Source organism: Prunus persica, chromosome G4, assembly GCF_000346465.2.
Source record: "Prunus persica cultivar Lovell chromosome G4, Prunus_persica_NCBIv2, whole genome shotgun sequence".
NCBI classification, from domain to species: domain Eukaryota; kingdom Viridiplantae; phylum Streptophyta; class Magnoliopsida; order Rosales; family Rosaceae; genus Prunus; species Prunus persica.
In genome coordinates this window covers 16,475,081-16,547,169 of record NC_034012.1, presented here as the reverse complement: position 1 = coordinate 16,547,169, position 72,089 = coordinate 16,475,081, and the positions used below count along the sequence as shown (strand labels likewise).

The following is a 72,089-nucleotide window of genomic DNA, read 5'->3' as shown; positions in this document are numbered from 1 at the left end:
AACAGTCCCTTATTAGTCATCTCGAACTCCAATGACTTACAGTTGGAGAATTAATTCTCTATCAAAACAGCATAGCGGTACTTTCACCAACTTCTGTTAGAGTTTGTATCGGAAAATTCACTATCACTTAGTCCCACATTGGAAAGGAGTGGTTTTCTTTCATGTTTTACAAGCACCAAGACTTTTAAAACACTAAGTAGGATATGGATCTAGTAGAGGCAAAGTTGAGCCTCATCTTGGTTTGGGCTTCCATTGAGAGATCCCTTAAATATGCTTATTTGAGGGACACCATTGTCGGGCCCAGATCATATTGTATTTCACTAATCCAAACAATCTATTTTTTAGATAATCATTCAAAGATCATCTCTACAAAAAATCACTTGAATCCGATATCATTTGACCACTCAATTAAGTTATTGAAATTTTAGTGTTTTCTTGAAGCACCGTGTTCATTGATTTTGTAGACCACAATTAGATGTCGAAACGGTTTCTGATTTGTCTAATTTTTTGCAAGAATGATCTATGAATATAGACTTAACAAATGGATGGTTTGGATCATTGAATAAAAATTCTTAGACCCTAAAGAGTGTCCCTCAATAGAAGGGGACTGTATATATATATTTGACTAATAAATATATAAATTGAATTTTCAAAAGGTGGGCTCCTTTGATTAAAATTTTTAAAAAAATTGTTAATTAGAAATTCATTTTTTAGATAATATCATTATCTAAAATTCGAATTCTATTTAAAATAGTTATTACAACTGTTGGATGAAGAGGTTTCAAAAATCTATATAATGACAATTTTCACTCCTATTGAATTACAAGCACAAGGGGTACAGGAGAAATACTGCCTAAAATACAATGCATGTAATAACCTGATCCTAAATTAATATTTAATTATTAAATTATTCAAATAAAAGACAATTTTACTCCGGAAATATTTTAATGGGTTTAAAGTTGACTTTTTGTTCAGGAAAGAATTTGAGGATTTTAGTAGTACCATTGTGTAGAGCACGTCGAGATGAGTCTGTAGACACGTAGTGGGCTCAAATCAGAATTGTAACGAAGAAGTTACGATCAAAAGAAGCTTAGTGGCAAAAATGTAAATATTTCGAAGTTCAGTTTTAAAAACCCAGATTTTTCATCTCTTCCCCTGGCAGCACGAGCAGCCAACTTCAGACGGAGATATCTCCTCCGTCCTGCCACCAAAAACTGGTGCCACAACTTGCAAACTCTTCATCTCTCTCTTCTCTTTCCATACATACTCATATCTAGCCTTGATTCCAAGGGATTAAACCAGAAACTCGAGCCAAAGTGAAGCCTAAAACGGGTTGTTTCAAAACCAAAAATTTCGAGGGTTTTTCCAGCAAACTCTGGCCACCACCGGCCGTGCTATCACACCCAAACCACTCACCTGCCTCCCCTATGTAATTTCCCTCGAAGACCTAACGTGATTCCATCCTAGAATAGTTGAATCCAAACTTAGAAATTTCTAGGTTTTTCCAAGAGAAAACCGTTCGTTCGAGGGCTTTAACGGCCAAATTTGTCTTCGACTCAGGTATGAAACTTACTCCTCTTGATGTGTTTGATCTTTTGGCATAGGTCTTGACCGGCGATTTGGAGATTTTTAGATCGCTGGAATTTACTATGTACACCCATGCGCTATTGGCACGTGTGGCGGCGGGCCACTTTGTGGTAGGCCATTGGGTCCTAAAATGACCCACACATCGTCCCGAGCACGACGGTATGCTCGGACTTGAATTTGGTTATCGTTTGACTGTCGATTGATATTGCATATTAGGCGTTATCCAGGTTTGTTATGTTTGGACCTTTGGATCGACTTCATTTCAATATATGTGAATGAAGGCATCTCTAGGATCGTGTAGGAATTTGCGGATCGTGATTCGGAGTCCTCGATACTCCAATTCTATGATTTAAAGTTTGTGTTAAACGATAGCCGTTTGATCTTGTGATCGGACTGTTCGATTCGGACTAAACTTGCAGGACATGTTTAGTAAACCTTGTTGAACCCGTAGAAACTCTCGGATTGAGAATCGGAGGTTGGGGGCCCTGCAAGCCCAGTTGACCAGATTTGGGAAGTTTGACCACTTGGCTGACTGAGAGTCTTCTGAGGTAGTTTCATAGTTTGAGAAGTACTAGAATGATATTATAAACGAGGCTTGGGTTATGAGGTAATGTTATAGTATTTTATGGTATTATTTGGATATTTGAAGGTGATGCATTTTTGGAAGTTATGGGATCTCTAGTGATTATTATTTAACATTATCTATTATTATTATTATTATTATTATTATTATTATTATTAAAATTAAAGTATATGACTGAGTAATATCTAGTTATCTATGAAAGTCTTTTATGTAAACAAGTGTTGATTATTATTTGAATTACTTTGGGGTTTTGACGGGTTTACAAGATTATGGATGAGATTATCGGACTTTAATTTGGTATTGAGGTATGTGAATATTTTTGTCTCTATATGAGCTTTATGCTCGAGAAGGGATTTTGGCTACCCATGCAAGAACTGATTTTGGGAGCTGAGAAAAGATTTGGAAAATGAGTTTGTGAAAGCGGATTTGTGGAATAAGAGAAATTTTATGATAAAGAGTAACCCACACCCCCCACCCCCCCCCCCCCCCCCCCCAATGTTCTTAGTTGCATTTGAAACAGTCTTGTCATTTATGACAATGCCCTACGAGTTTCGGGGACGCCTGAACCATGTAGTGCGAGGATATGAGTTCACGGGCTGACTACATATCCCCCGAGTTCAACGAGGATGTGCAGCTCAGGTTGACTAGGTGTCCCCTGAGTCTTGCGAGGCATGCGGCTCATGCTGACTAAATGTCCCCTAAGTCTTGCCAGGAATGTGGCTCAGGTTGACCTTATGTTTCCAAGGCCTGCAATGATGTGTCGCTTATGTGACACTTGGAATTGACGGAATATTATGGGAATTAACGGAATACTATTGGAATTGACGGATCATGAATGGAGGTACGCCTAGGTGGAGAGTATTTGAGTTTTGAAATGTTTTAAACTAAAAATTATGACTTTATTTTGGTACTTATTGGTGAAGGCTATAAATATATGTTTTCCAACTTATGAGACAAGGATTGAGAGTTTTCTAAGTTTTAATGATTTTATATAATTCACAATTATTTTCTTAAGTGATGAATTTGTTTTTACATGTGAAAGAAGGAAACATATTTTATTTAAATTGTTGATAATGACATTTAGGTTTCACGTGGTCAATGCTATCTAATAATTTTCTCGTTTTCCTACTTATAAGTAATAAGTTAATTATATATATATATATATATATTTATTTATTTATGCACATGTGGGATGAGTAGAAGATTGTTCTAACCTCAATAGCTCTTGATTGAGTTTCTCGATTTTATTTGATTAAGTTACCTTTGTTTACTTATAGTTTTTGTAGAAAGAACTACGTATGGCTTGATCCCTTAGTAAGGGTACGTAGGCAACCTAGAGTTACTAGGTGCAGCCATAAGATCAAGTGTTGAAAATTTGTTCAGTTAAGTTATTTTGGAATTTGATAACGTATTCATGTTGTTCTACGAGTTGAGACTAGTTTCAGACAGCAGAATGATTTATTTGGTATAAAGAGGCTTGAGGCTATTCAAAGTTATTTGTCTGATGCATGCTAAACGGTTGGGATTTGGTTTTCAATATTAATTGTATGTTTACAGGAGGAAAGTTTTTGGAAAATGTCCATTTTACAGGGGAGATTCTGCCTATTTTTTTACAGAAGTCAAACCTTAAAAGAATTGTTGAGTCTTAGTTAGAAGGGCAATTTGGTCAAGTGTGCCCGACATCTGCCAGGTGTCGGTCGGGCATAGGGTTCCACGCAGATTCCAAAGTGGAATTTGGGTCAGGTCCTGTCAGTCCAACTCTACAAGACTCTATCACCTATCCAAGTCAGTATTTTCTATTGATTTTATTGTTATATTGAACATTGTTGTATTGATTTGATTTAATAATATTTGTAGAATTTATTTTCGTGTCATATTCTGTTATTTGATTTTATTCTGATTGTTCTCCAACAACTTCTTATGTATGTAGTCCTAATCTCTTATATATACTTGATAGACATACCAAAGCTATCAATGTTGTACATTGGTCACCAACTGATGGTAAGCTCTGCTTGTTCACGAACTCTTGTTTGACACTTACCCTTTTGGTATAATGGTCTTGTGATACGAAATTTTGCGATCAAAATTGGTTCTTGTATGCCCTTATAATACTTCTGACGATTGAATTGGTTTATTAATTGGGCTTGTCCAATATAGGTCCTTACAATTTCTATTTCCTAGACATATACCTATCATTCTATAAATCTAAGTGTAAAATTCAATTTCGAACTTACATGACCAATAGGATATAAGAGGTCATAGTATTCCTATGTTTTTACATCGTTGCCATGAGACTTCATATTTTATTTATAATTTATTCCAAGCATTTCATTAACTGCCATAATTGTAATTAAAACTCCCCATTAATAGCATATCAATCACCCCATTTCTTTTGGTTGCCATTCCCTCTAACATATCGCCCCCTAAAATTGCAAGCCAAAAAATAAATATGTAAATTACATATCCAATAATGTACATATGAAAAATATAAATATAAATATATACGTATAAAATATAGGTATACTATTTACCAAATTTTTTATTATTAAAAAAACAAAAAAACTAGGTTAGTTACTTTGTAATTGAAATTTCCGTACATTTTTCATAAATTAAAAATAGGTACACAATAATTTATAGAAAATAGGTACGTTGCATAATTGAAATTTATGCACATTTTTTATAAATATAAAATACATTATTTAGAAGAAAATAAATAAATTCATTATACTAGGTATACATTATTAGAAAAAAAAAATAGGTACATTATTTAGAGAACAAAATAGATACAAAATTTAGTGAAAAAATAGATTCATTATACTAGGTAAATTGTTTTACTAGGTACATTATTAGAGAAAAAAAATAGGTACATTATTTGGAGAGAAAATATAGGTTCATTTAAAAGAATTTGTTTCCATAAAACAAACAATAAAAAGATGATCAAATTATTTTTCATAAAACAAGTAATAGATGCTTTATTTATTAGAGAAAAATAGGTATATTATTTAGAGAAAAATAAGTTCATTTAAAAAAAATACTTTTCAACAAACAAACAATAAATAGATTATCAAATTATTTTTCAACATAATTAGAATGTACACTATTATTCATAAAAGTATAGAAAATAGATTACTAGTCGTATAATTCATAAAATGAAAACAACATAATTTTTTTATTAAATAAACCAAAACGTTAATCACCTATAGATTATTAATACGTTAATGTTGAATTTAATATTTAATATTAAATAAGTTTCTAAATTAATTCCTACATCTATTACAACAATTTGGAGATCTTTCCAAATTCATCGTGTGTCATTAGTTACACCTCCCCATAACACATTAACTTATAAAGAGGGGTAGTTTTGAAATCCGAAAAATACAATAAATCATATTTTAAGTTATATTAGGTAACTTGCTTAGTTTGATCCTAGTCATCGGGTATTATTTGAAAAAATTGGGTATTTTAAATAAAAAAATAAAGGGAAGGTGGTAGGTGATTAATTTGAGTAGAAGCTTGTTTTGTCCATTGTTTAGATTGAATCCTTAAGCAATATTCTATTTTCTATATGCCAGTTGCATTTAAAGCTCACTTAAAAACTCTCTTACTACTCCGACCATCTTCCAATTTTTATTCAGGTAGATCAACAGGTTTCGATATTTGAAGGTCTATGGATTTTAGCCTTTCCTTTCATTGGTTTTCGAGTCCACTCACTGTTCGTGCCTATTTTGATGCAAATTGGGCCGGATGTCCTGATACGCAACGCTCCACTACGGGTTTCTGTGTGTTTTTCGGTTCCAATATCATATCTTGGAGTGTTAAGAAACTACTAAAATATGAAAACTATGAGAGAATATTTGTTTGTGGGAATTTTCTGTGTATTCTTCTCCTTGTAAGATGTCATATTTATAATACAACAAAACCTGAATGGGCAAGTAAATAATAAATTTCTAAATCTATTTACAGTAAGAAATCAAGAATTAAAGTAAATCAATTACAATTATAATAGAAATTTTTGGTGTGTAAGGAAAGTAAGTCAATATCCACAAGTCACGCCAACACTCCCCCTCACGTTGGTGCATAGATGTCGCTAATACCCAACTGATCCAGTGAATTGTGGAATGCTTTACTGGAAATCGCCTTTGTCAAAATATCCGCCAATTGATCCTCGAATTTCACAAAAGGAAACTGAAACACTTTAGCCTCAAGCTTCTGTTTGATGAAGTGTCGATCCACCTCAACATGTTTAGTATGATCATGCTGAACCAGATTCTGTGCAATGGCTATAGCAGCCTTATTGTCACAAAAGAGATTCATTGTGGATGTAGGTTTATACCCAAGTTCAGTAAGCAACTTTCTTAACCAAAGAAGTTCACAAATCTCTTTAGTCATACCTCTGAACTCGGCTTCTGCACTGGATAAAGCTACTACATTCTGTTTCTTGCTCCTCCATGTCACCAAATTACCTCCCACGAATGTGAAGTAACCTGATGTTGATTTTCTATCTGTTACATTACCTGCCCAATCTGCATCTGAATAACCATCAATATTTAGATGACCATGCTTTGAGAACATAAGTCCTTTTCCAGGTGCAGACTTCAAATATCTAAGTATCCGAAGAACTGCATTCATGTGGTCTTCACTTGGAGAGTGCATAAATTGACTGACAACGCTCACCGCATAAGCAATGTCTGGTCGAGTATGTGACAAATAGATCAATCTTCCCACTAACCTTTGGTATCTTTCTTTGTTAGTTGGAACTAGATCCGGATATTCTCCAAGATGATTATTATGAACAATTGGAGTGTCCGCAGGTTTACAATCTAGCATTCTTGTGTCTGTCAACAAGTCCAAGACATATTTCCTTTGAGAGAGAAATATGCCTTGCTGAGATCGAGCCACCTCAATTCCCAAGAAATACTTGAGTCCACCTAGATCCTTCATCTCAAACTCCTTAGCCAGATAGTCTTGTAGCTGTGATATTTCCTGTTTATCATCCCCAGTAATAATCATATCATCAACATAGATTATTAATGCTGTTACCTTCCCTTTTCGATGTTTCAAGAACAGAGTATGATCTGAGTTGCACTGTTTGAAACCATTGTTCTTCATTGCCATGGTGAACCGTCCAAACCATTCACGTGGTGACTGTTTCAATCCATACAATGCTTTTCATAACCTGTAAACTGTTCCAGTCTGAGTAGTATTATATCCAGGAGGAGTGTCCATGTACACCTCCTCCGTGAGTTCCTCATGTAGAAAAGCATTCTTTACATCAAACTGGTGTAGTGGCCAATCCAAATTAGCTGTAAGGGACAATAAGACTCTGACGGTGTTTAACTTTGCAACTCGAGCAAAAGTTTCTTCATAGTCCATACCATAGGTCTGTGTGTACCCTTTTGCCACAAGTCTTGCCTTATATCGCTCGATAGATCCATCTGCATTGTGTTTTATAGTAAACACTCATCTACATCCAATAGTCTTTTTTCCTCGTGGTATAGTCTCCAATGTCCAAGTCTGATTTTTCTCAAGAGCTTTCATCTCCTCTTTTATAGCTTGGACCCACTTAGGATCTTTCAATGCTTCAGAGACCTTGGTTGGAATATGGATAGCAGACAACTGATGCACAAAAGCCTTGAATGGTTCAGATAGCTTCTCAGTGGATACATGATTTGCAATTGGATACTTGGATGTCTTGCCAATATCAGGTGAATAATAGTTTGGTGGCTTCCCACGATTTTGCCTAAAAGGTAATTGATATCCAATAGTTTTATCATCTAAATGCACAAGTCTAGTAGGAGTAGTTACCTCAAGGATATTATCAGGAGATTGGTCTGTTGGTTCTGTTGAGTTAGAAGGGGGGTCTTCATCTTGTTGTTCTATATTGCCTGTAGGTATGAGACTCGAATCAGAAATATCTTCGCATTGATCAAGTGGGTCAGGAAATTGATCACTATGAATGGGCGATTGGTCGCTTTTCGACAGAGAGTAATCTCGTGCTCCAGACTCGGGATGATCAATCATTTCTGTACAGAGGAGAATTTCTTTGTTTTCCAAGTTGCTCCAATTATGCTCTTCACTTTGTATCTCCCTCTGAAGTATAGAATTGGATGATGGGTCATGGAAGAACAGCTTAGATTCCAGAAAGGTCACATCTAAAGTGACATAGGTTCGTTGGGTAGGAGGGTGATGACAGCGGTAACCTTTCTGATGAGTGGCATAACCCACAAAAAACACAACGAAGTGCACAGGGATCAAGTTTGCTACGTTGATTTTTGTGGAGATGAACGAAAGCCACACATCCAAAGATTCGGGGTGTGAGTACCAAAACAGAGGGCAGATGTCTGTGTTACGCAAGCACCTATAAGGGAGTTTTAAAGGTCAATACACCAGAAGGCATACGGTTGATTAGGTGAACTGCGGTGACAATAGCATCATCCCAGTGATGGCGAGGAACATGAGCACCAATCAGAAGTGCTCAGGCAGTTTCAAGAAGATGTCGATTCTTTCATTCAGCAACACCATTTTGTTGCGGTGTCTGAAGACAAGTCGTCTCATGGATAATTCCATGTTGTTGGAAGTAAGTCTGAAAGTCATGATTGACAAATTCTCCACCATTGTCTAAGCGAAGAATCTGGATTTGAGCATTAAACTGAGTTTTCATCTGTTTGTGGAAGGACTGAAAACGGGAAAACACTTCGTTTTTATTCTTCAGCAAATAAAGCCATGTCATCCGTGTACAATCATCGATGAATATGACAAACCATCGAACACCAGAAGGAGCAGTGATAGGCAAAGGTCCCCAGACATCAGAGTGAATTAAAGTAAATAGAGTAGTACACTTGTTCGTACTCAACGGGTAGGGCACACGGTGACTCTTAGTCAAAATACAAGTATCACATGTGAAGTCGGAGTCCTTGAAACCTGAGAATAAATCTGGTATAAGATGCTTCATATAACTAAAAGACGGATGTCCCAATCGACGGTGCGACAACCAGATTTGGTTTTGTTTGCTACCAAAGGGATGTGTCACACTGTTAGCCACGCCGGGACTGAAGTGATCAACATAATATAGCCCCCATCTCTTAGTACCATGACCAAGAATCTCCTTAGTGTGAATATCCTGAAGCAAATAAAAACTCGGGTAAATGAGTACACAATAATTCAATTGTTCAGTAAGTTGACTAACTAACAACAATTTAGTGGATAAAGATGGAACAAGTAAAGTATTAGACAGTGTGAGAGAGGATGAGAGTGCAACAGTGCCAGCCCTGTCACAGGATAAGTAACACCATTGGCATTTGCAATACAGGTTCGTCGAGGTTGTGTAGTATTCAGAAAATCATCAGGATCAAACATGATATGATCAGTTGCACCGGAATCAATTATCCAGCTCCTGGAATCAATCTTATCGGAAGTATGGAATCCATAACCAGTTCCATTACTGGCCATATTGCATTGTCCTCGATCTGTAAGAGTAGCCCACCAATTGGGGTAGCTAGGCAATGTAAAACAAGTCTTACAAGTGTGTCTCGGATCACCACAATATGCTCAATCTGGTCCATGTGTCGGGGTCGTTAGTCGAGAAGTCATAATCTGTGCAGCGGAAGATGCATAAGATACAGGTTGATTAGGAATTTGGATCAGAATCCGAGCCTGAGTTGGGGCCGGAGTCGGAGTCGAATTCAGGATCGGGGTCTGAATCAGAGACAAATTCGGGGTCAAGGTCATCATCGGAGTCGGGGTCAAGGTCGTCTTTGGAGTCGGGGTCGGAGTCGTCGTCGTCATAGTCGGGGTCGGGGTCGGGGTCGTCAAAAGAGGATCCTGATTCTAGATCGGGTTCGGGGTCAAAGTCTGCATCTGTAGGACCTGAGCCATCTGGGCACTCAACTCAACGATGGTTAGTTGAGAATAAGAGAAGAAGTCGGTGGTGCTACCTCCATGAGGGTTGAAAAAATCATCAACCCCTATAGTGGTGGCAGGGATTTGAAACTAGAGTCAGCAATTCCAAGATCGCCGCTCTGATACTATGCTAAAATATGAAAACTATGAGAGAATATTTGTTTGTGGGAATTTTCTGTGTATTCTTCTCCTTGTAGGAGGTCATATTTATAATACAACGAAACCTGAATGGGCAAGTAAATAATAAATTCCTAAATCTATTTACAGTAAGAAATCAGGAATTAAAGTAAATCAATTACAATTATAATAGGAATTCTTGGTGTGTAAGGAAAGTAAGTCAATATCCACAAGTCACGCCAACAGAAACAACAAGCAATTTCTCACTCCTCTGCTGAGGCTTAGTATCGCTCTCTTGCTCATGCTTGTGCTGACACTATATGGATCTCTTACCTTTTGAATGAACTACAATTTCCACCCTCTCGCCCTATCACCTTCTTGTGTGACAATCTTAGCACTACCTACATGGCGTCTAATCCGGTTTTTCATGCTTGCACTAAACAAATTGAGCTTTGATTATCACTATATACGACAGTACCTACTTGCTAATGCTTTCACTAAGGGCCTTTCTACACATTGGTTCCAAGTTCTCCAATCAAATCTCGTCTCTCTGGGATCATCAGATTTGCAGGGAATGTTAAATCACATATTTTATCTCTTCAGACATCTACTTAATTTCCTCTTGTAAAGGTCAACTATAGCTGTCAATTAGTTGTGTGATTACTCAATTTTAGGACTTTGTCAACTTTTTGTATTATATATCTCTTCTCAATGAGAATAATATCAAGAAATTCCAAACCTTTCAAGTAGGTTGGAGCACGTCAAAAAGATTGAGAAATCGAATCATCTGATTGAAGGTGCAAGAGATGCATATTTGCATCTCTCATATTTTCATGTAGTGATATTTATTATAAATAAAAAAATTAATGTTGAAAGAGATTTCGAATCATCTGAATTTTGTTCTTTTTTGAGAAAATATGGTATTTCATTAAACCGAAAGGAACATTACATGGTAAGAAATAGCATGTTCGGCAGCCTCGTTAAAACCTTCCAAGAGAAAACAAAATCCCAGGGTAGGAAAAAGTACCACCCATGCTATTGACTAAACAGAATAGTCAAACAACTTATACGAAACAAACAAACCTAATACCCAACCACAAAACCCTTAAAACCAAAGGCGGAACTACGAAGGGGCTCAGCTGGGCTCTAGCCCAGGGCTGATTTTCCAACTTAGTCTTAAATGTATAAATAAAAAAAATTACCCTACAATTAAATAGTATCCCACGAAAAGGACAAGGCCAGACAACAACGAGTCTTCGAGGGAGAGTGGGAAGAAGGAGAAGAAGGAAGAGAGGAGAGAGGGATGGAAAAAAAGAAAAAAGAAAAAAAGAGAGATATAGGAGACAATGCAAAAGAGGGAGAAGAGGAAAAAATTGCAAAGTGACGAAGGAAGAAGTAGGAAAAAAAGAGAGAGAGAGAGAGAAGAAGGAAAAAAGAAATAAAAAGAGAGAGGGGGAGATGGAAAGTGACGGAAGGAAGAAGAAGATGGAAATAAAAAATAAAAAAAATGAAGGCGTTGGGAGTGAAGAGATATAGGGAGAATAAAAATTACAAAAGAAAGAAAAAGAAGCGTTGATTTGGGCACATCTTCGGATGCACATGCATGCTCTCACATTTTTTTATCATATTTATTATCCAGAGTAACTATTACTAATTATATATCATATTTATGGCAAGTTTACATAAGAAGATTGTTGGCTCTAGTGGAAAGTGAAAATGATTCTTGCATGGAGAGTTGAGGGTTCATGCTCCTTTGTTGCAAAATATTTTTGGAATATTTGGTTTGTCAACAGTTTGGATTTCTATAATTTTTGGAAAAAGAATTGAAATTATTAATTAAATGAGGATAATATAGTAAATTTACATTTTTTTCATATTGAAAAAAAATATTTAGCCTACCCCAAGAAAAATTCTTGGTTCCGCCATTGCTTAAAACAACATCCCATCACTACGAAGCAGATTATCAGTCTCTACTTCTACGAATCATCTGACTTAAAAAAACAAAATGTTATAGGGGCTGTTAAAATAAGTTATTTTCTTGATTTCAAAACCGTTCATTGGAGCCAGATTTGATCACTATCTATCACTACTTGCTCAGAAGAAGAAACAGAACCACAGATGTGCCAAGCACTTGGAAGTAGATTATCAGTCTCTACATCCAAACTTAATAGTCAAATTAACAGCCTTCAAGTTGATCAAAACTCTACTAATTATCGAGTACTTTCGGTTCAGTTTTCTGGAACTGCTTTCATGATTCTGAGAGGAAAGTTCAACCTAGTTTCACTAAGAAATTTAATAAGTATTTAATGTGTTTTTTAGCCTAACACACACAATGACCAAATTGTGTTTTACCCCCAAATTAATACATTCCAAAGTGAGTTTAAATTTTTGATGCTTCAATTGGTCTCCTTCCTTGCTGGTAGTATTCGAAATATATGCTATCATAATTTTTCACCTTGTTGTACAATCTTGGCGTTGACTCATTGACCAGGCTTTCAAAGGGTTCAATCTCTTTATCTGATTCAGGCATGCAGAAGGCAGCCAAAGAGATCCTCTCCGTGTCTGGATTTATGACTACCCTGTGTACAGGGCTCTTCAATATTCCATTGCTCAATATCTGTGTATCACAAGGAAACCAACAATCAAGCTTCTGTAAGCCAAACCAACTGTATTAGATTGTTAAAATTCGCTCAAGGGGTCTCATTCAAAAAATTAAAAGGCATATTTGACGAATTGTTTTAGACATAACAACAATGACATACGAAAGGGTACATTTTTATGCCAGCGATATTGGGAAGAGGGGTTTTCTCACACACACTACAAAGTTGTTATGGGGTTTGAACTTGAGATCATTGGTCTGCAAGTCAAAACCCTTTTCCACTGGGTTAGACCCCGTCAGCCAAAAAGGTACATTTCTAAGCTTTCAATTACTCATCAAATTTCAATTAGGCATTGCTTTAAAAGTTAATTAAAACCAATAATTGAACAGGTTGAGAGATAACATTTTATTTACCTCTGCCTGATCGCCGACATTAATGAGAAGCGCCTCAGGAATAATGGGAGCTCTAAACCACTGATCGTCTTTAAGAAACTGAAGACCTTCGACTTGTTTGTCTTGCAAGACATGGGTGATTAAAGTTGCGTCTGCATGTGGTTTGACACCTAGGACAACATCAGGCCTTGAACAAGGAGGATAAAAGTTAAACCTCACATCCATTTTCCCATGTTCTCCATACAGGTCCCGAAAGCAATTAACATCCAAATTCAATGACCTTGCCATGGCCTCGAGGACAGTTTTTGTTACCACTTGTAACTTCATCGTATATTGGTCTAAAGTTTCACTGCAGTAATAATATATGTTGAACTCTGAGAGATCAGATATGGTTATTGTTTCAGTGTGAAGGAAGAAGATGTATGGCAAACACAAGTTACCTAAAAGATTTGGGATTTTGAGGCCAAAATTTGAGCTTTCGGTGCTCTTCTGGATATACAGAAAGGTATAGCCGGTCAGACCAATCAAGTGTTTGTTGTTCAGAAAAAACCGTGTCGTTCCCATATCCTTGAATATCGTTGACTTGTCTCAAGTATTTCTGCTTCTCTTCCACTGGAAGTGCAAAAAATTGTTTTGTCATTTCGCGGACCTTGTCTAGAAATTCAGGTGTCATGCCATGATTTATTACCTGGAACACATATTTAAGGCAGCAGCATCAAACATGTTTTACATATATAGGTGGATGGGAAAATTCTTCAATAAGTATTTTATGTTAAGGATTGGTTACATATTTCTAATTTCGACTGTTGGATTGTATGTATGTTACTTATTATCTACCAACACATCTAATGAATGTAATCCAACGACTGAGATTAGAAATATGAGACCAATCCTTAACTTAAATACTTATGGAAGAATCTCCCTAGGTGGATGATGTCAAACAAAGTAGGGTATATATTCAATTATGCTCATATATTTTCATATTTGTTCATCTCCAATATGAAGGTATTTATAAGGAAGTGCAACCCTAAATAAAATAGGAAATAAATCTAAATTACAATAGAAAATAAATTCCATTTAGAATAGGATTAAATAAACGGTAAGTAACCAAAATCCTAAATAAATAAGGAACTAAAATCCTAACCAAATAAGGACTCGCTAACACTGCCCCTCAAGTTGGGCCAAAGATATTTCGCATGCCCAACTTGACAAGCAAGTCATAGAACACCATACCCTACATTGACCAATCGAACAAGAACATGGCAGAATATAGAAACCCTGAGAACACGGCAGAGTACAAAAACCTTGTAAACATGGCAAAGGCAAGGCAAAGAAACAAAAACTCTGTGAACATAGCAAAAGTAAGGCAAAGAACACAGAAACCCTGTGAACCCAGCAAATGTAGGGCAAAGAACACAGAAACCTTGTGAACACGGCAAAAAACAGAGAAACCCTATGAACACGGCAGAACACAGAAGCCTTGTGATCACGACACAAGGTGAGGCAAAACCAAACCCTAAAAATAGGGTAAGGCATGACAAAGGCAAAGGCAAAGTAAAGGCAAGGCAAGGCAAAGGGCACGGCCACAACAATATTACTGACCACAGCAACGAAAAGTGAAGCAAGCAAAGACAACATCAACAGCGGCATCAGCGACAACGACAACAACAATGACAACAATTCTTCCATATCAACTTTAGCTAATTCACGAAGACACAAGTTCTCTTCACTTTCTCTCTCCCCTTGAAGAGAAGAGGTTGTCGGAGTCAAGAAATAGACAATATCTTCATGGGAAGATAAACATATCATTTTCAATCCCCGGAGAGCACTTAAATTGCAAGAGAACGCAAGCACAAGTCACAAGAGAACCTAAGCTATGATATCATGTCAAACAAAGTAGAGCATATATTCAGTTATGCTCATATATTTTCATATTTGTTCATCTCCAATATGGAGGTATTTATAAGGAAGTACAACCCTAAATAAAATAGGAAATAAATTCCATTTATAATAGGACTAAGGAGGGTGTATTCAATTTAGATTTTAAATGATATTAAAAAAGTTATAAAGTTGATGGAGTTTAATTGAATTTAATTGAGTTTGACTGAATTCTACAAACTCCACATAGATTTTGACTGAATTCATGTATAGATTTAAATTGATTTTGTTAGAGTTTTATTATTGATTTTAATGGAGTTTATAGTAATCAAAAAACAAAGGATTTAGGGGTGATGACGGTGATAGCGATGGCAATGATGGTTTGTGGGTGATGGTGGAGAAGGTAGTGGTGGAGGAGGTGGGGGTGGTAGTGGTGGTGGCGATGGTGAAAGCGACGGTGGTGGTGACGCTGATGATGCTAGCAATGGCTTTGGTGGTGGGGGTGATAGTAGGGCTAATAGTGAGGGTGGTAGTGGAGGTGGGGCTAAGGGTGGTGGTGGTGACGGTGGTGACGGTGGTGGTGGTGGCAGTGATGATGATGGTGATGGTGTTGGCGGTGATGGTGGTAACGGTGGGGGTGGTAGTGAGGGCAACAGTGGGTGGCGGAGGCGGTGGTAATGGCCATGATAAGATGGTGGTAGTAGAAGTGGTGAAATCATATCTTCAGAATAAAAATAATATATCAATCAAAATCTCTTTTGGGGGAGGGGGAGGGGGAAGCAAAGATTTTTCATGGCCTAAAATTAGTCTAAACCAAACGAAATCCACCACCTTTTGTATTTCCTTTAAAATCAATGAGTTTTTAATACACCCAAAGTTTTAGGAAGTCTTTTAAAGTCGTGATTGAATACATCCAATTTGAATGGAGTTTAAAAAGTCTTAATTGAATACATCAAGAATTGTATAGATTTCTATAAAATCGTGATTGAATACACCTGAACTTTTAAACTTCTTTAAACTCTTTTAAAATCTAAATTGAATACACCATAAATAAACAGTAAGTCACCAAAATCCTAAATAAATAAGGAACAAAAATCCTAACTAAATAAGGACTCGCCAACAAATGATTCAAAAGTTTTCTAATTCATTACAACTTGTACCAAGTTTTCTCAAGCAAACACAATTAAATTGGGTATTTGAATTCTGACCTGAAAGCAACCCCATGTGGTAAGAGCTGATCGAAAATTGTCAAGTTGTTGTTCAGTGATTAAGGAAGGTGTGAGGAGGAGGCCAAGATCAATTACTGGAATATCCTTCAACTGGACAGAAGAAGCATCTGGGGCTCCAACTTTATGGATATATTTCTCAGGCACTTGTTGTTCCCCTTTGGCGAGCAGGAGCAGCTCTTGGACAGTTTTGGATCCTAACTCTATCTTGGGCTTAGCAATAGTGGAAGAAGATTCAGCCATGTCTGTCTATGTGGTTGGTTGGTTTGGTTGGTTGGTTTCTTTCTAGCCTCACCCCCAAAAAAAAGAGCTTCTGTAATTTCAGCTGCAAATGAAAATGATCTCTCTTCTGTTGGGTGCTCAACCGCAAGGAAAGATATTAAGAAAATATCACCCTTGGACGTTTCTGCAATTTGAAGGTGAGATATTAAGAAAAATAAATAGTTTCTATCTATCTTTCTTTTTTTTTTTTAAATCAAGAGAAAATTTCATTAACCTGAACAATAAAGGCACAAATAGCCAATACAAGCCTGACCTCATTAAAATTTTGTCATAAAAAACCTCAAAAAGGAGGAAAACCCTCTATCTATTCTATTGAAATATAGGAAGCTTGCTTATGGTATATATTTTTTCCTTACCTAATATTCAATGTAAGGACCTCCGCTATAATTATGCAGGTATAGAAAAGTAGCTCAAGTTTCATTATTATTTACTGGGGTCTAAGTATTGAAAAAAACAAAAGACAAAATAACAAATGAAGAGAAAAGAACATAAGATTGGATTCTTGTAAGGCTATCTCCAATGCCAAAGGGGCTAAACTCAAATTTCCACCCTTCAAAATACAACTATTTATGTATTGCACAGACTCAAACAGTTTTTTCCCTCAACCCTCCAGACTCAAATTTTAAGTTTGTAGCCTTATTCAATTATTTTAAAGTAGTTTATCTTCTTTTTTTTGTGGTTAATTTTCTTGAGCTAATTTTTGCTTATAACTTCATGACTTAATTTTCTAAACATTTTAACCTAATTAAAAAATTAAATTAAATTCGACAAACTTAATTTTATTTCAATTAAAATTTGCATTATCCTACATTACTTTATTTTCTGACTTGGTGCTCGTCTTCTTTCAATTATTTTTAACTTTGTGCCCATCTTCTCTATCTCCTCAACTCTTCCTTTCTTGAATTCTCTACATTTCATCTATCTCCTCATCTCTCCCTTGAATTATTATCTGACATGGTTCACATCCCCTTGTGTCTTGTTGCCATTATTTTCTGAATGGTTGTCTTTTTGCCATTATTTTCTAAATGAAATCTTCCTTTACCCTACACCATATCAAAGTGAGAAATGAAAAAAATGATTTGGGTGGGTTATTTAATAAATGGATGGGTTTTTATAGAATTTGAGATAAGTTTTGGGGTTACATCTTATTTATAATATTTAATTAATTTTGTTTACCGTTAGATTTGATATTTGAACATTGGATCTACTTTATTTCGATTGAAATGATTAAGAATTAATCATGGCCTTTTATCATATAGCCGTTGAGAACAATTTGAAAAAAGAAAAAAAAAGTAAGTTTGAATTGTGGTCATTTGATTTCAACGACAATATTGCCATCCATGAGCCCCTAGGTGTGGGTGTGGCTGACACAATGTGTCCACAAAACTGACTTTGCACATGGGGGAAAGTGAGTTGTGTGAGTGGGCTTCACTATTCCACCCAAGATATTGACTGGATTGATATTTTGCTCGGCCATATACATGCGCTGGGGTCTCCATCCATGCTATATTGCCAAAATTTGACATTTGGCCCTCTCCATTGGAGATGGCCTAAAGAGGTAAAAAAGAACAAGCTAAAGTGCCTTATGGTGATTTACTTGTACTAAAACATAGCTAACAGGATGAGAAGAAGGTTAAACCCAACACATTGGAGAACTTTTGATTCAGAACAAATGAGGGAAGTATTCATAGAGAATGACAAAAGTTTTAGCATTTTGACAATAATGCCCTTATTTAGATTGCCTAAGAGTCCATTTTTGCTTTTCAGATAATGCCAAGGGAGTTCTGCTTCTTGCTTGCCATATATGGAGCCAAAAACTGGATAACTTGTTCTTGCTTTTTATATATATGGATTTTTGCTAGGATAATCTTTTCAAGTGGACTTAATGCTACATGTATTTGCTGTTATGACTTCATTATACTTCCATCAGGTTTCCTATTTTATGTAGCTTCTCTTATGTCAGACTATTGCAATATGCAGTATCGCTATCTTCTGCTTCAATCTGATTGTAGCGTTCATAAAAAACTTGTGCTCCTATCTTGCTTATTTTGAATCCGTATGTCTCATCTGTCTCCTGGATGTAGTCTCAGACTAAATCTTGATAAAATTGGAGTGATAAAGGAGGTTTAGATGATCATCATTAAACAATTGCTCCTCAGCTAATGTTGCTCCTTTGTATTTTTTTTTTAATATCTTGCTTGGTAGGAATATTTGCATTTACAACCTCTAACAGACTAAGCAGTTCATCACGAGAAATAATTATATTATGTCGTGCTTTTTCTGGATAAATATTTTCTTTAAACCACTCAGGAGGTATACTCGTGAAATCTAATTTTACATGCTTCCATAGGGATATAAAAACTTATTACTTCTTTTAGTTTTTTCCCCCTTTTGCCGCAGCGCTCGATGTATGCTCTTGTCTACACCTCTACCAAAACCCTAGGCAGTGTGCATTTGGGCTCCAAACATTTCTCTCCTCCTGATCCACAAAGTAAAGCAAACCTCAATCTTGGTTAACTCAAAGAGTGAACAACCAAAACAACTTGGTTGGACAGCTCCTCAACTAGATTGACTTGGTCCAAGACCTTGGCCTTGGATAGCAAGGTGAAGAGAAAATGATGGACAAACGCACCCGCATGCAGTTTGAGAGGTACCATGCAAGTCGAGCAAGAGCAAGCAGGAAAAGAGAAGGACAAGGAGTACACTTTCATCCGGGTCGATCTGTAAGCATGTAGTTCGAGAGGTACCATGCAGGTCGATAGCATGACGTAAAATTTGTTCCATACCCTGTCATCTAGGTCGATCAGCAGCTTCAAGGAGTTGGGTTTCGTCTTCACCAAGGAGAACACTTTCTACCGACCGATCAAGAAACAAGCCGACCATCTATTCAACTTGTGCGAGAAGCGTGACGAGTCCCTCCAAGATTACATCAACAAGTTCAAGGAAGAGAAAGCCAACATTGTGGGATGCGATGACCGAATCGCATCCTTTGCCTTTAAGAAGGGTCTACCAGCTGAGCATAGACCTATATCGCGAATTGACTATATCTCCTAGCCCGATTCTGGTAGAGGCCTTGCGACCGCTGAACGCTACACGCTCTAGGACAACAATCGAATCGCAGCAAAGAACTCTGCTAAGCAAGCTGACCAATCACCCAATGAGGCAAGTCAGAGAGGTGATAAGTCAAGCAGTAGGAACTACGGAGGAAAGCGTAAGGCATCATCCCAAGGTACGCACCAGCAAATAACGGCTATACGAAGTTCACTATCCTGATACATCAAATCTTGGCCCAAGTGAAAGACAAGCCCTGGCTTAGGAGACCACAACCTTTGAAGGGAAACCCTGACAAGAGGAGTACCAACAAGTACTACGCCTTCCATGGAATACATGGGCATGACACAACCAACTACCTATCTTGGAAGTTGCACCTTGAAAAACTTGTAAGAGAAGGCCACTGCACGGAATTCCTGGTAAAGAAGGCCATCTAGCATATCGAAGATCACGATGCCGCTAAAGAGCCTCCACACAAGGTCATAAGGATTAACACGATCTTAGCTAACTCTAAGGAATCTGAGCTAACCAGCAAGGAAAAGAATAGGGAGATTAAACAAGCCACTGTTATCTCCCAAGTCTTAACCAACTACACAGCAATTGAATACAATCTCGTGATCGGCTTCCAGAAGAAAGATTTGATTGAGCTTGTTCTGCCACACAATGACGCCCTCATCATAAGCATCCAAATCGGGCAAGCCATGATCAAACGAATTCATGTAGATGAGGGCATCGCAGCCAATATCCTATAACTTTTAATGGTCTCACATATGGGTATGGAGGTCAAGATCAACAAATCAGCCAGGTCACTGACCGGCTTCAACAAAGCAACCATGATCACTGTGGGTAAGGTAGAGCTCGATGTCTACTCCCCATCAATAATCAATATTCAGATGTTCATGATCATCGATGAAGTCTCTCCTTACAATGACATCCTTGGCATACCATGGATTGGTAAGATCAACGCCATCACTTCTGCCAAGCACCATAAAATCTGCTACCAAATCCCTGGGGGCATTGTCGGCCAGGTCAACAGGAATCAAGCGATGGCCAGGAAATGCTCAGCTCAAGGGCTAAAGAAAAGCAAGCAAGCGCAATTCGTTTGTGTAAATCAAGCAGATCTGAAGGGAGTAGAACAAGTAGGGGAGGAAGCAGATCATGTTCTTGACAGTTGAGTAGACCAAAATGGAAAAGGAATAGTCATTCCCTAATAGTAATTAAAGAGTCAAGAATGCTGTAAACATTGCACCAATATGGGCAGCTCCACCAGCAAAGAAGTAGTGAGAGTAGAAATAGAGAAGAACCAGAATGCCAAAAGACACAGCTGCCATGAAAGACCCAGTCCGCCAACAAACTATAAAAAGAGCAGAATAGTTGTTAGTGACAACCAAAAGTAAAACACTGTAGTTAACAACATACAGCCGAATGTTCATTAAGGGTGAGATCATTGAGGCCTCTTTACAATGTCTCCACTAAGGCCTCTTTTGACTTCTTCCTGAGGGATTATCTTTGGCACTCCAGTTTACGCTTCTGACTTGAAAGTGAAACAGTGTGGGATCTGTCTAGTGTATGCTCAAGATGCTGAGAAATTTAATGTCTTGTCAATCTATAGGGAAGGAAAAGTTGAAGAAAATGGTAAAACTAAGAGACGTCGTGTTGAGTCTGAAGCAAGTGACAGTCAGTCGCATGCACCGACGAGGCAGCCACTCAAATCCGGGTTGGGATGATGAGCAATCTAGATGGTGAGGTGGGGTTTTGTAAAGATAGTGTGGTGCCCCAAGAAGCCTCGAAAACCAGTCTGTCGAAAAATGCTTTCCACTTCCTCCGTTCAGAAACAAACACTTCACCTTTGTTCTGTAGGAGCAAGTCAGAAAGATTGAGACATCGAATCATCTGATTGAAGGTGCAAAAAGATGCACATTTGCATCACTCAAAAGGTGCAAGAGACGCATATGCATCACTCTCAAATTTTCGTGTAGTAGTTTGCATTTATTTATTTATAATGTTAAAAGAGATTTCGAATATCCTCTCCCACATTACATTAACTGAAAAAAAATTGACTTAAAAGACATAATGTTATAGGGGCTGTTAAAATAAGTTATTTTCTTGATTTCAAAACCATTCACTGTCTGCAGCCAGATTTGATCACTATCCATCTCTACTGGCTCAGAAGAAGAAACAGAACCAAAGATGTGCCAATCACTTGGAAACAGATTATCAGTCTCTAATAAATAAGCATTTATTAAAAAAATAAAAAAAATAAAAAAAAATGGTAGATTTGACAGTCAAAAGTTAATTACCTCAAACAGAAAGAAAACGTAACAAATGGAGTGCTAAGATCCACCCCATAAATATATATATATATATATATATATACAAGGTTAAGAGAGAGAAATAAATGGTAAGTTTAAATTTTTGATGCTTCAATTGGTCTCCTCCCCTGCTGGTAGTAGTCGAAAAATATGCGATCATAATTTTTCACCTTCTTGTACAATTTTGGCGTTGACTCATTGACCAGGCTTTCAAAGGGTTCAGTCTCTTTATCTAATTCAGGCAAGCAGAAAGCAGCCAAAGAAATCCTCTCCTTGTCTGGATTTGTCAATACCCTGTGTACAGGGCTCTTGAATATTCCATTGCTCAATATCTGTGTATCACAAGGAAACCAACAATCAAGCTTCTGTAAGCCAAACCAACTGCATTAGATTGTTAAAATTCGCTCAAAGGGTCTCATTCAAATCATTAAAAGGCATATTTGATGAGTTGGTTTTAGTCCTAACAACAATGACATACAAAAGGGAACATTTTTATTTTTATTTTTTATACAAGTGATATTGGGGAGGGGCTTTATATCAGACACACTATAAAGCTGTCATGAGGTTCGAACCTGAAACCACTAGTTTGCAAGTCCAATGTCCTTTTCCACTCCGCTAGAGCCCGTTGGCCAAAAGGGTACAATTTCAATTACTCACCAAATTTCAATTAAGCTTTACTACTCTTCTTCAGGCCTTGCTTTAAAAGTTACTTAAAACCAATAATTGAACAGGTTGAGAGAGAACACTTGATTTACCTCTGCCAGATCACCGACATTAATGAGAAGCGCCTCAGGAACAATGGGAGCTCTAAACCACTGATCATCTTTAAGAAACTGAAGGCCTTCGACTTGTTTGTCTTGCAAGAGAAGGGTGATTATTGTTCCATCTGCATGTGCTTTGAGACCTAGGACAACATCAGGCCTTGAACAGGGAGGATATAAGTTAAACCTCACATCCATTTTCCCTTTTTCTCCATACTGCTCCCAAAAGCAATTATCATCCAAATTCAATGACCTCGCCATGGCCACAAGGACAGTTTTTGTTACCACTTGTAACTTCCTCGAATATTGTTCTAAGGTTCCCCTGCAATAATAATAATAGTAATAAGGATTATCTACTGTAGACGTTTCTGAATTTGGCCCCAGTTGCAATTGGGTCCTCAAACTTTTTTTTGAGGCAATTAGGTCATCCAACTCTCTCATCCGTATGACCCAATTGAATTATTTACCAAGTTAACTGATGTGATTGTCTCAAAAAAAAAAAAAAATTCACAGACCCAATTGCAATTGGGGGCCAAGTTCATGGGTAGATAACCCTAATAATAATAATAACAATAATAATAATAATAATATATATCCATGTTAGAACTATGACTGAGAGATCATGATAAGCTGGTTACTTCAGTTCAGTGTGAAGGAAGAAGATACATTTATAGCAAGATAACACAAGTTACCTCAAAGATTGGGGATTTTGAGGCCACAATTTGAGCTTTCGAGCCTCTTGTGGATACACAGAAAGGTATAGCCGGTCAGTCCAATCAAGTGTTTGTTGTTGAGAAATAACCTTATCGTTCCCATATCCTTGAATATCGTTGACTTCTCTCAAGTATTTCTGCTTCTCTTCCAATGGAAGTGCGAAAAATTGTTTTATCATTTCGCGGACCTCGTCTAGGAATTCAGGTGTCATGCCATGGTTTATTACCTGGAACACAGAGTCAAAGCAGCAGCCTCAAACATGTTTTACATATGAATTCAGGTGGATTATTCAAAAGTTTGCTAATTCATGTACCAAGTTTTCTCAAGTAAACACAATTAAATTGGGTATTTGAATTCAGACCTGAAAGCAACCCCATGTGGTAAGAGCTGTTCGAAAATTCTCAAGTTGTTGAGTGGTTGAGGAAGGTGTGAGGAGTAGGTCAAGATCAATTACTGGAATATCCTTCAACTGGACAGAAGAAGCATCTGGGGCTCCAACTTTATGGATATATTTCTCAGGCACTTGTTGTTCCCCTTTGGCGAGCAGGAGCAGCTCTTGGACAGTTTTGGATCCTAACTCTATCTTGGGCTTAGCAATAGTGGAAGAAGATTCAGCCATGTCTGTCTATGTGGTTGGTTGGTTTGGTTGGTTTCTTTCTAGCCTCGCCCCCAAAAAAAAGAGCTTCTGTAATTTCAGCTGCAAATGAAAATGATATCTCTACTGTTTCAAGGAAAACCCATGATGGGAGCAACTTGGACGTTTCTGCAATTTCAAGGGGAGAGATATTAAAAAAAATAAAGTCTATCTATCCTATTGAATTATATGAGGCTTGCTTAGAGCCTTTTCATCCGGCAGCTGAGCCCAAGGCTGGGAGGAAAAAAAAAAAAAAATTTCGTTCCAGCGGTCAGTCCAAGCCCGGGGGGAGAGTGGGTTCTACTAACTCGGGCCAACCTGAAGGCCAATTCAGTCCGAGGTGAAACCCACGGGCTGTGAAGTCAGCGCTGGTGTCACGCTGACGTCAGCCTCACTTTTTCTGCAATAAAAAAATGAAAAAAAATCGTAAAAACTTGTTAAAAAATACCAAAAAAATTACTGAAATTGTTTTATTTTCTCTATACCTTATTTCCATTTTCAACATTTAAGTAAATCTCTTTGTCCTTTTACTTTTATTTATTTTTATATTACTCCATTTACTTAAGTTTACAATGTAAATAAGGAAGTACCCCCCATTTGGATTCAAATAAAAATACTAAAAAATCAAATTCCCACCAAATCAAAATATGAAAAATCGGTTTTAGTGCAAAATACGATTTAGGCTAAAAATGATGGCTCATTAAGTCAATATATACTTCATATTAAAATCCCATAAAATCAAGTTTTCTTATTTAATGTGTAAGGAATAAAAGCCGCCAAAAATTATCTTGAGAAAATGATTATTCCGAAAAACCATTTTTCATACTTAGCCAATATTGCACCTCCGCTAAAAAAATTATGGGTCCGCCCGTGTCTATAAATACCAACCAATACTCTTCACTTTTAACACCAAATCCTCATACCTTTTTTTTTTTTTCTATAAATACCAACCAATACAACTAATAAAATAAAATCTTATCCGATATGAATAGTATTGACACGTAGGAACCCAAAAATCTTATCTGAAAATATTATCCAAATTAATGATTTAAGTAAAAAAAAGTTGTGAAAAAACAAAAAAAATGAATAGTAATTGCCCTTAGCCATGGCAATGGGTGGAAACACAAAATACTATTTGCAAGGACAACCACTATTCACGTGAATAGTGGCTGCCCTATCTCCCCCCTTGCCATAGCTAAAGGCAAATAGGTGGAGTTGCTCTTATATGTTATATTTTTACCTTTCCTAATATTCAGTGTGTGCATTGTCCTCTATGCAGGTCTAGAAAAGTAGCTCACGTTTGTCTATTATTTAGAAAAAAAACAAAAACAAAACAACAAAAGAAGAAGAACAGAACAGAACATTCTCTTGTAAACCAAAAAAAAAAAAAAAAAAAAAAAAGACAAGCTAAAGAGCATCTCCAATGGGTAGGCAAAATATTGTCTACTTCAAAGTCTATACTGGATCCACATATTTTTATTATTTATAAAATATAAGTTTCTTTTGTTTTTTGTGGTTGGTGAAATGAGGTAAATGTAAAAGATAAAAATAAATAATATAATATGCATTGCTTAGTTCCATTGAAGTGATCTTTTTTTTTTTCAATAGGCAGCTGAATAGGCAACATGCCACATCAGTCTATATAGTACACTTTTGCCTATCCTTAAGGTATGTTAGACTATGGATATAAGTAAATAGTCCATATAAGATGTTTGGTATCATCTTGTATTATTTAATTAACTTACTATTTTATACGGATTGGGCTTTTAATACTTTTCTTACCTGACTAACTAATACAATCCACACACCTTGGTTTAGATAATACACACTTAATTATACGCCTAGGGAAAAAGAACATGCGTTCTACTAGAAAAATCAGACAAATTATTATTCTCTTCACTCTTCTCCGAGTATCCATCTCTCACTCTCTCTTTGTTTTTGAAACTCTCTCCAATATGCTTCTTCTCTCTTCTTTATATATTTCATCTTTTATTAATTTTTTGTACAAATTAGGTAATGAATTTTTCCTTTTTGACTTTTTTTTTTAAAACTTCTTCTCTCTTCTTTATATATTTTCATCTTTTATTAATCTTTTGTGGAAATTAGGTTATGAATTTTTCCTTTTTGACTTTTTTTTAAGCGAATATTTTGGTATGTGATATAGTGATTCGACGTTGTGGGAATCTGTAGCAAATAAAGTGATTAGTGGAATTATTTCTTTGTCCATGTTTCACTTTTTGTTTGTTGTTTTCCACTTTTTCACTCTATTGAGAACTAGAAACAAAGCTAACGATTGAAAAGATGTTGTAAAAGAATAAAAGAATAAACATGTGGAGCCCACTAACTATTCATTACTGTTCATTACTGTTCATTTGGCGGCTTTGATAGAGTTTGTCTGTCACGGGTGAACAGTGATGAATAGTGATTATTTCAGCCTATAAATAAGAAGAGAAACGGAAAGAAGAAGAGAAGAAAAAAGAGAAAGGAAGAGAAGGAAGAAAGAGGAAAGAGAGAGCAGAGAGAAATTCTCCTAGAGAGAAAATTCAGTGAGCCACATATATTGTAAACACTAAACTTGTAGCCCTATTATTTTACATAGTGGAAAAGTTACTGCTGCTGCTCTCCGAGGACGTAGGCATAGCCGAACCTCGTTAAATGCTGTGTCTCATCTACTTTACGTGCAGCTCTGAATTATCGCACATATCCCAGGTTATTTTATAACACGTTATCAGCACGAAAAGTTGATACACTGAGAAGGCTAGACATGCTGCAGGTCTCCAATGAAAGAATTTTGGGAGACCACGAGAAGCTCATGGCTAAGCTTAAGAGGCGCCGTCCTCTTCCTTCAGAGGCTTCCAGAACATAATGTAATTTTATAGATTTTACAGGGCCTGCACCTTCATTGCAGGTGAAAAAAATCTATCTGTTGTATGTTTTTGTAATAATAATTGCGCACATTCTTAAACTTGCACCTGTGGTTTTTACGTCTTTTCAAAATGACGGTTTGGAACCTTGTGCCTTATAGGTTCAAATAACCACATTGTCTCTCCCAAATTGCATGGTAGCCCGGAACTTTTGGCCTGGGCACAAAACTCAGAATTTATTTGCCCTTTTCAAAATGGACATGAAATATGAATTGAGTAAAAGCCACGATAATATCGCAATATAGTAGTGAAGAGCATTAACTACTATATATCCACAACTTCAAGTTCAGGATCTCTCATATATTTGGATCCATGGGCTTCCGGCCCAGGTATAATAAAATATGTGGGGAGCCTCAATTCATTATTTGAGGTTTATATTGATATTATCCATTTCGCGGTGTATTCTTAACAACCGGAATTCACAAAATATATTTCTTCCTTGAGGTGTCGATTATAACAGAATCGAACTTTATTAAATTCATCATCTTCTTATGCCAAAGAAATATGTGGTGTACCACAATTTGCAATAATACCTCAAGGGTTGTCCATTTAATTGTTGGAACTTCAGGTTCTCAATACTCTTAAATTTTGAACTTCAGGCCAAAGCCACATATTCTCATGGTATGAACATTTTTACAATTTTCTGTACATATTCCGGGACTTCAAGTCCTTACATAATTGTCCATATTTTGAGGAACTTCTGGCATCTCATTTAATTTCTCAACCTCCTGTTGAGACTCATGAAGCATTCTTTGGAGAGATGAATTTTCAGTTGTCAGCTTCTCAACCTCGTTTGCTCTAACACGCAAACGATCAGCCATGTTAGAAACAGAAGCAGCACTCTGAATGCTAAAAGCCATTGAGTCATCAATAGCCTCTTCCTCAGACCTCCCTGTTAACAGCATTTCATCCATTGGAGTAATGAAATTCCTAGCTACTATGACAGCAGTAGCATCATTCACCATCACAGAATCATTAACTGTGAGATGACGATTTTGGGATACAAAGGATGGACGCCGAACTTTGGCGTCACTGTTTGCTGTTGGAGCATCATTTAAATTGAAATAATTTGGGCAGGAAGAAGAGGAAGCCATTTTTGAGAAGGTTTCGAAGAAAGTCTTAGGAAAACTAAAATTTCAGAAAATGAAGAAATTTGAGTTGAAACGCAGTTGCTCCAATCAAGTTTTACAAAGGCCATATCTATAGGAGGAAATATGGCTACTGTTTTTCAGGACCCCAATATCTTCTCGAATCCCCATATTATCTTTTTCTTTCCTAGAGTCCAAAACTTCACGTGGCCTCTAATAATGCCTGTCGGCACTTTCGGCATTTTCAAGCATTATTTTCAAAGTCGATCTTGCTTTACGGATTTCACGGAGCTACTTTTTCAAAAGCATCCCGAGAATCTCGCACTTTTTCAACAGCATCCTGAGAATCTCGCAATTTTCCTATGGTTAATTTGAAATTCACCGGTTCTACCTATTCATTGTATTTGTGTATAAATGTGTTACTAACGAAATTTTCTTTGCAGAAGACATCCAGTTTACTCCATACCTAGTGATGCGATATTTATTTGTTTTTCTTATCAGTAAGCACTCAATATGCCCGAGAAGCAAGACTATCTCTGATCATCCATTCAGGAAGCAAGACTATCCCTGATCATGTTTCCACTATATCAGGGAACTGTGAAGGCAACCTTATGCTCTAATCTCCGGAAGTTCTTCTAAACTAGAAGCAATGAGAGCTTGTCGTTTGCTCCCACCAGCTTCCTTCCTTGATTGCCGATCTTGTTGTCTGCTCCCACCAGCTTCCTTCCTTGATTTCTTACCTTACCTTGCAATCAATATCACAATCTTTTTGCATTTTTTCTCTTTTTATAACTCTCTGTTCATAAGGGATTTTATTTCTTTAGAATGAACATCCGAAGAAAGAATCCTTGCAGTGATCCTAACTCTGAGAGTTATTTGTTTTTGACAGAGAAAAGAATTGTGATTTTTGCTCTTGCAGGATATAACAAGATCATCAAGCGATACTTTATATTTACTGGGCCGATACGAGCTTGAATGATACTTGAGAAAAGTTTCTCCCACCTAAGGATGTAAGCAATACTTGTGTTATTTTATGCTTATATACCTATTTGATATTTTATCTTGAAAGGTAACCAAATGGGGAGATAAGTCCGTTCCAAAAGAATGGCTTGTATGTATCCATGAATTATTAACGCAAATTTTACAGATTGCAAGTTGGATACATTGATAATACACTGCACAGATTAAAGTCCCATAAGAACAGAATATGGGTATAGCAGTGATCAATATGATGCACGCCTGTTGCGTAGCAAATGATGTGGATTGAAGTCCCGAAAGGACAATCCTTTGACATGTCAATATTGATATTATGCACGCCTAATGTGTAGCAAATTATATGGGTTAAAGTCCCATAAATTAATTGACATGTATGTATTAATCTGTGGCATGCCTGCAGCATGACAGATATATGGGTTCTAAATGTTCCAACTCCCTAAATGGAGATTATCCACGCCCTGCTATAAAATAACGCTCCATTGGAGGTTATAATCTACATTCTCACATAATAAAAGCCCCCTGCAGTGGCTTGGGTACCCAAAAGCAAAGAAATGCTTATAATTGATGCATGCGCATGCACATGAGAATGGTGGGATCATAAATTGATGAATGACAAATTTTTGATTTTGGAGTAGCTACTCAAATCATCAATGGGTTGTGTTGATTGGAACCACGTTCAATTATTAAATGTGGACAATATCATTGGCCAAAATGGAATGAGGCAATTCCATTATAGATGAGAATGAACGTGAAAGAACAAACCCACAGTACGAACCCTAAAAGATGTTAATATTAAAAGTTATACTTGGGTGTTCGGAATAAAAAGGGAATATACCTACTTTGTATGACACAATGTTTTTGACATAAACAAGGGATGTTGGGTTTTCTCCATATTTATAAATTCAATTGTGCCCCTTTATTGCACATTTACGGAGACCAACATGTTATCTTTAAGGGTTATTAAATGCACAGAGCATATCACCTGAAGTGATTCCCTAAAGATGTATAAATAGCTGGGTTAAAGCTATATAATGTGTCATAGAGTTTAATCCCTTTAAACAAAATCCTTGAAAGGATTGAAATTGCATGAAGCAAGTCTGTGGACATGTGCCTGAAGCACAAAATCTGTACTCAATGTTAATGTACATAAATTGCCTCAGTGAGTATATTGATTATAATGTGTTTGCAACACATTAAAGCTTCTCAAGAATTCCAGAAATATTTGTCTCGACTTAAAGATCGAGCATTATGCCAACGAGATACTTGCTTATACTAAGAAAGTATTGAAGCATTTTTATGAGGATTATCCGTTGGGCACTTTAAGGATTTTCCGGAAGTATGTTGGACCGGACATCATATTTTCCAGATAAGGCTCAACTCCATCACCATCATTTTGGGATGATGTGAGGTATATTTGATTCTATTTCCGCATAACACCATGTATGGGCATATTCTTTCAAGTGAACTTATAAATAGCCCAAGCATTATTAGATATGCGGACTCTGAAAATTTCTATGATTTACATAGAGATAGCTCACTGGAAATATATTTACTATATGAATTGTTGGTGGCTACATCATCCACTCACTCCGAAAGATTCTCAATCCAAAAGATAGTCATGAAGACATCAGGGGGAGATATTAATCAGGGGGAGCATCCAGAAGTATGCTATACAGATTGTTGTACTCTTCTTTCCATCAGTTCTCTACCTTACTAGGTTTTCTCCAAGCAAGTCTTTAATGATACAACCGACATATCATTAGTGGTCTCCAAGGGGGAGTGTTGTAAAAGAATAAAAGAATAAACATGTGGAGCCCACTAACTGTTCATTACTGTTCATTTGGCGGCTTTGATAGAGTTTGTCTGTCACGGGTGAACAGTGATGAATAGTGATTATTTCAGCCTATAAATAAGAAGAGAAACGGAAAGAAGAAGAGAAGAAAAAAGAGAAAGGAAGAGAAGGAAGAAAGAGGAAAGAGAGAGCAGAGAGAAATTCTCCTAGAGAGAAAATTCAGTGAGCCACATATATTGTAAACACTAAACTTGTAGCCCTATTATTTTACATAGTGGAAAAGTTACTGCTGCTGCTCTCCGAGGACGTAGGCATAGCCGAACCTCGTTAAATCCTGTGTCTCATCTACTTTACGTGCAGCTCTGAATTATCGCACATATCCCAGGTTATTTTATAACAAAAGAATAATATTTTATAATGGGTTATATGAAGAAAAAAAATCTTGGCAAAAACAATTGAAAAACAAATCTTGTCCTATGAATCTTACCCAAAAAAAACATTCATGTCATTTGAATTTCAACTTCCACATAAATTAGTAAAGAAATTTTTTTTTTTTTTTAAATAGTCTAATCTGATGTTATCCGGAATAGCACCACAGTATAACTTAATCAGATTATTTATCCGCAACAGCATCAAACGCCTTATAATGTTATGGATAAATAATCAATACTCTCCGAAAACAGATTAATACTATCCGACATAAATTAATCAGTACAATCCGATGTACCAAACGAGCCCTTAGAGATGCTCTAAAGTGCCTTTATGGTGATTTACTTGTGTACTAAAACATAGCTAACAAGATGAAAAGAAAGGTTAAACACAACACGTCGTCTTTCGCTTTTCAAAGATGCTACACGGTCGCGGTTCAGAGTTCCTATAAAGCCCCAGCCTCTTAATGTCAATCTAGGTGATCAAATGGAGGTACTTAATATTGTAGCCTATCAAAATTTAATCTTGTTTCATTACTTCTTCTTGAACCTTTTCTTTTTCTTTTTTCTTTTATTTTTTTTGGCAGATACTGAGTAATGTAATATTCAAGAGCCCACTGCAGAGTCACTACAAATGCCAAAAAGATAATGTGTAATGGAATATTCAACCAATTATATGTAGCCCAAGCACTCAAAACCTACTAATCGAATCTAACAATGTAAAAAGTAGAATGGTGAAGTGAGGAGCCCTTGTGTTGTTCTTGGTACACCACTGAGAAAATAAATGTGGCACAAGATAAGGGTAGATTCAACAAGCATACAACAAATGGTGATCATGAATTGAAGACAACACCTGTAATGCTACATCAAAATTTGGGGGTACATTATCTAATTTCTGCTCAAAAATAGACCTCCTATGTATACCAAATTTCACCCAAAAGGTCTCCCTGAAATGACCAAAGATTATTTCCATGCGAAAGAATTAAAGGGAAAGATCAATAGCGTGCCTCAGCAGAGAAGTGAAACAGCATCTGAGTGTAATCAGAAACAGTGCCGGATTTTTAGTCGGCAGATTTTCACGGCCAACTCCCTTTACCACAAGCCGATGAACTTCCACCAAACCCCTCCAACTCCTAGCCAAATAATAATATTGACGACGGAGACAAGGAATCCATAGCCCCACCACTTGCCAAGCGGAACATAGTTAGCGCCGTAGAAAACAGGTGCCGACCCAATACCATAGTGGGTAAGGCCACCCATGAGGTTGGAGAGGAATGCAAGCACCATCGCTCCAAAGTATGGTGGAGTACCAAGAGCACTAGCAACAGACAAGAATGCTGTAAACATTGCACCAATATGAGCAGCCCCGCTGGCAAAGAAGTAGTGGGAGTAGAAATAGAGAAGAACCAGAATGCCAAAAGACAGCTGCCATGAAAGACCCAATCCGCCAACAAACTGTAAAAAGAGCAGAATAGTTGTTAGTGACGCTGACAACCAAAAGTAAAACACTGCACTTAACAACATAAGGCAGAAGATTCATTAAGGTCCTGAAATACATACAAATGATAACTATGAAAGGACCATAAATTAAGTGAGGATGAACCCACTTTTATGCGAGTAAGGTCAGAGTGTACTAAAAGTTTTTCACCATAGAAACAAAGAAAAAAAAATGTAATGCTCATCTAAACTGCCAACCTACATTTATAAGCATGCACATCTAGGTGACCAGTAAGAGAAAAAGAAGACAAACCTTAACGACAGTTTGACTAAACCAGGAGATAAGACCGTATTTGTTGAGATACCCAGCCATTGCAATGAGTGCAGCAAACCAAGTAAGTGTGTCCCAAGCAACTGATTCAGCTAAGCACTCCTTCCATGTAATAACACCAGTAACAAGGAGAACAGATAATCCAAGAATGGCAGCAGTAACTGCATCTACATTCAAAACTCCTCCAAAAATCCAAAGCCCAACCTGATATATCACAGAGAAAAAGGAGGTAAACTATGAGCATATATATTTTCAAGTGACAATATAGATGCATCCACAGAAACAGCATCAGACATTTGTGTACAAGTGTCAGTAAAGGGAAATAGTTTTACAGCATCAACTGAGTTATTACAATAGTATTTTCAAGCCTTAGGCTGCTACAACAATCAGCATGGGGTAGGAGAATTAAAAGTGTAGTTATGACCCCTATCCATCCAGTTGCAAATGTCATACGGTAAATGCTAAACTCTGAAAACATACACCATGAAAATTTAATGGCAGGTGTTAACATCTACCAGTGCAGGCAATTTCAATATTTTCCTATAAACACTTCAGTCCATTGAGCAAATCATATATTATTCATAATCTCTTTTGCATTTTTGGATCCTTCACATTTCCTATCCTATGCTGGTTTTAAACTTTACAGTACAGGAAATCTCAATAATCTTTTAAGAAATACTTCATTGCATTCAGTAAGTAATATGAAGCTTGTAACTATACTTCGTCACTTTTTACTCGCCTATACAACCACTAGAGGAGGAGCAAGATGAAAAGGGGAGAATTAGTTGGTTAGTTAGAAACACGGTTGCTTAGAAAGGTGACTTTATCCTTCAATCATAAGTATTAACCTTTCCAATAGGAGCACCTATCTTGACACGAGCTTTAACAGTGTCCTAAACTGAAGAGGGATGTTGCCTAAGAAGGAAGCTGCAAGGAACAGCCTACAAGAGTTCCCACCCAACACCCTGAGTTGGTAGATAATTCGAGAAACTTAAAACCTACAACCCCATAAAATACAATTCTCCAAACAAACCCTATCAGGAAACACATTCACAATCCTTAATAATGCATGATAAACTTCAGTTACTGCAGAATATCATCAACAAAGATAAACGATGATGAAGGGAACCTTGCCAGTAAAATTATCATACAACATAACATTTGGTTACTTCAGGACCAATTGACTCAATGCTACCTCACAACAAAAACTGAAAGTAGACGAGTCAAATTTTCATGCGCTGAATGAATATATCATGTCAAATGGGACTACCACCAAGAGAAGAGCCATTTCTAGTTTATTAGCAATAAATTGTAATGCTTGTATATAGCATCATAGAGAACAGGATTTTGATGCAAGAAATGGAAAAGGAACAATTACCGACAGCATTTCATGACGGATAAATTAAATTTTCTGAGGAACGTGCAAATTCAAAAACGGTAGGCAATAAACAGAGACTTAGAACATTCAGTTTAAATTTTCGAAAGAGGATGAATGGCACTGATAACAAATTAAATTCTTGCAATTATTCAAACCATAAACTGATTACAGCTTCTTTTAAAAATAACAGGGTGTGGCTCTTCAACAAGCTCCACTTATTAATTTATATTTTACAACCAGAAAAGCTTAAGTCAAGACACACAATTTTTTACAAGAAGAAACCAAAAAATGATCGCCCTTCAATTTTTGCAGATCAGTGAAGCTCTATGTAAAACACGACAACAAACAAGTCTTGTACACACTTCAACGCCTCAAATACTCATTGGAAATAATCAAAAAACTAAGTTCACTAATCATTGTCAAATTTAGCTTATCAAGAAACTTCTAAGCAAGACCAAATTAAAAAACGCAGAAACTTCTAACTACATTTGACTAATTATTGCATTAGCAACTAAAAAGAAATGCGTACCGTAAGAAGCAGAGTGCCAGCCATTATAATCTCTTTGTTGGACATGGGGCCCATCTTCTCCAGCCTCTCCCTGGCAAGCTTGGGCGCGTCGGGGCTGCTCTTCACCTCCGGGGGGTAAATCACATACAACAACAGCGGCACCACAATCAACGACACCAAACCAGGCACAATTGCAGCTTTAGCCCAATCCGTCCACCCAATCGTCTGCTTAATCGTGTTGAAAGTCAAGTTGGCGCTCAACGGGTTAGCAGCCATGGCCGTCAAGAACATGGCCGACGAAATCACCGAAGTCTGGAAACACGTCAGCATCAACCACGACCCCAACTTTCCCTCTGTCCCGTCCCCGACATTGCTACCGCACGCGACGCAGAGCGACTTCACCAACGGCAAGAAAATTCCTCCGGCTCGGGCCGAGACGGATGGGATCGCCGGAGCCAACAGGGCTTCACTGAAGACCAGACTGTACCCTAACCCCAGAGAGGAACTACCGAAGAGAGAGACGAACTGGTAAGCGATTCGATTTCCGAGGCCGGTCTTGATGAAACCCCGGGCGAAGAAGAAGGCGAGGGCGATGAGCCAGGGGATTGGATCTCCGAAGGCGGAGAAGGCCGCCGCGAAAGTCAGCGTCTTAGTAAGGACGGAGGCGCCGAGGCCGAGCAAGGCGACGGCTCCGAGAGGCAAGGGCTGGGTGATGATGCCGACGATGGTGGCGAGGAAAATCGCTAGAAGCTGCCACGCATTCTTGGTGACGCCGGCAGGAGTGGGCACGAACCAGAGGATTACGCCCGTCGCAATGGACGCGAGCAAGGGCTTCATGGCAGCGCCTTGCCATGGTTCCTTGGCCGCCGGAGTGATCGAAGAGCCGCCGGTTGTCGCAGCGGCCTTGACGGAGAGGCCACGGCGGGGGGGAGAAAAGTCACGGGTTAAATTTGCGAGTTTGGGGGAGGAAATGAGGGTTTTGTTGAAACCGAGACCGAGAGCGGCGGTTTTAAGGGAGTTTCGGCGGGTTTGGGAGACTGAAAACGGTTTTAGAAGTAGCGCTTTTGGGAAGGAAGCGTGGGATCTGAGAGAGTGGAGGGTGGGGGAGAGAGTGGTGGTGAGGGCGAGCGACGCCATTTTCGGGAAGGGGCTGGGATCTGCTGCGGCGGGAGCTCAGAGAAGAAGAAGCATGTGTCGAAAATGGAGGCGTTTGAGGAGGGAAGGGTATTTATGTAAAAGTAGAGGAGTAATGTGGGCCGTTGGATTTAAATCCGACGGAGTGGATTGGTGTTGGAATATAACGCTTTTTTTTCAAAACGGCGCTTTGGAAATGTCGTCTGGAGTGGCTGGCAGTTGATGGTTTGAAAATCGAAATCTCCGTCTAAAGTCTCAACATCCTCGACAGTAGCTGCTGCCTACTGAGTACTGTCGCTAACGTGGGCCGGGGAAGGGGGTCCACGTGGAAGGATCTGAGTGGACTGGGGGCGTAGCTTTTTCTTGTTGATGACGTGGGGATGGGGTAGGGGAGGAGAGGGACGAGTGGAAAGTGATTGGGTCCGCGTGGTGCGTTGGGATTGGCGGTGGAGTATTTGTCCGCTCGTGGAAAAAGGCAAAGGTTCTGGGTGAGAAGCAGATGGCGCCAAGGGAAAGTGGATTGTTGGACTTGGAGGCGTGTAGGGAAGCGGCAGAGGAGATCTGCCTGCGCCCAGGGCCAGGGGTTTTAGGCGTGTGAAAAGACGGAAATGCCACTGAGCAACAGGCACCACATAAGTGCACGTGGGCTAAAACGCAGCCTGGATCCTGCTGTCCCACAGTGTCTCTGCGTAAGCGCGACGGCACTGGAGCGAATCTCCAAAACTACCTATATATATTGTTTGAAAATCGCAAAAAGAAAACCAGATGTCGCTTTGGCCGAGTGGTTAAGGCGTGTGCCTGCTAAGTACATGGGGTTTCCCCGCGAGAGTTCGAATCTCTCAGGCGACGTATGCTTTTTCTTTTTTCTTTTTTTCAGGTATTTCCAAAGTGTGGCATCCAGCCAATTAGCAACGAGTTGTCTCAGTTTTCCTTAATTACTTTAGTAACACAATAAATAAAAAATTTCCCTAACCAGTAAATAAATTGTTAATGTTTTATGTTATTTCATTGTTTTAAGGTTTCAATTATTTAGCCAACGGGGTGAGAGAAACCTCTCACCCGTTGTAGTTTAGACTATCGCTTATATTAAAAAAAATAAGTTTAATTTTTTACTTTCAAAGTTATATATAACTTCATTTCTACCGTTAGTAATATAAAGAAACACTAAAATCGTTGAAATTGGAGAACAAAAAAACCCAAAAGTGGACAGTTGTCCACTGCCTTAGTTTGATTAGTTTCTGAAATACAATTATGCCAATTAGTATAGATTTCAAAGGAAAAAACCAAGAGGTGGGTACTTTTGCCTGGTTCTGCTATGGATAAATCTTATGTTTTAATTCGTCATCTTCAGCAATGGAACAGTAAAACCTTGGGGCATTTACGAAAGAGGAAGGCGCGGATTTTATCTAGGCTTGCTGGGATTCAAAAGGCTTTATGCAATGGTCCTAATCCTTTTTTGAGTCGGTTAGAGTTATCCCTCATTGATGAGTTTAATTGCTTACTTGAGCAAGAAGCTCTTTTTTGGCAGCAAAAGTCCCAGATTCAATGGTTGCAAGAGGCTGATAGGAACACCAAATTCTTTCACATGACCACTGTTATTTGCAAGCGGAGAAATAAGATTGAAAGGCTTAGGAATAAGGAAGGGGTTTGGGTGGAGGATGCTGCTCAAATGAAAGGTTTGGCAATAACCTACTTTGCTAACCTTTTTTCTCAATCCAGTTGTTTGCCTACTGATATTATCATCCCTAATTTGTTTCCTAGAGTTAATTCTTTGGATTTGCATGGTTTATTGAGGCCTGCTACTGCTGAGGAAATCAAAGCTAGCTTATTTAATATTGGTAGTTTTAAAGCTCCAGAAGTTGATGGGTTTCCAGCTAGTTTCTATCAATTTAATTGGGATATATGTGCTCATGATATTGTGGATATGGTTCTGAAAATGTTTCAGGATTGTCTTATTCCTAAAGATTTGAATTACACATTGATTACTTTGGTCCCTAAGGTGGAAAATCCTTCTTCCATGCTTGAGTTTAGGCCTATCAGCTTGTGTTGTACTTTATACAAAATTATTTCCAAAATTATTGTTAGTAGATTGAGACCCCTCATGAACCAATGGATCAGTCCAAATCAAGTTAGTTTTGTGCCTGGGAGGCACATAACTGACAATATTTTAATTGCTCAAGAGATGATGTATAAGTTCAGGGTTTCTAAAGGTAAGAAACGTTTCTTTGCATGGAAGATCGATCTTTCTAAAGCTTAGGATCGTTTAAGTTGGAAGTTTATTGAGTCTGTTCTAGAGGGATTGGAGTTGTCTGCTCATTATATCAAGCTGATTATGTCTTGTGTTAATTCTGTGAGATACCAAGTTTGTGTTAATGGGGAGCTTACTGAAGCCTTTTTGCCTAGTAATGGTATTCGGCAAGGAGATCCTCTCTCCCCTTACTTGTTTGTGTTATGCAGTGATAAATTGTCCCACATCATTTTTGACTGTGAATAGAAAGTTTTGGAAGCCTGTGAAGACCTCCCAATCAGGGCCTGCTGTCTCTCATTTATTTTTTGTTGATGATTTGGTGTTGTTTGCTTAAGCTAGTATTAAACAAGCTAGAGTTATGAAGAGCTGTTTTGATCTGTTTTGTCAAGCTTCCGGTCAATCAGTTAATTTTGATAAATCGGCTATCTTTTGCTCTCCCAACACCAATAGGGAGTTAGCTAGGGAAATAAGTGGTATTTGTGGCTCTCCTCTGACTGATAATTTGAGAAGGTATCTGGGAATGCCCCTGTTACACTCTAGAGTTACGAAAGGTACTTTTATGGGTATTGTGGACAAGGTGCATAAGAGATTGGCTTCATGGAAGAGTAAATTGCTCTCTTTTGCTGGTCGAACCACTTTGATTCAAGCTGTCATGTCTGCTATGCCTATGTATGCAATGCAGACTGCTAAGTTGCCTATGAGTACTTGTGAGGAGTTGGACAAGCTTAATAGGAATTTCTTTTGGGGTGGAACTGATGCAAAGCACAAGGTTCATCTCTGTCAGTGGGATTTGGTATGCAGGCCTAAGAATAAGGGTGGTCTAGGCCTCAAGGTTTCTGCCAATCTGAATCAAGCTCTGCTTGCTAAGATTGGTTGGAGAATTCATAACAATGATCAGGGTTTATAGGTCAAGATGTTTGAAGATAAGTATTTCAAAGGCCAGTCCATTCTTAATCCTTCCCTTCTGTGTAAGAATGATGGCTCTTCTACTTGGAAAGGTATTATGTATGGTGCCCAGCTTCTTAGACAAGGCATGAGTTGGAGGCTTGGTCGGGGTGATAAGGCTTTGTTTTGGAAGCATCACTGGCTCCATGAGGGTCCTTTGTTGCACCACGAAGGTGTGCTAAATGCTGTTGAGCAGGATTGTACAATGGATAGCTTTTTTAAAAACAGATGGTGGGATATTGATAAATTGAGAGGTGTAGTGACTGAAGAAATTGTACAAAAGATTATTAATTTTCCTATTAGAGCTGGGAGTAATTTGCAGGATACCCAGATATGGAGTGCTACCTCAGATAGGATGTTTTCAGTTAAATCTGCCTATGGTCTTTTATTCAAGAATTATGGGAGGTCTGATCTTGGTTTGGACATCCTTTGGAAACTTAGGATTCCTCCTAAGCTAAAAATTTTCTTTTGGCTAGTTTTGCAAGGGAGAATTTTGACAAATGAACAACGTGTAAGAAGGCAGTTAACTAGTGACCTAGCTTGCAGTTTTTGTGATGGGTTTTTGGAGTCTATTGTGCATCTCTTGAGAGATTGTCCTAGAGCTAAAGACGTTTGGAGGGTTGTTGGCTTGCTAAGAAAAGTTTCTTCCTTTTCTCATGCTGATGTTAAGACTTGGCTTGTAGGTAATCTTGGTGCTAAGGGTTTTCGAGGGGCAGACATCCTGTGGCACACTGTGTTTGTCTTTACTTGCTGGTTTATCTGGAAGTGGAGGAACCATATGATTTTTGTTGAGCAGAAGGAGTTGCCTAATTGTCCTCAGAAGATTGTTCAATTTGCTATGAATGATTGGCTTCATTCTATCAATTGTGTTAAGGCCAATTCTACTAAAATACAGGTGGAGCTTGCTTGGGTGCATCCTGGGATTGGAGCTTTTAAATTAAATGTGGATGGTACTTGTAAGCCTTGGTCTGGGGCTATTGGTGCCGGGGGTGTTATCCGTGATTCCGTGGGAGATTGGGTTGGTGGTTTCTCTGTGAATTTGGGGACTAGTCAGACTTTGGAAGCTGAGCTATGGGGGCTGTTTTTTGGTTTGTAGCTTGTTGTAGCTCGTGGGATCTCTAATCTTGTGATTGATATGGATTCAGCTCTTGTTGTGCATCTCATGAAGAGTCCTGATACTTTTGGAGCCATCCTCTTGCTGGTATGTTAGCTAGTTGCTAGGATTTTATAAAGCTGCTCCGTGATTGTGATCTTCAGCATGTTTATTGTGAGCAGAACTGCTTGGCAGACTGTCTGGCTAATGGTAGCTATAATCTGGACTTAAGCGTGTGTTGGTTTGACTCAGTGCCTCTTTGGGCTGAAGCAGCTTTGGTAAATGATAGGACTGGGGTCTCTAGATCCCGTTTTGTTCGTGTTGTGTAGGTTCGGTTTGGGGTTTTTTTCCCTCTGTGTCATAAAAAAAAAAGAAGGAAAAAACCAATAACTCGCGAGCTATCCATTTCGATTTTAATTTTGGTGGCGAACTTACCTTGTTGCCCTCATTCGAAGTTGAGTTTTGTTGCTTTCTTCATTACATAGCTCCGTTTTACACTTCGTTCGAATTTGTGTTGCTACTACAATTTCTTTGTCTGATTTTAATTGATTTTGATCTATTGATTTGATTGATTATGATCTCTATTTGTTTCAAGGCTTGCATTGAGGGTTTTCTGATGGTGAAGGCATATGTTGTTCCTTGACAATACTTTCATCATGAACAAGTACAAGTAAGGGTGGATATCGGGATCGAAAAATTAGAACATCGAGGCCGACTAGATGGAAAAAACTGAAGAAAAAAAATTAGTTTACTAAAAAAGTCAACAAACCGACACTGAATCAGACTGATTCCAACCGGTTTCGGTTTCAATTTCACACCTTACCAAACCAAACCAGACCAATTGTGTATTATTATTATTATTTTTTTCACAAAATTATTTAAATCCAATGCTACATTTTTAATCTCATAACTAATATTTCCTTAAGCCCAAGTTCAAAACATCTCTCTTTTCTAGGCACAATATCTCTCTTTGTATGAAATTAGATGATTTGTTAATTTTCAAGCCCAAAAAACTAAAATTTTAATTGGAATTTATATAAAATTAATAATAATAATTTGGTCCAAAATAGAAAAAATCAAAAACCAAACCAGAACCGATTCAAACCAGACCGATCCATTTTCTTTTTCTTTTTTTTTTAACTAAAATTGGACCAGTTAAAAAGTATACAAAATTAGTTAAATACCCATTCCTAGACATAAAACTATAAATAAACCCTATACTATTTACTGTATATAAACACACCCAAAAATGAACAGCTGTCGATTTTTTCAATTCAACAGTTATATTGGATTACGGTTTTGCCCTTTTGTAATTTTGAGAAATAGCCGACTTAATTTTTTTATATATATAAATCTTTTATTTAATAACAATTATGTTGTAGATTGAAGAGGAATAGGAAGACGAAGAGCATTGACCATGGGGATGAGCAGCTTGTGCGCCTCCAAGCTCATCTTCTTCAGCCAATCCTTTCAATGCTCTCGGCAACGCTCTTATCGGTTCTTCTTCCAAGACTTAGGTTCGTTGTCTTCCTTGTTGCTTCTTTCACTTTCAATTTCTCTTCTCCATTTCAAATTTTCAATCCTCAACGGCGTCATTTTCTCAAGCTTTTGTTTGATTCACGAGCAGGACGCTCACAGCTTCTGAGCCGTAATTTTATCCAGAAGCTCATGGCCACATGCTGCACCAGATCTGAGAGAAGGCTCACAAGGATGAGCTTAAGAAGAACAAAGAGACCATTTCAAGGTCAGCTAAATCATATTGATATGATCCGGTTTGATTATCGCCGAAATTCGAAGCTCGTTGAGCAATTTCTTTGGGATTTTGTGATTAATTTGAATATGTCTACGGTTCTTTCCCTTAGTTTGGCATTTCGTTTACAAATTGCGATAAATAAATTGAAAAAAAAAATCTGAAAATTACTTGCTTGTTTATTTGTGTGAGTTCTAATATGATTTGTAATGCTGGTACTATGTTTCTAGTTCTTAGCAGGATGGTTGAGCATCTACATAAACATTTATTGTTTGTATGATGTACATGCTAAGCTACTGTTAGTTAGCAATTTTTGTTTCAATCTTTCTACTGCTTTTGCTATTACGGAAAAAAAAAAAATGTTGTTTACTTGTTAAAATTCATTTTTCATCGGGTTGAGACCTATAAGTTATCTAGCCTGGTTTTTTTGCTATATATATATATATATATATTTTTTTTAATGTGAAAATATATTGTATTATGCCTTTCAGGATAATGAACTATTAATGAAGGCACTGTCAAAGCTAGTCAATCTTAACAATCCAGATCTTGTCTTGTTTGTTAGAGAGGCACTTGTTGGAAATGATGTCGTTGATCAGCTTTCAAAATTTGATCAGGTTTGAGCTCCATATTCATGGTTTTTTCTAGTATTGTCCAATTAGGGTTTGAATATGGTGTTTTCCATATTGAGTTTTGCTTATTAAATTGACCAAAATCTTTACTGCAATGTGTAGCTTCTGGATGAAATGATTGACAATGGCTTCCCTCTCACTACATAACCTAATATTATGAGAGATATGATTCCTCCACCAAATATAGTTAACAAGATGTTGAGTGTTGTGACAGGCAACAGTTCCAACATGAGTGACACACTTCCAGGTGCAACATCATCTTGCATTCCATGGAGAACAACATACCTGAAATATGCTAACAATGAAGTTTATGTTGATCTTGTTGAAGAAATGGATGCAATTGTAAACAGGTCAATCTTTTTTTTATTTTAATGCTTTGATAAGATATCTCCATCCTTTTCTTTTTGGCATGGATTAAAGATTCCATGTATTAATGACTATGCTTCCTGTTCATAATTGGTGACTCTGTACAATATAGAAACAGATAGATAAGGAGCTTGGAATATTTTATTAATTTTTCAAACTATATGAATCACATGCCTCTTCAAGTGAATGCATAATTTTGTTCACCCTTTTGCTTCCGCAATCTTTTTGAATAACTTGGATGAGAATAGTAATGCCTTATCTGAAGTTCGAAGAGGAGAATAATCTACTTCAAGATAATGCTTGCAATTTAATTTATAATTTTATAAGACATGTTATCATTTATGGATGGTGATGATTATTGAATGAAGATCTGTAGACTTGGTAGTTATAATTGAATGCCTTGTATGATTATAATTAATATCTCAAGGTTTTGTATTAAAGTTGTGTGTGTGCTGCTTAGGGATGGGGTCCTGGTGAAATGCAAGATATATGGTGAAGTGCAAGTGAACTCCCATCTCTCAGATGTTCCTGATTTGACTCTTTCATTTGCAAACCCTTCTATTCTTGATAATGTAAGATTCCATCCATGTGTTCGATTTTTTCCTTGGGAATCCCAACAAATTCTGTCATTTGTGCCTCCTGACGGACAGTTTAAACTGAGGAGCTACAAGTGTGTGGTGTTAAAGGGACACTAGGTTATTAAAATTTACTCTTTTTTTTATTTAAGTTAAGGGTAATATAGTTAATTATTAAATATACCATGCCTTCAAATTGGACCATTACATTTGATAGTTGTTGATCTTGTTGAATACTGAAGAAATTTCTTTTCCTCGACTCTTTTGTAATGCAGATAGTCATAGATTCTTGTTGTGCAACATTTGCAGAAGTTCAGAAAAAGGGGAAAGGATTTCTGGGCAAAGTTTGAGTTATACGCTGTTGATCTTTTGGTTGGCATAGCTGCTAACATTGCTTTGGTTTTGGTTGGCATGTTGGCACCCTATCCTCGAATTGGAAAGCCATTAGTATCACGAGAATTATTTGGAAGTTAACAACTACATCATTTCATTTGCATAATAGGTAGGAAAAAAGTGTACAACTCCATACCATTCCCTTGAAATTTATAATATGCAGAATGTGATTTTTACTAGGAAGATGGTTCTATGACATAGTATTAACAGTGTACTACTATGACGTAGTATTAACAGTGTTTTTTTTTTTTTTTTTTTGTAGAGGTATCTTGTTATTACTAGTATTCTTCGCTGCTGGGGTTGGCAAGACAATGCTTATCAGTGATGCTGAGAAAGTTTATGCCTTTGGAAAGGACTCAAGATGGTTCTATGACATAGTAATAACAAGATAGTTCTATGACATAGTATAAACAATGTACTTCTATGAAATGGTATTAACAATGTTTTTCCATGGAATGGTATTAACAATGTACTTCTATGACATGGTATTAACAATGTACTTCTATGACATGGTATTAACATTGTACTTTTATGGAATGGTATTAACAATATACTTCTATGGAATGGTATTAACAATGTACTTCTATGACATGGTATTAACATTGTACTTTTATGACATGGTATTAACAATATACTTCGGGCTTGCTGGGTTTGTTTTGGATTTTTTTTTTTTTTTTGTTTTTTGATGTTGGGCTTGTTTTAAGTTAAGTAATAGCAATAGCAGGGATGTAATTTATAATAACTTCAACACTCATTTCATATGTAATAAATGGTTTTTGTGTATGTTTCTAAATTGAATTTCATGTAAGGTTTTTTTATAATTTCAGCTCCTATTTTGGGTGTGTTACTAAAGCTCCCTAAAAAGTACAGGTTCGGATTTGAGATGGAAACAGGACCAAACCGAACCGCACCCACCCCTAAGTACAAGGGTACTCTTCTAGGAGCTATTGCCAAAAATAGAAATAAAGGTATGCAATTCTTACATTCATTCTTTGTAATCTATAGAATATGGGTGGCATTAATACATTATTTCTGCTCATTCTTATTAATGTTAATAAACTGTTGTTGGGGCTTTTTTATTTTGGTAGCTCCAGATGGAATGGGCTGCTACCAAGAGTAAGTGGATAATGTTGCCTCTCTACCTGAGTTCAAGAATTAGACCTAAAACACTTTGAAAAAAAATGGATCTTAGGGAGTGCTTTGTTTGGACTCCTCATTAGCTCCTTGAGTTGGAAATGGAAATGAGATTCAATGCTTGAGACAAAATTAGAAAAAGGCTTGGCATGAGTTGTGGGAGCTAAAGACCCACAAGTTTAGCAATGAGAATGTTTGTTCTTTGCTTGCTGTTGGTTATGGTTAAGTATAGGATGAGGAGTTTTAAGAGATTGTGATGATGAATGAAGTTTTCGCTATGGTGATGGAAGATAACTTGAGTTGTGGCTTACGACAACTAGGATTTTCTTTAACTGAGTTTTGAACTGAAGCTGTGGCATGACGATTCACATATTTGAGAAGAGAAAGAAAGTAGGAGTTTGGGCAGTGGGTATGGCATTTATGGATGATTGAGCCTAGGTGCATGGCTCTCTAAAATGAGTTTGAAGCTTGAGGCTCCAACTATGGTGTTTAAGGGTTTCATATAGCGAGGTCATGGAAAGAAAAGCTTGAGACTTTTAAGGCTATGTAACGAGAGAGATTTATGAGTTCTAGAGGTGGGAGGATGAAGGAGTAGCTTGGGATTATGCTTGAGGTGAGGCTTATGCCAAGGAAGGAGTCGATGGTTGCTAGCTGCATGCAGCAACCAAAAGGAGAGTGATGGCTGCTGGGATGCTTTGCAGCAGCTAAGGGAAGATCCTTTGCTTGGGTCATGGATGCCAATTTAGAGGATGAGGGATTTCCTTTATTTCTAACAGGTAAAAAGAGAGCGCCAATATTTCCAACGAGTAAAGGAAGGCGCTGGAAACAAATTGTTTCCAAAAGTTAGAAGTAAAGGAAATCCACATGGGAGAACCACCCGACAAGCTTAAGTGGGCCCAAGCTATATACATGCATGGAGCTAGGTGAGTGGTTTATAGTGTGGATGGGTACTAAGGGATACGCTTGGCGTTGCATGTTTATACTCAGTTGTATTGTAGTGGATTAAGGCTGTATTAGATATTGCTTGAGAAAGCAGTGGGAGCTCGGGCATGTGAAATTGTTACACCTTATATGTTTGCATGTGAAATTGGTATACCTATACCATGATCTCCTCACATGCCAAATTGTAGTCTCACTTGGCATAATGCAAATATCAAAGCTTGCATAGGCACTTCGTAGCCTTATTTGATGGGCCTCCGCATACCCTAGCTAGGCTTCTTTTATAGCACGATAATGTATTGGACCTAAAATATGCATGGACCTTCCTTGAGTTTTTTAGGCCTCAAGAACTGTTAGTGCACTCAATCGCAAGATGAACTGATATGAACTGGTACACTTCATATGACCCAATGACATGTAGTTAATACATTGAGTCATGTCATTTTGCTTGATTTGTTTTTGGAAGAAATGATGCGTTTGATTTGAATCAATATCAAGTTCGGTAGGTCTTTTTGTTATCTTCTCTCTGTTCTTAAGCATGTCCAGCCCCCTCGATTTTTAAAGATAGGGCCCATTTGATAACCATTTCATTTTTAGATTTTTGTTTTCATTTCTTGTTCTAGAGTATAGAGGAAATTGAGAGTGAGAATGGGAGTGAGGATGAGATAGAGAGAGAGGATGGGAGGGTGTAGTAACAAAAGTGAAAATAAAAACTTGAAAGTGAAAACACTTTCAAATATATTTCAATTTTTAGTTTTTGTTTTTACTTTTGGTACTCCTCCTCCCCTCTCATCTTCCTTATCAATCTCATCTCCACTCTCATTCTCACTTCCATTCTCTCCCTTTTTCCTCCATATTCTAGCACAAAAAAGGAAAAATGAAAAATAAAAACTGAAAACTAAAATTGAAATAGTTATCAAACAAACCCTTAACGTATATTTCTTGAATACCCGAATTCAAAATTCAAACCATAATATGGCACGCAATATCCCAGATCCCTCTAATGTCCAAAATTTTCACTCTGATTTCAAAAAGAAAAGAAGAATGTTGAATAACACTGGTACGTGGTTCACTAACTAACTATGCTGATTGTATAGGGCCCATGCCCAAAACAAAAAATTGTATTTGTCCATAGACTACTGAACTAAACGTTGACAGTAATCGTGACCCATCAAGTTGGTTTGGGTCGATACGCTCAAATAAGGTTGGGTTGGGCCATAGACTATTGAATTAGCTTATATTTTTATTTTTTATGAGATACTTGGTATGATCTCTCTTTTTTGTTTTTGTCTCGTTCGAAGCTTTTTTTAAAAAGACATTTTCTATTAAGATGGACGATAACATACTAAATTCATACACACTACACGAATGTTATGACTCGAATCAAAGACCTTTTTAAAAAAGCAATTACTACAAACCACTACACTAGTTACAGAAAAGAAAACAGATCTTTGGCCCCGACTAATTACATAAATTTCTGCAGATAAAGTCCAACAGTTTGATATCTTTTAGCATGTTACTACATGAAATTAATAACTTGGGCGTAATCATCGGTCACACATATGTCAGTCTCAACTTTGAAGAAAAATATAAAAAGCTTCCTGATAATGAATACAAAAACAAACACATGTTAGTTATGCGAACGGTACGTTAAAAATCTAAAGGCAAATGATAGCTATAAGAAGCACTCTCATCATCTCATCATCTGTCATTCAAAGTGAAAATGGTCACCTTGTCTTTTTCTTTTTGCATAACTAAATTAGTATATGCCATCATCACAAATCCAAATTAAAGTTGCTTTCTATTCACTTCTTGGAATAAGTTGGCCAAATTTTATCTTTGCATTGATTGTTTTTTAGGTACAGTAATTATGTGAAGCCATAGCATCTTGGTAAACATGTATAATTGCTCCTAAGAAACCCAACCATACACCTTAACTAACTAATTTAATAATGGAAGAAAAAAGTCCATGCTAGAATGAGAGCTAGAGCTTACTAATTACTCTTTCATCAACGGTGATAACTTTGTTACCTGTTGGCTAAAGCAGCGTACCTGTCTCATTGCACTCGATCGAATTTGATCCCCTTCCACTACATTCGAGTGATTTAGAATATATATAGCCTAAATTTGTCAAAAAAGATAATTGAGAGAGAGAGAGAGAGAGAGAGAGAGAGGACAGAAGTCTATTATATCAAATGTGTAGTACAACCTACTTATCTCCCACTGAAAACAAAATTCCACCAGCCATTCTTTTTGTACATATCTCATAATAACTACAATTCATATCTGTTATATACCAACTAATTATTATTAATTAATCTTCATGTATCTCTCTCCCTACCTTTATGTAGCTATTCACATCTTCCTTCACAAGTATGACACCATTGAAGCTTCTCAGCGCCATACAAAACTGCCCCAGCTGGTCACTTTATATATACGCAAGGGTGACCTTTATTTCAGCCCCATTCCCACCACTTCATCTTGTTGTAATACAAGTAGAAAGAAAACACTGTTTTTTTACTTGATTCTATGACTAGGAAGTCTTCTGGAACGAAAGGAGGATCTCAAATGTTTGAAAAATGAAAAAGAAATCAAGAAGTATGTGAAGAAAAAAGAGAAAGAAAATAAAAAATATCGTTGGAAAATATTGGAAGGCAACGATTCATCAACTTTGATAGTCAAGAAAAGGAAAGGAGGCAGAGGAAACATCCTTCATCAGATCCTCCAAGTCCCACTCCCCCATTGTTAGCTCTTCCTGGTCATCATAGTAATTTCCCACCCCAATATTCTCAACTTTAATATTATTATTGTAATTAGTGTTGGTGATACTATTTATATTATTGTAGTAATTGTTATTGGTGGTGTTCCTATGATCATAGATGGGTTCAGTTTTAAGATTCTGATCTTCAGTGCTCACACACTCTAGGGCAGGAACAAATATCTCTCCTTCTACCCCAATATCAACACCCCCACCAACCTCAAACACTCCATTGTCTCCAAAACAGCAATCACCTCCAACTCCATTGATTTGTGTGGTGCATTGGGTGGCATTGTAGTATCCACCTGCACCGCCGGGCAAGGTTAGGCCGGCGTGATCGAGCATAGGCAACGGATCGAACATGTGGTTGAGGACCGTAGACTGCATCAACGACGGTGATGAATCCATGTAAAGAGGCATCATGCCATGTTCTTGCCCAGGAATGAAGCCTCCGGCCAGCATAGCATGATGATCTTTAGGCTCCGAGGATGAATCGCTTGTGTTTGGCGAGGCATTAGAGGATGACAAATTCTTTAGCCTTTTCTTTATTGTTGAATTCCAGAAGTTCTTTATTTCATTGTCAGTTCTCCCTGGCAAGCGTGCTGCAATTTGCGACCACCTACATACATACAAACAAACAAACAAATAAAAATAAATAAAGTCGGTTTCAACTAAAGTGGTTTGATGGGTTATACTTTCTTAATAATGCATGACTTGCATGCCTTCCTAACTTAAAACACAAAAAGATTTTGAGTGTCTTCGACTCGAGAGACAGAGATGTAGACATTACATTGCGGTATTAGTTTCTTTATTAATCTAACTATGGCCGCCCAGAGCAGGTAGGAATCTATTGAAGAAGACAAATATATATTCTAATTTGCATGGACGCTAATATTTTAAAACAATATGGGAATTGAGTGTCTTTAACTCAAACAGAATAATATAATATACACCATATAAGACCAATCCTTTTCAACTTACATATATTCCACAAAATTAATAGTTTCTACATTACCATTATAGTCAAAGTTTGACATAAGTAAAGCTTGGCATATGCATATGTGTGTGTATGCATCTAGTTATCTATGTATATATGATCCGTACTAATAACAACGAAAAAGTGCATATATATGGACTTAGTTAAATTAGATAGATCGGACGTGCTCTCCACTTTGCGCTCGAGTTCAAATCCCCCTCCCCATGATTTTAAATTAGATTAAAACAGAATAAAGAAAGAACAAGAAAAAAGTATTTGTGTATGTGTATTAATTGATGCAAAGCATGCAAAACCGTATATTATGTGTCATTCAAAGTACTTTTGTTGGAGTATATGAGACATGAGTATTTTTTGATCACCTTTCTACAAGTCAATTTAGCCAAATTTGGGTGATAAGTACATGTGTTATATGTACAGTTTATGAATGTACGTGGTCAAAATTTGCTCTACTAGCATGTTGAAATATTGGAGTGGAGAGACTCCAAAATTATCAATGACTATTAAAATAGGAATTTTTATATTTTTTCAACAACTGCCCTAATTAAACTTGTCACATCAGCCTTCCCATTATTGTTTGACGTCATTTTTTCTTAAATCTTAATGTTTACTCTTTCAAACAAAAGATTTAATGTAGAGATTATTCCAGCTGAAACTCTCTTGCTTGTCTTAGGGAGAAGAACATTTTTAGTTAATTCAACAACCACAACAACATGCAGATGCAAAAATAAAAAATAAAAAAATTCACAATAATACATAAGTGTTATGGAAAGTGACACCAAGCAACATATCATATATTTATGCAGGAATTCAAAATCAAACAGATCGTAAAAGTAAAAGGGGTAGGAAATGAATCAAAACCTGTTTCCAAGGAGAGAATGTAAATGGATGATGAGTTCTTCTTCTTGGGGGGAAAAGGCGCCTCGTTTCAGGTCAGGCCGCAGGTAGTTGATCCAACGCAGCCTGCAACTCTTGCCACACCTCTGCAGGCCAGCATTTCTGGCTACATCGCTCCAGCAGCCTTGGCCATTGTTGATCATGTAGCTCATCAGCTTGTCATCCTCTTCTGGTGACCACAAACCCTTTCTCAGCTTACTGGTATTGTTGGAATTATTGTTGTTGTTCTTTGCTGCTGCTGCTGCTGGTGAGGGATCTGGCTTCCTCATTGTGATGAGAGAGAGAGAGAGAGAGAGAGAGAGAGAGAGAGAGAGAGAAAGCGAGGTTGGCTTCTCTGATGAGCCAATTAATATTTTTGATGTCTTATTCTCTCCCAACTGGTTTGATGTAAATCTGTGATGACTTTATAGAGAAAAAAGAGAGACAGAAGGCTTCATATGGGGGGAATGATGATGGTGATGATGATGGAGATGGTTGTGGGGTTTGCTTACAATATAGGGAAGAGAGAGAGAGAGAGTGTGTGTGTGTATGTGTGAGAGAGAGGTTGGTTGATGGGTCTGAGTAGAAAACGGTTTGGAGAGGGACCTGCTATGAGAGAGATAGTTGGTCGTCTTGTCTTTGACTCCATGACCTTTGTTTGTTTTCTATACCTATTTTCTTCATTCTCAAGGTAATGATCATATTATATGAATCATATAGAGCATGAAATAAATATAAATATAAAGTTCTTTCCTTTTCCTTTTCTTTTATTGAACCAAGCCAACATATAAATTTGCTTCCACTTCACATAATCTCTCTCTCTCTCTCTCTCTCTCTCTCTCTCTCTCTCTCTCTCTCTCTCTCTCTCTACACGTGTAGTTGAAGATAAAGAATAAGATAATTCATTCTGTGTATTGATTGGTCCAGTTCATTCAGCTTGAATGCTGATTGGCCATGAGATATCCCACATGTTTAAGTTTCATGTGTGTGTATACATGAATTGAAATATAAAAAGTAGAAAAGACTCCAGTATGTGGAATTTTATCCTTAAATTATTCTAGTCTGGGAAAGGTGACAAAATAAGTGGTTTGGAGCTTTCATGCATCACTAAACAAAATTATTTATATAATATATAAATTGCATATATATACCATGCATCAGAGTAATTTCCTTTAGATTGGCGTTAGATTTAAATTTGACTTGTATAATTATAAGATTCGTTTTGCCTTAAAAAAGTATTTCTAATTGGGTTCCGTAACTAATCGGACACATGTCTCTTTCGGACATCACATTATTACTGTACGGACATCACAAAATATGGCGTCTGTACTGTAATAACGTACGTCTTACATAAGAGAAAATATGTATATACATATATACAAGGCTTGAAGCTAATAGCGTTTAAGAACAGTTATCTTTGCATACAAGATCATGTGGTGGGGTCGGAGCAATTTTTGCATGTTCCGAGTACACCACGTGACTGGTGTACCATCCAATACACATGGAACGTATGGAAATATTGTACAATACACATATGACGTAAAAGTAAAATATTTTTACATGTCCTATGTGTATTGGATGGTACACCAGCCATATGGTGTATTCGAAACATACAAAAATTTCTTCTGTGGTTGATATAGCCCGCTTCATATTCACACTTATGAATGTGATGCCGATCAAGAGGTAGGTAAAAATTAACATAAATTTTAGGGTTAGTCAACTTATGATCAATCCCTCAAGTCTATTTGAGGGGCACATAAGTCTTCATTTAAAAATCATACTTGCAAAAAATTGAAAATTATTAAAACATTTAATTGTGACACGTGCCCGAAATTTTTGGGAAGTGACAAAAACCGTTACACTAGTTTACAAATTGTGACAAGGAAAATATAGACAAACACCGTGCCTCCTAAAACACTAGTAAAATGAACATATAATCAATCAAATGATATTTGATTCACGTAATTTTTTATAAAATGATATTTGAGAAAAGACTTAAAGATTGTTGATTCAAATCAGTAAACTCCAATACATAATGGATCTTACAACCTCAAATATTATATGAGTAATTCCTCAATCGAAGTTATATAATTATTGTGTATTTATATAGGCTAAGATTCTAGAGATTTGTTGCCAAATATTCTGGCAACCTAAGATATTAATATTGTTGAATTGTTCATCTCAATCACACAATCAAACAAGAATCAAGATAGCTAATAATTTAAATATAATCTATCAATTGTTTTTTTTCTCTTATTATCCATATATTATCAAGTTTCAATTGGGTTAGCTCTTAATTAAAGTTTGATAAACTTTCTCCTTTTTATATATATATTGTTTTCTTTCCACCTATGGTTTGTTTGAGTTTGTGAAATTTTGATTTATTTTATATTACTTTTAATGAATCTTCGAATTTATATGTAGGTAACCAAAGCGAAAAAAGTTGTAAATATTTATATATGATGTTTTGGTAATCTTGGTTACTTTGGCATGTATTGCGAGTACGAATTCATAAATATATATATATATATATATTTTGTGAGAGGCCTCCTTAACATGTTTATGTTGTCAAACAGTCTCACAAATTTTTGTATATACGTATATACATGCAGACCCCTAATAAGCTTCATGATTACATAGCAATTAGTTAGATTTAAAGATCAGAGGAAGAGAGCTCCAGTTGAGCAGTCACTCTAGAAATGAACAATATAATCTAATCCTTATCTTGAATAACCAATTATATGTGTCCACTCTGCAGGTTTTGATTTCTCAGTACTTAATTAGCCACTAACTATATAGTGAGAGCAATTTGCCTCCTCAGATCACATGTTGCATGCGTGGATAAAATGGATTGGTTTTCTCTAATTTTATAAACCTACAATAATTTAAAGGCATAAAGACTTAAATGGATTGTAATTCAAGTCACTCAGGCTCTTTTGCCTTAAATTGGCAGTTTCGATTTGATATATTCCATGTAGCGTCAAGAAAAGATGTGAATCATGTGAAAAAAGAAATAGAAGGAAAAATAAATAAAATTAATGGTACAACAACATATCATTGACTTATCAGAGCATCTTTAATTTAGAAGCAACATATATAATTATTTTCTAATTAATTCTCTCATAAAATAGTAACTAGCAAATTTTAAGAATTTATAGAGACGGATCAACGACCCACTACTAGCAATATCGATATTGAAATTTCCAACTAAATCACTAACAAAGCCCAATAAGAATGATGCCGTTCATTATATATTCTATTTTTCAAAGACGACAAGCATGCAAATTAAAGATATCACTTTACCATGGTAATTTTCAATGAAAGATCAATTACACTTGGGGTAAAATTAGAAGACCAAAAGTACAAAAATATCTTTAAATAATGCCAAAGCCACCCTTCTTCTAGAAGGAGGACAAATCTGAACCAGGACTGCAATTAAATTAGCTACTAATTATTTGTCAAACTGGGCTCTACACTTTTTTAAAAATTAAGGAAAAAAAAAAGCTTTTCAAAAGGTTCATAATTGGAAGCCACTATAGTGGATTTTATTACCTCACACGTAAAAAAGCCATAGGTGTTTACTACCCAATAGAATTGTGCTTTGCTTCAAACACTAAATTTCTGGATTAGCAAGTGATTGGTGGCACTAGACACATCTGCATGCATGGCGATTGCCGATTGAACCTTCTTCTACACACATAAATGCCACAAATTTCTAAATTCTAATTTGATGTATTCTTAATATTTGCAAAATAGTAGCTTTCGAAAAAAAGAATCAAAGGCAAAAAGCAGAAAGTACCTCTTTGAGCAGTACTTAGAACCCAATGGAAAATGGGGGGAGGGAAAAAGAGTTGGTACCTAGAGAAAGGTGGAGTCACTTGTTTCTTTGTTTTTGACACTTGCACATGTATCGAGAAAGGAATGAGGCTAAGAGATGCTTTGGTATTATCGTCTTCTTCCGCATATCGTCTTTGAGAGGGTAAGAGATGCTTTGGTAGTATCAAATTCGGGATCTCGAATCTCTGCATTTACACTTTATGCAAAATCTTGCATATTACTTGCATTTACTTGCATGATAACAATAAAAGTATTTAATTTTCCTTTTCATCAAAAAATTATTTAAATTTAACAATTATTTAATTGTTTCATGAAAGTCGAGGGGTAATTAAAGGGGGCTCTGCAAGGAATACATAGAGAGATTATCAAAAGGGAAAGGGGGTTGCGAGCAATATAAAGAGAGAGAAATGGTGAATGGTGGATGTTATGTATGCTTGGATGTGTTGTTGTTGGTAGGGGCGGCGGGGATAGGGGTGGGGAGGGGAAGTTGCATCTCTGGTTTTTTAATTTTTAGATTATTCTTTTTTTTTTTTAAGTTTTAAATTAAAATTTTAAATATTTGAAGATTTTTTTTAATTAATTTTTTTAAGATTTGATAATGTCTCTTATTTTAAACGGTTAAATTATTAGGATAGTCAAGATTTTTCGAAATGCGGGTAAATGCGAAAACTCAAAATGTAGAAGTTTGGGATCTCCAAAATGGTATTATGTTAAGTGGTCTTGACAAAATTAAAAAAATATAAAAAAGAATTAAATGCCGGTCTGATTCACGGACTTAATTTTTTGATTCTCACAGTCCATCAATAAACGTGCTTGGATTTTGCCGTGCCGTGTTCTATTTAAATGGATTAAACTTGTGCCGTGCTGAGCCAACCTAACCTATTTGACACCTCTTTTGTACTTTCAAAAAAATAATTTAATATATTCGTTGTATTGTTGTTTGTGATAAATAAGTCCTTGTCCGAGCTCAAAAAATGTCACACTTTTTTCTTGGCGATCAGAAAAATGTCAACTTCCAAGTGAGAGCTGGAATCCAAAACCCAGTTCCACTAATCACATTAAGTAGTCATGATCGAATTCCACGTAGGTGGCAATCTAGAATTTGTTAACCCTGCAGTTGAGTCGAATCAGAATAAATTTAAAAGAAAAATTCAAACCAAAAAATTATAAAGACCAAATCACAGAGATGTTTGTTTTGCTAAATATGATGAATGCCACTTTATATTGAAGTCAAATCGCATGATTAATTACAGTAATTCCAGGAAAAAGCAATTGCAAGCTGACCTTCAAAATAGTTAATTAAGAAACTAATAATTAATCAACCATGTCGGCAACAGGGACGACTCAATACATGTTGACAGCCTAGGGGGTGATTATGAATGAAGTCTTTTCGATATTTAGATTAATCAATGCTATATAAAGAACAATATTAAATAACTCATATATTAGTTAGTAATATTTCTCTCCCTAATGTTAGAAGAGGTCGGGAATCACCTAAAGTAGGCTTCCATAACTTTAGCTACCTGTTTTTTTTTTAATGAATGGAAAAGGGGAAGTTGAATTTGAGAATTCTTTCAACATTAGAGAGATAGATAAACTATAAACCTATAATTCTCAAACAAAAAAAAAGAAAAAATTGTATTCCAAATGATTTTGACAGTGAGGGATTCATGTATTTCTTTGTGGAGCGAGATGAAGGGATTCTCAAGAGAATATTTGTTTGTTCATGCCTCAACCTCTCTGAGGCATTTCCACAATAGTTGTTCAATAGTTCAATAGCTTCATATAAATAGTTATATCTTCTTACATGGTTTTTTACATACTCAAATAAAATAAAATTGATAGATTTAATGACACTAAAAATTGTACCATTGCAATATTCTCAAAGGTATCTTTAAAAAGAGACTAATTTTTGAATATATTTTAAATATATATTAAGTACTGTATTTTTTCTATTGCATTGAACTAATGCATTTAACTATTGAATAACCATTGTGGATGCTCTTAACGGCATATAATGCATTAATTGTCCTTTTTTTTTCTTTCTATTTTTAATTAGCATGTGAGTTCCATGGTTAGCCTATTGCAATTGTAATAGAGGTTCATCACATAACACCTTCTGTTGCGATTGCATCTATTGCATCCTTGTTAGTTCATGAAGAAACCTATAATTATGGGTGTATTTGTGAGCGTTTTTGGTAATGACAAAAGTTCTTTTAGATAACCAAAAGTTTCTTAATGTATTTTTTTTTTCTTCTTCTTAGGTTATTAGAAAGCACTTTTCGGATAACACATGTGATAAATTAATGTTTCCCTAGAGTGCACCTTCTGGTGGAAACAAAATACAAAGCATGATCGTTTTCAATGAGCATAATAGTTTGTTATTTTGACTTAAAAATTGATTTTCTTTTATATTTCATGGTTTTATATTTTGTTATACTATAAAATTAGGGGTGCTAATACATATTTTTGTACTATATTACGTAATTATGATAATAATACTTGTTATCATGTCTATTCCCGCACTGCTAAAAAAAAAAAACTTACAATGGGTATGGTGTCGGTGCCCAATATTGCTCAAAAGGAGTTTGAATGATCACTTTTGGTGTCCAATATATTTTTTTGGTTGGATTGATGCCCAATATATTAAAGGAGTGCTTTTGAGTATATTTGGCACCTAAAGTGCCAATAGTACTTTTAATTTGGTCGAAAGCAAACTTCATAGGAGAGGTTGTCTCCCCTGCCTCCATTGGCCAAAAGTGTCAATACAAACCCCTTTTGTCGACGCTAATCCTCACGTCCATTGTTAGCTTAGCCCCTTCCTTCACATTTCTTAGGCATCTTACTAACAATTTAACCCTACATTCATAAATCCTAATATGATTTCTGTTCTTTAGCCTGAGAGACCTCAGATATGTGAAGGAAGGTCTAAAAATATGAAGAACATAAATAAATAAATAAAAAAGATTATAGCTTAGCCTTAGCCGTTTGCCCCAAAGGGGAAACCTTGGAAGTACTCCAAAGGGCTCTAACTTTTTCAATGCTTTCTCTTTACTGTTTTGTTGCAAAAGCTTAGCCCCCCTGCCGACTTTGATTACCACCACAATAAGCAAATATGGCTTTAGGTTGATGAGCCTGGCCCAACTCACAATGTCTTCCTATTTTTGACCAAGTAAAGGAATGTGGCATCCATCATTGGATTTTGATCAGCTTGTCTTCAACCTCAAGGACGTTTATGATAGAAAATTATATTGTAATTCTTTTATTAAAAATATTATTTTCATTAAATTTGGATGTTTAGATTATATTATATTGGACTCGGATGTTCATCATTCCAAAAGTATTTTTTATTTGAAAATTTTTAAATTTAGAGAGTATCGAACTCAAACTCAATTGGTAATATAGGAGAAGAGAGAGATCTAAGATCTACAAGACATTCATTCTTCAATGTGAGATACACTCTCAATACGCCTCTCTCCTCACATATAACGTCTCACGTATTTAATTTATATTGAATAACATAGGAGCACGTACGTATAGTTAGACCATCTGAAATCTCTAAACAAGACTCAAATAATTCTAATAATCGTGCCAGTAAAGTAAGTCAAACGAAATAATACAAAATCCAATGATATCGATCTCCATGTCCCCTACTAAACAAAGGATACAAAGAACTCTCCTTTCAATATGAAAAGAATAGAGGGTTCTGTCAATGCTAATTACTATATTTTTTTAGGCACGTTGACATTACACTAGTGGAAGATTTAGCCTAAATAGAAGCGGCATGGATGCAGGCATTGGAATTGATTTCACACTTTTTTTGAGGGCGTTCATCTTTTATGGGCCTCTGAGAATCTTTTCTTCCAGCAAGTATTAGGATCTAGCATATGGATGCATGATTGCAATTTGCAATAGGAGTATTATATGTAAAAAATTGGAGATGGATGCATCCCCTCAGAGGTTTACCATTATAGACAGATAATCACTGCTTTACTTTGTTTCTTCTCTCAATATGTTCTTCCAAAGGCAGCAAGATAATGTCGTCGAATCAAATAAAGTTGGTTGGTAATACCTCAAAGTCCACTTTGATATTGCAACAAAACAATTAATTTTCTTTTATGGACTCACGAATTGTATAGTAAGATGAATTTTGGAAGACTTGACAGGATCGAAGATCTCACATTCAACTATGTTTCAATAATGGAGGCAATATTAATGGCTTGGAACAATGAACACACTACTTTTTTTTTGAAACGGTTTGATCATGTGACAAGCCCAATACCCTGCACACAATGAAAATTCTCTACGTTTGAAATAATGTTATGTAGTATTATTAATTCACGTTTTATAATATAGTTAAATGATGGATTTATATAATATTAACAAATAAAGAACGTCTCATAATATAACTAAATTGGTAATACATAGTGACCCTGTTAGATAGAGTCACACAATAATGAGTTTTAACTTCTTGATTTTCAAACCAAATAAATTAAAGTTAATATATATATTTTTTTTCAGAGAGCTTCAGTTAAGGGACATCCTTGTAGGGCCCATTAAGTATTATATTTCAATTATTCGAAGCGTCTAGCTTTTAAATATTACCTCAAAGATCATCTTTGCAAAAAATGAAATTGAATCCGAAACCATTTGACCACTCAATTAGATGGTTGTTATTATAGTATTTTCTTGAAGCATTGTGTTCATTTGTTGGTCCAAATTAGATGCCTTAATGAAATTCAATTTTATTTAAGCCATTAGGATCCCCTGCAGTTTTTTTTGTTTTTTTATATATTTTTTTTTATAACAATCCAAACCCAGGTGAAAATCATTAAGACATCTAATTGGAAACAACAAAATAGATGAATACGGTGACAGTCCCAACAAGGCAAGGGCAACCTGGGAGATATATATATATTCCCCTTTTATTGAGGGACACCCTTCAGGGTACCCTACAAATTTTTTTTACACGATCCAAAACATCTATTTTTCACATCTTCATTCACATATCATCCTTGCAAAAATTCATGCAAATTGAAAATCATTATGGCATCTAATTGAGACCAACAAAATCAATGAATATGGTGCTTCAAGAAAGTACATAAATTTTAATAATTTAATTGAGTGGTTAAATGATATCGGATTTAAGTGATTTTTTGTAGAGATGATCTTTAAATGAGTTTCTACAAAATAGACGTTTGGATTAGTGAAATACAATGTGGGGTAAGCCCTACAAAGTTATCCTTTAAATAATATGCTTATTTAAAGAATTCCTCAACAAAAGATATATATATATACAGTCCCCTTCTATTGAGGGATCCCTCAAATAATTTTATTAGAGGGACGCCCTTTAGGATACCCCACAATTTTTTTCCTAATGATCCAAACCATCTATTTTTTAAGTCTTCATTCATAGATCATCCTTACAAAACATTAGACAAATTGGAAACCATTTCGACATCCAATTGTGTCTTACAAAATCAATGAACACGGAGCTTCAAGAAAGTACTAAAATTTCAATAACTTAATTGAGTGGTCAAATGATATTGGATTCAAGTGATTTTTTGTATAGATGATCTGTGAATGAGTATCTACAAAATAGACGGTTTGGATTAGTGAAATACAATCCGGAGTGGTGCCTACAAGAGGTGTCCCTCAAATACTTATTTGAGGGATCCCTCAATGGAAGCTCTCTGTATATATATATATATATATATATATATATATGAAAGAAGATATGTTGTTCACTCCCATATCATTCAAGCCACTTGGGACGAGTTAAAGTTGAGAAAGATATTCTACTAGTGTTTTTTCATTGACTTATTGGCAAATTTTTGGGTGAAGTGACAATGTCACTGCGGTCACATCAGGAAGTTAGGTATACGAAGGAAAGGCATGCAGTATAATTTGGGTGATGAATATGGTTGGTCTTCTTGATATTATGCAAATCTAAGTTTTGAGTATGATTATATACAAGTGGCAAGCAAGTTAGGTGAGCTATAGGTTCTATGAGATCTACATTTTCGATTGCATGCAGCAACCTCCTGCTAAGGCGAAACTTTCATTTCTGTGTTCTTGCTTACAAAAGAAACTAGGATCCACAACCTATAGGCCTTCTTAATCCTTGGATATATTCCTGAAACAAAAGTAAGTCAAAACTACTCCCAAGTGCTCCAACATTAGCCAGTCTGAACACGAAGTGAAGCTCTATGTAGAGATGCCCTAAGAACTTCAACTCAAACAATAATGACGACAAAAAGCTCAAATTATGTGTTGTATCCTCCTCAACAGCTTTTTTTTATTTTTAGGACAAAAACTAATATAAAAACAGAAAAACTAGAAAGAGATAGCCACATACCCCTTAGGACTCCCAAGTGTGTAGGTCGCCCATTTCTTGCTGCAATAATTTTATGTAAGGTGATTCCCAAGTTGATTGCTAATAGATTCAAGATTATAATCAGCCCTTATCATTAGTTTTGCTAGTGCTAGCTAGGAGAATTGGTGACAAGTACATCTTGCTTGTTCAAGAATTATTACAAGGAGTGGTTGAGGTTCCTATATGTGCCATCAAAGTCGTTATTGATATTATGAAATGACTACTTAAATTGGAATTTTGTTCTTCAATATCTAATACATTTCCATGTTTCTATGATTATGGATTAAATATTCTATCTCCTATCCTATGTTCTCCATCTGACTTGTTTCGAAGCAAAAGAGGACGTAGGCAAGGGGATATCCAATGTCTCCTTACCTGTTTGTCATTGCCATGGATATGTTTTAGCCAACCTAATTTTTTCTGAGTTTGGTTTACGCTTGTATTGTGAGTAACGCGTTATACCTCTTATACGATTCATTTACTTACCAAGAAAATACACTTAAACATTTTTTCTATAGGGAATGATTGATAACACCTTCGTGTTTAGTTATTTTATATTAATTAATAACTGTAATTCACAAGATTTGAACTCAAGACTTCTTCTAAAAAAATAATATAAAATGGTTGCCACTGAACTAAATAGTCATATGCTTTTTTTGGTTTCATTTTACGCATCATTCCATGACATTTTGTCCATCATCCATTCCTCCACCCCGTCTTTCTTCTCTCCTTTATCCCATGGATTTTTTTCTCTATCTTGGACTAAAAACGCAAAAACGAGTACGTGCGTATTTTATATGTTCTCCCTACTTTTTCTACACATCTCTCATGTCTCCCTACTTTCTTCATTTGTATACAATTTCTCTCTCTCTCTCTCTCTCTCTCTCTCTCTCTCTCTCTCTCTCTCTCTCTCTTATAATATTTTAATCTCTTCAGTTTAACAGAAAGAAATTATAATATCTGAAGGAGAAAGAACATCAATCATTCTGTCATACAAAGATACCTACATATCATTTATAGTAAGTAACCTTTTTTCATGTAAGTTGTTCTGAAAATGTAAGCCGACAAGGAGTGAGCTTTCAAAGATTTCTACATACATACCATGTTGATACTAGATATTGCTCTCACACCTACCCCACATGATGGCAAAACCCACTAATTAAGGGGAATATCATGCCTTTATGCCATGGACCCCCAAATCATGTCTAATAAGGACGCCAAATTAAGGGGCCTTGTCCATTTTTTTGCCCTACAAAAGATGGCAAGGGGAGGCATCGTTCATTTCACTCTGCCAAAGAGCTCTTCCCTTTTTGCATTCAGTCAAAAAGGCTCCCATACATCACAATTTTAAATTGTACACTAAGTGGAGGTAGCCCAATTACAAATGAATCACGTGTTCGTATGTGATTGTGATTACATAACTTTTATGTTGTTGATCTAAAAATAGTCAACAACATACTACAAAATTGTACTATATATTATGAATAATTTGATGTACATATATGCATTTCACATGTTGTAGTTCCCAAACACATTTTCTAAAGTAAGAGTCCTTGTGGAGTGAGACAACACCTTCCAAACTGTAAGAACCATCTAGTTTCATGCCCTATACTTGTGAATGAGTACTTTTTGTGTCATGGAATGTTTTAGTTGTTCATGCCATAGACAACCAATCTTTTACGTTTCTTAGAGTGCTTGGGTGTGTCACAACTTAGCTTAGAGTCCTAGGTCCGATTCCACTCTTTCTCAATATTCTTTGCATGAAACATTTTAAGAAAAAATTTTAAAAAATTCTTAATAACTAGTGAGTGACTCTTTTCACTGTTAATCGAACAAAAACTGCTAATGGCGCAGCTATTCGATGTAGTAGTGAAAGTGAATGCTAGGATATTCAGAACAAATTGAAAGACTCCAATTCAATTAAGCTTTGTATACTTAACAAAAGAAATCCAAGTGAAAAAAGTAAGGGAACACAATGAAACCAAGACCCGTGAACTTGAAAGAAGAAGAACAAGGGCTTCCCAATGAGAGTGTAAAGACCTTTTAAGCGTTGGCTGCCTTGAAACGTCTTCAGAACCTCCTTGTCTAGATTGTGATGACATTCCTAGTTTCTTCCCAATTAATGCAAATCTGCCCCCTCCTGACTTTTTTTTCCTCAACACCAAGAATACCTCTTTTTTCATGACATTGCAATGGGCCCTCAATTTGTAGCCGAATTTTAGGTCCTCCAGTTTGGTTTTTAATTTTTAGCATCCTTTAATTGTGTCATACATGGCAATTTTGTACCCCGTAGATAGGATGCCAATTTAAGGAATAGAACTGTTAATTCATGTAAAAATCACTCCTATAATAACCTACCCATCTGCTTCGCATTCCCTCCATAACATACCAACAATTTTGAAGAATTGGTATAGGGAGGGGAATTGGGGCTTCAATTAGGGGGAATTATAATAGGCTATATGAATGGACATTTGTACCCCTCAAATTGATGGCTATATTGACAGATGTTTGACAAAATGATCAAATTTAATAAATGTCGAGTATTGACAGAAATTCGAATGACCAAATTTAAAAGGCAAGAAAAAACAAAACATGCGTTTCAAATTTTTTTGTTAGAAAATATTTTTTATTAGAACATCATAAGAGCATGGATAAAAACATCAAAAATCCAACGTGAAAGCCAAGAACAAGAGCTTAATCTTAAAAAGATTCGCGACCTGAACCAATCACGAGGAAACAAAGAAAAAGAAAAAAGAAGACTACTATCCAAAACAATACAACAGTGGAGTCCGGTGATGGAGCAATAGTGGCTTAGTTAAAACTTTGCCTTAAAAAGCTCCCAAATAGAGGAAAATTCAGTCAAGAAAAAAGAGTATCATTCTAAAGTTTGCTCATCCACAACACCCAACATGCAAAACTTGGGCCAGTAGACACTGAATAAATGTTGCACAAATCAACCCAACAAAGCCTAGCCCAGGAACAAGTCGCGAGACCAACTAGAACGATTGAGATAAATGAAAAGAACACCAACTACAACATCACAATCAGCTGGTAATTGCTTCACAACAAAAATGTCTTGTAACTGCTACATTGTCTATGTAAGCTGACCTCTATGGTTCTCCAAGATTGACGAACAAATTAATGATCCTCGCAATCAACACTCAAACAACAAAAGATTTTGTTAGGATGCTAAACAAGAGGGAAACTATTGGAGAGAATAATTAAAATAACAAATGGGTGGCTAAAACTAAAACTTAGAAAAAGAGAAGAGAAAAAAGACAAATAAAAAATAGAATGACTTGCATTTTAAGAGAGTCACAAACAAGTAGATGAAGTAAATAAACCCACAAAGAAAAATGAGGAAAACAAAACTAGAATATGAGGCAAAAAAACAGAAAGAAAGAAAAACTGAAGACACTTGGAAAAAGGAAAGCAAAGAAAGGAAAACTACTCCCTGAACTGAAAGAGGAAGTGGACATGGGTGATAACCGCCTCCGCCTGTAGCTGCTCAGACTATTTGGAAAAACCAAACTTGGGTGATGGGAACAACGACAACCACCGCACAGCTCCCATCAACCTCCTTTGCCACCAACGTCAAGATCCACACTAGTTCCCTCAAGTTCAACCAAAGTAGGCACAAGCGCCATCCAGAAAGACGACACCACCGGCCTATTCTTGGCTTAACATTTGGCTTTGGATCTTTCCTACCTTCAGTCAGCATGAAGTCCGCGAAATCAAAATCCGTCGCTGATTTGTTGGGGATGAACCTGTCCAGATTTTCCCTAGAAATCATTTTTTGAAGAAACTGTTCGCGAAGAGGGCACCTAGACTCTGACTTCAAGATAGACGAAGAACTCATTGATCCTGCAAAAGAGAGTTAGATTCAAGAATTGTATATCACTACGCAAGAAATGAAAATTGGAGGCTACGTTTTTAATCTCTGAGCGTTGCAAAGAATTCCTCCCTATAGATTAAAGTCGTGTGAAAATGATATTAAATTTGTTGGTGAGGAAATGATTTTGATTTTGATGATTGTGGGTATATTGTACTCGGGGATATTTTTCCCTCTGCAATTTTGCAATGTTGTGAATTGTAGCATCATGTGACATGCAGCAGCCCTCTGCTTTAGAATGCTAGTACAAGTACTGTATATGTGAGGTAGAAGCTGTCCAAGGCAAGGTATAACATATCGATGGTTTCGGAAATATCGGTGATTCAAAAGCACGGAAATTTTAATGAAAATATCAGGAAACTATTGATATCGGTACAAATTGAATAAAAACCATGAAAATTGTAAGAAAAACTTGGAAATTTGTATTGAAACTTTGGAGGATGTTTATTCACAATTACCTATTAGTTTACCACAAAAAATTGGAAGAAAATGCATTGCATTATGGGTTTAACTAATTCAAGTTGATATGTTAATTAGTGTATAAAATATGTAGTAATTAATGAAAGAAGATTAAACGCCATAAGCATTTATTTATAATGATTTTTGCTACAATATTTTATACTTTATAATGACTTAGTGCTACATAGAGTTCCTATGAGGTTCAAATTTTTCACTATCTTCATCATCTCTATATGTAGAGTAAGTGTACTGTGAAGAGTAAACATACTTTGTGGAAATGTGGTGAGTAATTGAAATGGAAAAGTCACATGCTCATATGAGAATCTAATTCTTTCAAAAACAGCTCAAGAAAGACAATATAAATATAAATAGTTTAGCTTACTAACACAAAAAACATTAGCAACAATGTGGTTAAGGCGTTGGAGGAGTGGAATGGTAAGGGTTTGAATACCCCTTTGCGTGTTCGCGATATTTTCGATATTATCATGATATTTTCCCCAAATTTTGTTGAAGCGTGTGAGAAATTGTCGACATCGATATTTTTCCGATATTATCATTAATATTCTCAATAATTATACGATATGTATATGGATATGTCCCAAAATATCCTAGTCCCGAAAAAACGATAATATTGGCGATATTAGAGAGAGTCCAATATAGGCCCCTACAACTTATATTCCCTAGACACAAACCCATCTATATATATAACTATGTTCAAAACTCAAATTCAAACTGAAATGCCCCCTAAGATATAAGAGGTCCTAACATTCTATGTATTTACATTAGTTGCCACTATATTCCAGATATGTATCCAACCGTTTTCAATCACTAGCAATGAACGTTTCATTCAGAACAATTTCAGTTTACCACCATTTCAGCCTTAATCAATTCCCATCATTGAAACCATAAATTCTCCAACAAATCCCCTTCAATGTCTTTACTATTCAAATTTTGGGTTCACAGGTACATTCCATTCTCCAGACCAATCTCTAAGAAAAGACGACACCGACTGAAGCATTCGATTCCAGAGCATTCGACACCGACGTAGCAAGCGTGTGTGTGGTCCGCCTTGCATATTGCAGGTAAAATACGTTTTTGTGTGTTTTGCATTTTAGTGCTTTCTTGTTTGTCTCCTCTGTTTGATCATATCTACCCAAAAAATTTGCACGTCCATGGAGCCCCCCAATGAATAAGTAAATTATTCATTCATTAATAACCAGAAAACGACATTTAAAATTAGGTTTTTATAGTAGGTACTTTATGTTTTGCATAATTTGTCCGCTACCGAAAGATTGGGCTTGTGTTTCAATTGTGCACGTTATGTATTCGACAAAATCCTTAGATGAGTACAAGTGATTTTGTGACGTTATTTTTCCTATGTGGTAGGTATATTATTGTTATGGCCTGAATTGTTCCCCTAACGATTTGATACGCTTCACCTTGGGTCTTCATTGTGGTTTTTTTGTCATTGGCGGGCTCACAAAAAATTCTTCAAAATCCTCTTGTGCATGCCTATCAATATTTGGTATGGGAAGAATAGGTATGTTATAACACTTTTTAAAATATTCTTGTTGTCGTGAGCCATAATTCAGGGATCCTGTGATCCCTGATTTTCTGCTGTAATTCACATTACCTAATTAGAATAATTACCTAGTTAGGATTCCTTGTAATTAGCTAATTACTTTGTTGGAAAAGTGAACTTGTACTTGTATATATATATCCTCCTCTTAGAGAAATATAATCAATCACAATTATTCCATCCTGTGTTTAGTTTTAGTTGGTATCAGAGCTGGTTAACCCTAGTCTCTCAAACAAAAATACAAACCCTACCCATCAGCATCCTCTAGCTCCGAATACAAGAAAAGAAAGGAAAAAAAAAAAAAAAAACCCAGCTGTCGCAAAACAGTGGCTGAGCCCTTGTCATCACAAACCTTGTGCGACAAAAGACTCCTACAACACCAACCCATCCCAACTTGTTCTCTCTCTTCCATGGCTTTCGAAGATACCCCAGACAGCCCCACTGTGCTTCCAGTGCTTCAGAAATCCATAAAAATCTTGACATGGTGCAACCAATTGTTACAGTTTGTAATGATACTTCCGTTGCCCCATTCACCATATAGTTGAATGGAAAGAACTATAGCACTTGGTCGAAGATGATGTTGCTTCATTTGTCAGGCCAGGGAAAAAGAGGTTATTTGACACGGAAGATGGCACAAGTGGAGGAAGACGCTCCAGGCTTTGATTTGTGGTGTATTGAGGACTCCATTGTTAAAGGATGGTTGATAAAAATTATGGAACCTGATTTGGTAGAATTGTTCTTAGATCTACCAACAACTGAAGATGTATGAGAGAGTACAGCCCATATATATTATGACGCGTCTGATGAGTCGAAGATTTATGAATTACGGTGTAAAGCAACCCCTATTACTTAAGGAGGTCGCTATATTGCATCCTACTTTGTTGAGCTCAAGAGTTTTTGGTTGGAACAAGACCGTCGTCGTCCAATCAACATGAAATGCCCTGATGATGTGAAGATTCGACAGACTGAGATACAGAAAGACAGTATTTATGAATTTCATGCAGGTCTATATGATGAGTTAGATAAAATTAGAGGAGATTTGTTGAGGTTGAGTCCATTGTCAAAATTAGGGGAGTCGTTTTCTTTTGTTGGTAAAAAGGCCCAACATCGAGAGACGATGCTCAAGAAGGATGCAAAGACTGAATCCTTTGCTGTAATGGTTTCCAAGCCCCTGCTGCTAGTTTTTCTTTTTCCCATCCAACAACTGAGGAAAAAGAAAATATGCATTGCATTTATTGTAATGGCAGATATGTCACAAACTGAAATTAGGCTTTCATGAGACGAACATAGCAACAACAAAAACAAAAACAAACAAACAAACAAACAAACAAAAACCTAACCAGGTGGTGTTTAACATTGTAAAATAAAATAGTAAGGAACAAACTCCTAAATATAAAACAGTATTACCTAAAAAATAATGTATAGTTTACCTACATAGAGTGGCGTCAATTGAATTTAAATGTTTTTTTTTGTTAGAAGAAGCTTATTTCATTACCTTAGTTTCCATTTTTCCCAGTAGCAGCGAGCAAGTGACCCTTATACTTGTTCTTAATAAATGTCCCATCAAGGAATAACAATGGCAGGCAAAATCTAAATCCTTCTATGCAAGCATGGAAGGAGAATATAAAAAAAAAAAAAAACCTTTTGAATCGGGATGTCTTTGGGTCATACTCCAACATACAACATGAACTAGGATTTGAGCTAAACACAACTCCCATGTACCAAGCTAAGTGTTTATACGACAATGACTCATCACCATGGACCCTTTTTTTTGCTAATTCTTTACCATACCATCCATTGTGATGAGAAAAGTCCAACCCATAGTTCTTCTTGAAATCCTTGAAAATTTCAATCAGTTTAATCAATGATTTAGATTGAATTTGGTTGACCAAAATAGAGGACACAATTTTTGAAGACATCATGCTGCTCTTACATTCACGGATGAGTCCGTTGCAAGTGTGTTCGTTATTCAGGCTCCAAATGTATTAAAAAAACCAATTTGCAGGACATAATGACGCATGCACATGCCAACTACAACCATCAAACACTTGTTTAGAATACTGGGTAGTCACTCTCACTTTTTCATTTTTAAGATACCTAACCTTAATCCTTCTCAATGGCATACTTGCACAATTTTTCTCTAAACTCAATAACCCCACCTGTAAACTTCTGGCCCACATGATTGATGTAGTTCTTCCATGAATGAGAGAAGTATGTATGACCAGATGGTGCTGCATATTTTCCAATGAAATCATTTTCAGCAGTATGTGCATCAGCTTCACCACTAAACACATCATCAACACTGTTTTGCTTGTTAGGCAATAGGCACTCCTCAATAGCAATTGTAATTGTATATTTCTTCTTGTTCATCAATGACAGATATATAACAGGCACATCTAAGTCGGTCTCTAGTATAAATGGAGGATGATCCGACACGAGGTAAGTCATCTCAAAAGCCCCAACCTCAAGCTCATTAAATCTTGAACATATATCATAATAGAAAACCATTAGAGTACAGTCACTTTGAAGTGGAATCGAAACAGTCTTATCCTTAAACACATGTCTTTCAAATACGACAGGTTCCATTTTGATGCAACAAAGAAAGTACAAGAATATCAATGTAAACATTTTGTTTAAAAAGAAAAACAGCATCATGTAACAATAAATAAAAAAAATTCAAAAAAACGTTTGTAGGAAGGCAAGTGTAGACAACCTGAAACAAAAGAACTTGTAATATTATCGAATGGATGAACCGCACAACAGCAAAAGAGAATGCAAGTGTGGAAAACCTGAGACAAAAGAACAATACCAATTGATGATGAACACATGGGGGTTACAACTAGTTTACCTACCAAACTAACAAACATGTTTTGCCCATCAAGAATTTATTTCTTTCTTAATATGCATAAGCGTACATTTAGGGGGTGTATTCAATTAAGATTTTAAAAGAGTTTAAAAGTTTGGATGTATTCAATTCAGATTTTAAAAGTGTTTGTAAAAGTTTGGGTGTATTCAATTCAGATTTCAATTGATATTAAAAAAAAATACATCGAAATCTAGGTATATTCAATTCTTACTTTTTAAAAGTCAAACAAAATTTAGGTGTATTCAAAAAGTAATTTATTTTGAAGGAATTAATAAGTTGCCCGATTTCGTTAGAAATTAAAGTGGTAAGTATAAATACAAAAGGCCCTGACAAATCTTATGTCAACCTTAAAAACTTTGAACGTGCTCTACGCTTTCCAGTCCTCGAACGTGTGTGCTTGTCAAGTGACGGTAAAAAATCTCCTCTTTTTCACGTTTTCATATATGTATGGTCCTTCATCGTGTGTTTGAATATTTGTTGTTGCTGTACATCACCATATATCGATAAACAGTAGCATATATATATATATATATCATAGGGTATTCTGCTGAATTGCCCCCTGAACTTGTACGTAATGCTCAATTTACCCCCTGGCCTTTTTTTTTAGCAAATTAAAGGCTCGAATTAAATTGTATTATCAATGTTCCCCCCCACCGTCAAAATTCGAACATTTCATCCATTAGTCCGTCTATTTGACCCACGTTGACGCTTAATTGAGGGTTATTTTCGTCATTAGGCGTGGATTGAATTAGCAACCTCTCCTCTCTCACACACTTCGCACTTCTCTTTCACATTGGTAGGGTAGGGTTAGAAAGGGACCGAAATTTGGGCGGGAAAAAGGACGAAATCGAAGGTTGGAATCGAGGGAATCTGAAAGCTTTTTCATAAAGGTTCTTTTGGCTCTGTTGATTCGACGCAGCATGAGTCTGGATGTGTTGCCTTTGCAGGTGCGGAACAGAGGGCCTCCTCCCAAGTACAGTAAGTAATCGATTTTCCCAATTTGAAATTGTTTAAGCTTGTGTGGTCCTTGGTGTCGGTTGTTTGCACATTTTGTGGTGTTGTCTGATATGCTGTTTTGAATATGAAACACTTGTGGTCCCGAAGCATTTGTGTTGTTTTGTCTGCATAATTATCGGTGGACGAATGGTAGTTGGGCAGTAAAGAAAAGTTGGTGTGATAAAATAGTGGTTTTATATATAATTTTCTGTTTTTTTTAGGTGATCCAGATTTGTTCTCCCTAGAAATTCACCATGGAGGTTATATTTCAGAGGGGAAGTATGTTCGGGGGAAGGTTACTTGGGCAGACAACTGTAATGCTGACCACCTGTCAATGCTTGACCTGTTTGATGTTGCTATCTCTCTAGGATATGACCATAAAAAAATACAGTACCACTACTGGAACAAAAGAAGGGGGTTTGTTCCAATTGAAGTAGATGCCCATGTAGTTGAGTTTGTGGAGTATACACCTACTTCTAGAGTTCAACCTTTATATCTCTCATATAAGAATCAACCGCATTTCCCAGAGAGCCAGGCATCTGCATCTACTCCGCAATTGGGGTTGGAAGTAGAAGTTGAAATTGAAACTGATGTTGGTGAGTTGGGGAACCAGTTTGTAGAAGTGGATGTTGATTTAGATGATGATGGTTATGATTAGGTACATAAGGAGGGAGATAATGAGGCAGATGACAGTGAAGATGATGAGGCTGAAGATGATGATAGTGTAGAAGAGGCTGAAGATGATGACAGTGAGACAGACAATGAGTTGATTGACTCCGAGTTCGAGCAGTCAGATGAAGAAGGGTTGAAGACAGTCTTGGAAGAGGATGATAACTTGTTTGATAAACATGTAGTTGATGAAGAAAATGATGAATACAATGAAGAACCTGGTGAGGTTGACAGTGAAGACTACAATACCGATGATCTTGTAAGTCTTGATGAAGAATCTGATGAGGGTGAAGGTGTGAAAAATCATAGCCGCAGAAGAAAAGCTCCTAGATTTAAGCAGTTTAGAAGAGAATCTGATTTGCTGAAGCCAACATTCCATTTGGGAATGGAATTTACCAACATGGAGCAGTGTAGGGAAGCAATAAGGTATTATGCAGTTTCATGTGCAAGGCCATTGAAGTGGGTGAGGAATGATTCGAATAGGGTGAGGCTCAAATGTGAAGGAGATAAAAAACAAAAGGTTCCATGTCCTTGGATGCTATATGCTTCTCATGTGGGGAGAGGTCCAAGTACAAGGATTAAGACATATGTTCCAAGGCATACATGTGGAAGGAGGCAAAGAACCAAGTATGCCACATCATCATGGCTGTCTAAGAGGTT

The 72,089-nt window shown here is 36.5% G+C and overlaps 5 protein-coding genes and 1 non-coding gene across 6 annotated transcripts; 2 read left to right on the top strand and 4 right to left on the bottom strand.

The window, feature by feature from the left end:
* On the bottom strand, nt 12,309–16,670 carry LOC18779675 (codeine O-demethylase). Its single transcript, XM_007214368.2, has 4 exons — nt 16,265–16,670; nt 13,619–13,866; nt 13,200–13,527; nt 12,309–12,803 (listed from the first exon to the last, which is right to left on the bottom strand). The coding sequence occupies exons 1-4, from the start codon at nt 16,523–16,525 to the stop codon at nt 12,567–12,569; spliced, it is 1,074 nt and encodes a 357-aa protein (XP_007214430.1). The 5' UTR covers nt 16,526–16,670; the 3' UTR covers nt 12,309–12,566.
* Nucleotides 21,830–24,189, bottom strand: LOC18778664 (codeine O-demethylase). Its single transcript, XM_007212863.2, has 4 exons — nt 23,764–24,189; nt 23,381–23,628; nt 22,683–23,010; nt 21,830–22,259 (listed from the first exon to the last, which is right to left on the bottom strand). Exons 1-4 carry the CDS (start codon nt 24,019–24,021, stop codon nt 22,023–22,025), a joined length of 1,071 nt encoding a protein of 356 aa, XP_007212925.1. The 5' UTR covers nt 24,022–24,189; the 3' UTR covers nt 21,830–22,022.
* LOC18781483 (dicarboxylate transporter 1, chloroplastic) lies at nt 31,906–36,306 on the bottom strand. The gene is made up of 3 exons (XM_007211820.2): nt 34,940–36,306; nt 33,015–33,236; nt 31,906–32,719 (listed from the first exon to the last, which is right to left on the bottom strand). Exons 1-3 carry the CDS (start codon nt 36,053–36,055, stop codon nt 32,357–32,359), a joined length of 1,701 nt encoding a protein of 566 aa, XP_007211882.1. The 5' UTR covers nt 36,056–36,306; the 3' UTR covers nt 31,906–32,356.
* TRNAS-GCU lies at nt 36,820–36,901 on the top strand. The gene has a single exon. It is a non-coding gene; the product is annotated as a tRNA-Ser (tRNA).
* On the top strand, nt 42,899–43,792 carry LOC18778547 (AP-3 complex subunit mu). Its single transcript, XM_007214694.2, has 2 exons — nt 42,899–43,070; nt 43,547–43,792. Exons 1-2 carry the CDS (start codon nt 42,916–42,918, stop codon nt 43,779–43,781), a joined length of 390 nt encoding a protein of 129 aa, XP_007214756.2. The 5' UTR covers nt 42,899–42,915; the 3' UTR covers nt 43,782–43,792.
* Nucleotides 48,293–51,529, bottom strand: LOC18781476 (transcription factor MYB46). Its single transcript, XM_020561359.1, has 2 exons — nt 50,741–51,529; nt 48,293–49,504 (listed from the first exon to the last, which is right to left on the bottom strand). Exons 1-2 carry the CDS (start codon nt 51,043–51,045, stop codon nt 48,793–48,795), a joined length of 1,017 nt encoding a protein of 338 aa, XP_020416948.1. The 5' UTR covers nt 51,046–51,529; the 3' UTR covers nt 48,293–48,792.

Excerpts from the sequence above, each read along its gene's own strand:
- LOC18778547 (XM_007214694.2), top strand. The coding sequence starts at position 42,916 with ATGTTGAGTGTTGTGACAGGCAACAGTTCCAACATGAGTGACACACTT. Across the intron at positions 43,071-43,546 it reads ATGGATGCAATTGTAAACAG|GGATGGGGTCCTGGTGAAAT; the intron begins GTCAATCTTTTT and ends TGTGCTGCTTAG.
- LOC18781476 (XM_020561359.1), bottom strand. The coding sequence starts at position 51,045 with ATGAGGAAGCCAGATCCCTCACCAGCAGCAGCAGCAGCAAAGAACAAC. Across the intron at positions 49,505-50,740 it reads CATTCTCTCCTTGGAAACAG|GTGGTCGCAAATTGCAGCAC; the intron begins GTTTTGATTCAT and ends GTATGTATGTAG.
- LOC18778664 (XM_007212863.2), bottom strand. The coding sequence starts at position 24,021 with ATGGCTGAATCTTCTTCCACTATTGCTAAGCCCAAGATAGAGTTAGGA. Across the intron at positions 23,011-23,380 it reads CAAAATCCCCAATCTTTGAG|GGGAACCTTAGAACAATATT; the intron begins GTAACTTGTGTT and ends TTATTATTGCAG. Across the intron at positions 22,260-22,682 it reads ATGTCGGTGATCTGGCAGAG|ATATTGAGCAATGGAATATT; the intron begins GTAAATCAAGTG and ends TGTGATACACAG.
- LOC18781483 (XM_007211820.2), bottom strand. The coding sequence starts at position 36,055 with ATGGCGTCGCTCGCCCTCACCACCACTCTCTCCCCCACCCTCCACTCT. Across the intron at positions 33,237-34,939 it reads CTGGCACTCTGCTTCTTACG|GTTGGGCTTTGGATTTTTGG; the intron begins GTACGCATTTCT and ends GTGATATATCAG. Across the intron at positions 32,720-33,014 it reads TTAGTCAAACTGTCGTTAAG|TTTGTTGGCGGATTGGGTCT; the intron begins GTTTGTCTTCTT and ends CTCTTTTTACAG.
- LOC18779675 (XM_007214368.2), bottom strand. The coding sequence starts at position 16,525 with ATGGCTGAATCTTCTTCCACTATTGCTAAGCCCAAGATAGAGTTAGGA. Across the intron at positions 13,867-16,264 it reads CCACATGGGGTTGCTTTCAG|GTAATAAATCATGGCATGAC; the intron begins GTCAGAATTCAA and ends TATGTGTTCCAG. Across the intron at positions 12,804-13,199 it reads ATGTCGGCGATCAGGCAGAG|ATATTGAGCAATGGAATATT; the intron begins GTAAATAAAATG and ends TGTGATACACAG.